This window comes from Lepidochelys kempii, chromosome 20 (assembly GCF_965140265.1).
Source record: "Lepidochelys kempii isolate rLepKem1 chromosome 20, rLepKem1.hap2, whole genome shotgun sequence".
NCBI classification, from domain to species: domain Eukaryota; kingdom Metazoa; phylum Chordata; order Testudines; family Cheloniidae; genus Lepidochelys; species Lepidochelys kempii.
The window spans coordinates 18,007,125-18,078,629 of NC_133275.1; the positions used below are offsets into that span (position 1 = coordinate 18,007,125).

Consider the following 71,505-nt stretch of genomic DNA (forward strand, 5'->3'; position numbering starts at 1 on the left):
GGAGCTCAGGCGGCCGGACAGGACGTGGGCAAACGACGTCTGGCCCGCAGGACCGTCCTGGCCAATCCCCGGCCCCTCCCCCGCTGCCTCCCCTCCCCCGGGGTGTGGATAGGGGACAGGGAGTGGGGGGGGTTGGGGTCCCGGGGGCAGTTAGGGTGCGGGGGTCTCTGGAGGGGGCGGTCAGGGGACAGGGAGCAGGGGGTTGGATGGTTCGGGGATTCTGAGGGGGGCAGTCAGGGGGCGGGAAGTGGGAGGGGGTGGATAAGGGTGGGGGCCATGCTATTTGGGGAGGCCCAGCCTTCCCTACCCGGCCCTCCATACCATTTTACAACCCCATGTGGCCCTCGGGCCAAAAAGTTTTCCCACTCCTGCCTTAGTGACACAGTGGGCCTGGCTCATGGCTCTGAGAGTGAAGGCGCAGCCTGGCCAGTTGGAAACTGGTCCATGAGATCTCTGTGCTTCTCTGAGCCATGTGGCTCCTGATCATCGTCAGCTCTCAGACACGCCAGCATGACCCCTGGTCTGAGTCCTGTAGGCCTAGAGAGCGCTAAGCCCCTGCTGTGCCCTGTGATTCTGCTGCAGAGAACGACAACCTCCGGCCTTCTCAATGCGGCTCTCCCCTCTCCTGCCTGGGAGCTGACCCTTAAAGCACGCTTCCCCGGATTTGTATTAGGCGTGTTTTGTAGATTGTCAAACTGAGGCACAGAGAGGCCAAATGACTCTCCCAAAGTCACAGAGGGAGTTGGTGGCAGAGCTGAGCATGACAACCTGGAGTCCTGGTCCCCTGCCCACCAGGGGAGATGGTGCTCCACAACCCCCCGTGTCTTATCTGGTTTGACCTACATGGTTCCAGAGAAGGCCTGGCTGTTCATCTGCCTTTGTCAGGGCAATGTGCATGAAAGGCCAGGATTCCCTGAGCCTGGGAGGGAATCTGTTACCCTGAGTAATGGTGGGGCAGAAGGGGATTGAAGGCCAGAGCCTGAGAGGTGAGAGTCGAGAGGCTGCTCCCCTGTGTCCACTGCTAACTCTCCCCCTTGAGCGTGTTGCTTTGGGCCAGGTCTGGCAGAGCTGCACCCAGTAGTGGGTTTGCGGTGGCCGTGGCATCTCCGATGAAAGGCCGAGTACTAATAACAGGTGCCCACCATACCGGCAAGCTGCCTGACTGCCAGCGTCACACCAGTGCTGCTGCCGAGCTCTGCTGTGGGTCCAGGGCCAGGAAACGTGCTCGGGAACGGGCACTCGTGCAGCCCGCGGAGCTAACCTAGGGGCGGCTGTGTGTGAGGAGCCCAGCTTGGCTGTGCCAGGCCCCCTGTGTCCTAGTGCATGGGCAGCAATGCGGACGCACTGACGGCCAGGCGAGAGCAGAGCCTGGGTATTCGGGCTGCTGCTCACAGCTGGTGTGGACACGCTGCCTCCTTTGCTATGCGAGAGACATGCCTGGCACTTCCCATGCCAGACGCCCTGCGCAGCTCTCAGCAGGAGCCCGGCCTTTACACCCTGCTGCAGCTGCATTGCCTGCTCCTGCTGCTGCTGGAAGGGCAGATGCTGGTTCCTGATGGGGAGCATCTGGCAGTGCCCGTTCTGCTGGGGCCAGTCACCAGGGCAAAGTGTACTTGGCAACGAATTGAAAAGAGAAAATGGCAGAATGAATGCCAAGCCGGATACCAATGCTTCTGGGAATGCCAGCCTGGGCCCCCAACTCCAGCTAAGGAGGGTGGCAGATCTCCTGCCTTCAGAAGCCTGTCTGTGGCCAACTCCCCCTTCTGTCTGAACAGCGGCATGCAATGCTGTCAGCCCCTCTGGGGGTGCAGTCAGCGTCCATCTCACAGTTGTCTTGTGGCTGATCTGCCCAGTGTGGGGGCTGCTTTATTGGGGCGTTGAGTTCCCTCCTTTGCCCGGCACCAGCTCTCACTAAGGCTGTTGGCCTTCTGGAGCATCCTCCTTTGCATCTAGCTTGCAGCCGAAGGCACAAACCTCGTGCACAAGAGCAAGTTGACACCTCGCTGCCTCCCACCGGGCATTGCCATCCTGTGCAGGGGTGAGGTCACTCCCTGAGTAGTTCTCCTCACAGGTCGCTGCTCCCCACTTGGAGTCTCTTTTTCGCATTGCCCTTCTCAGCTAATGTGTTGTGTGTGGACACAGCCCCTAATGTGAACAAAGACCTGGACCCTGCAGCTCCAGGCCAGGCCACGATTGAAGAGATGCCATCAGCGTGGGGCTCGCACCAGCTGCTGGGCAAGAGGGACCCTGGCTTTGATTCCACCTGGCAGTTCCTGTGGGCCTAGACAGCAGCAGGTTCAGGAGAGTGGGTGTTCTGCACTTGTTAGACTCTGCACTGAGCTCTGGGAGCGGGCGGGGAGAGTGAGTGGGTGGGTGGGTGGGGGGGCTATGTCTACACTGCAGTGAACCCCACAGCTGGCCTGGGTCAGCTGACTTGGGCTGAGGGGCTATAAAACTGCTGGCTGGGGGACCTGTGCTCTGCTTCCCTGCAGAGAGGTGGGGGAAATCTCCTCCTCGGTTGCTAGGTGTGACTGCCCTGGCTTTTGGGCCTCCCCTTGTCTTTTCAGATCCTCCACTGACACGGGTCAGTTTCAACCAGTCCTTAATGACCCATTCATTCAACTTCAGACAGCGTGACCCAACACCTCTTAAGAACGGCCATACAGGGTCAGACCAAAGGTCCATCCAGCCCGTATCCTGTCTTCCAGCAGTGCCAAGGTGCTGGAACTAGGAGTGCTGGGGGTGTGGCAGAACCCTCTTGCTTGAAGTGGTTTCCCTCATATAGTGCATTTAGTTTTGTTCAGTGGCTTTGAGCACCTCCACTATAAAAATGGTGCCAATGCCCCTACAGCAGTGGCCAGTGCCAGATGCTTCAGAGAGAATGACCAGAAGAAGGCAATTTCGAGTGATCCGTCCCCATCATCCAGTCCCAGGTTCTGGTGTTCGGTGGTTTAGGGACACCCAGAGCACGGGGTTGCATCCCTGACCATCTTGGCTAATAGTCATGGATGGACCTGTCCTCCAGGAACTTCTCTCATTCTTTTTGAACCCAGCTGTATTTCTGGCCTTCACAACATCCCCTGCCAATGAGTTCAACAGCTTGTCTGTGCACTGTGAAGAAGTAGTTCCTTATGGTAGTTTTAACCCACTGCCGATAAATTTCATTGGGTGACCCCCTGGTTCTTCTGACACGTGAAGAGAGAACGAACATTTCCTTCTTCATTCTTTTCACACCACTCGTGATTTTATAGACCTCCCGTCGTTGTCAATTTTTCCAAGCTTGTGAAAAGTCCCAGTCTTTTTAATTTCCCCTCCTACGGGAAGCTGTTCTACCCCCTTCATCATTTTTCTTGCCCTTCTCGGTACCCTTTCCAACTCTAAGATACCTTTTTTGAGATGGGTCAATCATCTGTGCATAGTATACAACTTGTGGGCATACCATGGATTTATATAGAGACATTATGGCATCTTCTGTCTCATTATCTATCCCTTTCCTAATGGTTGCTAACATTCTGTTCGCTTTTTTGACTGCTGCTGCACACTGAGCAGATGCTTTCAGAGAACTATCCACAGTGAGCCCAGGATCTTTCTTGAGTGGTAACAGCTCATCATTGATATGATAAACCCCTCTCATTTTATATGTATTGTGGGGATTATGTTTTCCAATGAGCATTACTTTGCACTTACCAACATGGAATTTCATCTGCCATTTTGTTGCCCAGTCACCCAGTTGTCTGAGATGCCTTTGTAATTCTTCACGGTCTGCTTTGGACTTATCTGTCTTGAGTAAGTTTCTATCATTTGCACTTTTTGCCACATCACCATTTACCCCCTTTTCTAGATCATTTATGAATATGTTGAACATCACTAGTCCCCGTACAGATCCCTGGGGGACACCACTGTTTACCTCTCTCCATTCTGAATATTGACCATTTATTCCTATCCTTTGCTTCCTGTCTTTTAAGTTACTGATCCATGAGAGGACTTTCCCTCTTATCCCGTGAGTGCTTACTTTGCTTAGGACCCCCACCAAAGCCTCTTTGTCAAAGGCTTTCTGAAAGTCCAGAAACCTCATGTCTCCTGCTTTGCCCCATGGGCATTTTAACCCTCTGGACCCATTGGGTAACAGTGTGAAGTGCAGAGGGAAACTGAGGCATGCATAGAATTAATTAAAAATATTACAGAAAATTCCCACTTTATTATGCTCTGGTAGGTTTTAAACCTGATGCTGCACATGGAAATGTGTCCAACTGTCTCTCAGGCATGGGCCATGCCCCTTGTGTGCTCCTTTCTCCCCAATATCACACTTGTGACAGAGTGCTCCTAAGCAGGGCACAGCTGGGCACCTGGGAACAGAGCTGAGCCTCCCCTGAGCACAGCCAAGGTCACTGACTCTCAGGAGAACTGGTGGCTTTCTTAAAGTCCCAGCTCCTGGAGACATGTGAATTTGTGAGAATTCCAGTTTTTGCTTAGCCAATGAAGTCAGTGTCTAGCGCTCATGGCTGGGGAGCACAGTCCAGCAGCTCCATGGAGAGATGAATAAAGAATCCAAACTGATCAGTTTTGTAATCCCATGATTTTGGGGGCCTCACTTCTGAGCTCTGAAGCTGGTGATGCTGCATAGATGGTGGGCTCTATGTGCCTATTAGCTCCAAAGTACGCTAGCAACAACCAGCACAGAGATGTCCTCTGAAGTAGCTGACAGTGTTAATGAGGGGAGCTGCAAGGCTTAGCTGAGCCACTGGGTGGGAAAGGGTGGGTTGTGGGTTGGGATGCTGGGTGGGGCAGGGCAGGCTGGAGAGAGTGAGGTGGCAAGTGGGGAAGACTGATTGGACGGCGGAGGGAAGGCTGGCTGAGGGTGTCAGGGAAGGCTTGTGGGGAAGGGGGTGGGGCGGTGGCAGCAGCAGGTGCTGGAAGGAGGGTGGCAGGCACTGGGTGGGAAGTTGAGGGGGTGTTGGTTGCGGGAGGCTGGGTTGGGGGAAGCAGGTGCTGGGTGGGAAAAATTGGGGGGCTGAGACATGGGGGGCATGGGCGGTGGGCTAGGAGGCGCAAAGGCTAGGCTGGGATTGGCAGATGCCTGGCAGGGAAGGCTGGGCTGGTGGGGTGGGGAAGGCCACGGGCACTTTGCTTGGCCTTTCCACACAGCATCTGTCTGTCCAGCCCTGTTATCAGGGCGTGGCCTCGCTTGCTGATCAGTCTTCAGAGGCTGTTGCTGCAGTGCAAAGGCAATAAAGAGCTGGATTAACCTGACTGCTTCTGCTCCATGCCTCAGTGGGCATCCTGCATGAGAGCCGGCAGAGGGACCCTTGCATCCTTAGCAAAGCTCCCTGCCAAGGGGTTCTCCCAGGCAGCCTTTCCTTCTGTGCCAGAGCTTTGGGGTGAGAGGAGATGGCTGCCCTGGCAGGAATCTGGGGTGAGAGGAGATGGCTGCCCTGGCACGAATCTGCGTCCCATTGATCCAACACCCTTTGTCCCTTTGGTGGCTGTTAACATCATCACGGGCTCGTCTGTGAGCCTGTGTGGGATAGAGGGCGGCTGCAGTTCATTGATCCCTCACCCTCGTTATCTGTAGCCTCTTCCTGGCCGATAAGGGGGCTCGAGGGTGAGGGCAGGGCGGGGCCTGGAGCCTGAGCTTTGGCAACCTGCCACCGACTGCCATGCCGGTGTTACGGTAACACCAGGACTCTGATTTGAACTCTGCTTCATGCTGTCACCTTGGGCCTGGAGCTTCGCCACCTGGCGTTCGCCTGAAGGTGGCGAGTGGTTTTCTTCTAATGTCTGAGCCAAATCGGTGCAGCTGTTTGAGTCCCACAAGGTGGGTCTCTACGCTGTGATGTGGAGAATGAACTCTGCGGGTGGGGCAAGGGCTCTGCTGCTGGGGCAGCGGGGGCCTACTCGCCAGGCCAGTTCTCTAAAGTCAGCCCTTGTATCTTAAGAACATAAGTGTAACCTTTCTGCCTGTCAGAGTTGGCAGCAACAAGGGCCGGGTTCAGTATCTAGGGGTTCCATTCCAATAACACAATGGAAAACCGGCTCGAGCCCCCACCCAGTGACCTGGGACAAATATATACCACCCCCGCTGGGCGCCTCCATGAGGCAATATTTCCCCTCTCGCAAGCACAGAGTCTGAGTGTAGCAAAAAGCCTTTTAATAACAGAGAGAAACAATGTGGCATTATGTTGGGGAAACACCACCAACAGGATTCATAACACAACCCATGAGCCAAAACCCCACCCCAAGCAAATTGGGGCATGTCCTTTCCCTTTGGTTCTTGAGTTCAGCAACTCAAAATCACCCAAAGTCCCGAAAGTCCAACGACCCAAAAGTCTCTGTCCCTGGTCAGGGCAGCCCCAGAGTTCAAAAGTTTATCTGCAGAGTTTTACCTCCCAACCTGGGTGGAGACTGGGGTTAAGGGGCACCTTAAATGGTCCAAAGCTGATGGCCCCACCTCTCCATGGGGCTCTGCTTTGCCAGCCACCCCATGAGTTGCTCTCGGCATCCAACAAACTGCTCTGCTCCCCGAGCCGCTCTGCTCCGCTCGCCATCCCGCAACTGCTCCACCATATGTCTTCAGCCTCCCCCACTACTTAACACAACACTCAGTGATTTCAGCTCTTAGTAAGTTTAGCTCTTTCATGATTTCAGCTTCTAGTAGGGGAGCCTCAGTGTGGGTGCACCATTAGCCCAAAGTGAATTCAGCTCAGCAGCCTGTAACTAGACTCCTAATGGAATCAAAATTATAGTGGAAAGAGGAAGAAGTGCAATTAGCATGTAAGGCCCTCACAAAAGGCGGGGGGGGGCGCATACCACCAAGTATTAATACCTGTCCCCAGCCTCTCTCCCTTCACAGAGTTTTGGAACCCATGTTCCTTGCCTAGCGAGTGAAACTTAGTTGATGGAGAGTCCCTCCATCATAACAAAAGGCCAAGTACAGTTCCATTGTCCTTGATTCCCATAATCAGGGTAATAACAATTTATTCTTCCTGCCCCAATAACAGAGACAATGGGGATCCCACAGCAGCCAAAGTGACCATTTGGGCAGCTATGGCCTCATTCTAGGCGGGCTGGGTGTGCCTATGCAAATGAGATCGGCCCCTGAAGTTCTTTTCCACAACTTGCCACACCTCACCACCAGATGTCAGGGTGGAGCTCATCCCGATTCTGCTTCCGAGAGGAAAGTGATCAGGAACAGTCAGCATGGATTCACCAAGGGCAAGTCATGCCTGACTAAACTAATTGCCTTCTATGATGAGATAACTGGCTCTGTGGATGAGGGGAAAGCAGCGGATGTGTTATTCCTTGACTTTAGCAAAGCTTTTGACACGGTGTCCCACAGTATTCTTGCCAGCAAGTTAAAGAAGTATGGGCTGGATGAACGGACTATAAGGTGGATAGAAAGCTGGCTAGATTGTTGGGCTCAGTGGGTAGTGATCAATGGCTCCATGTCTAGTTGGCAGCCAGTATCAAGTGGAGTGCCCCAAGGGTCGGTCCTGGGGCCGGTTTTGTTCAGTATCTTCATTAATGATCTGGAGGATGGCATGGATTCGTGTTTGCAAGTTTGCAGATGACACTAAACTGGGAGGAGAAGTAGATAGGCTGGAGGGTAGGGATAGGATACAGAGGGACCTAGACAAGTTGGAAGATTGTGCCAAAAGAAATCTGACGAGGTTCAACAAGGACAAGTGCAGAGTCCTGCACTTCGGAGGGAAGAATCCCATGCACCGCTGCAGACTAGGGACAGAAAGGCTCGGCAGCAGTTCTGCAGAAAAGGACCTATGGGTTACAGTGGACGAGAAGCTGGATATGAGTCAGCAGTGTGCCCTTGTTGCCAAGAAGGCCAATGGCATTTTGGGATGTATAAGTAGGGGCATTGCCAGCAGATCGAGGGACGTGATCGTTCCCCTCTACTCGACATTGGTGAGGCCTCATCTGGAGTACTGTGTCCAGTTTTGGGCCCCACACTACAAGAAAGATGTGAAAAAATTGGAAAATGTCCAGCGGAGGGCAACAAGAATGATTAGGGAACTGGAACATGTGACTTATGAGGAGAGGCTAAGGGAACTGGGATTGTTTAGTCTGCGGAAGAGAAGAAGGAGGGGGGGATTTGATAGCTGCTTTCAACTACCTGAAAGGGGGTTCCAAAGAGGATGGCTCTAGACTGTTCTCTGTGGTAGCTGATGACAGAACAAGGAGTAATGGTCTCCAGTTGCAGTGGGGGAGGTTTAGGTTGGATATTAAGAAAAACTTTTTCACTAGGAGGGTGGTGAAGCACTGGAATGGGTTACCTAGGGAGGTGGTGGAATCTCCTTCCTTAGAGGTTTTTAAGGTCAGGCTTGACAAAGCCCTGGCTGGGATGATTTAGTTGGGGATTGGTCCTGCTTTGAGCAGGGGGTTGGACTAAATGACCTCCTGAGGTCCCTTCCAACCCCGATATTCTATGATAAGTCTCTGCCTGCGCTAGAGCTTAAGTCTTTGCAGTTAATGTAACCCTTCTGAAACAGGAGGGAAGTTACTCAATGTTCCAGCTGAGGCCACGTCTATATTGGGAGCATTTTGCCAGTACAGGTAAACTAGTGTGGACATAGAAGAGCACTACTGTCCCCCACTGAATGAAGAGCCTTTACCCTTAGAAAAGAGCAAGAATACAAAGAGGACGAACCCACTGCTCAGGCTTGCTCTGCATGGCTTTTCTATCACTATAGCGATGTTGGCTAGGGGTGTGATTCCTAACCAATACCATCATACCAGGACATCATCTTAACACGTGGATGTGCTTATACCAGTACAACTAATATACACTAGCACTGGAGAGCTTAAAATAAGATACTAGACTGAGAGGACAAAAGAAAGGAGCAGATTCTCCTCTTAAATATACAGCATTCTCGCCCAGGATAGAAGACTGAGAAGAGGGACTTGCAGACAGATGTACACTGAATAGAGTTATTAGCAATATAAAAAAAGATGGCTTAGCAGCTCTCCTGCTCTGATTGCAAAGTAAAGAATTAACTGCAACATCAGATCACTTCTGCTTTGGCCAGCCAGAAGGCATCCATCTAACACTGGCTGCATTTGCTCCATGGCCTGTATTGGGAAGTAAATACCCTGGTCCCATGAGTGAACTGTTGGAAGAGAATAGGATCCCATCACTGAGCTAGGTATTCTGAAGAACCTGTTTCGCCTTTCTTCAGGGTAAATGCACTGATCTGAAGGGCATGACTAAATATGAACGGGATGCTTTTATGAAGTGGTAAATGGATGAGCGATATAAATATGAAATAAAGACGGCTTCTTCCAGCCTAATAGCAAGTGAATGCATCCTTCTAGCAAAAGGCAGCACAGCGTACTGAGCTCACCATGCATTAGCATTTACAAAAATATGATTTCCCAAGTGCATTAGAGACCTTAACATCCCATCCTACCTTCCTGCACTTTATAAGATGATAGGGAAACCAACAGGCCCTGATTTGATGATAGTTATCATAGGGACATTGTATTAACCTCTCCGGATCCAAAGCATCAACTGGAAGAGAAGGAATAAAAAGACAAAAGAAAACATTCTGTAAAACAAGATCTAAGTTCATCATCAACACAATTAACAAGAGTGGAAACATACTAGCTACTGGAGCTGCCCTCTAACGGGGTTAAGCCATCAATTTTTAATAGCCGAGACAAAAATGCTAAACTGCTAAGTCGGCACTCACTGTGTGTACCCAACCAAATTCACTTCGGATTTTGGGTGAGTGGAATGTTCAATTAAAAATGAGGAAAGCGCAATCAGTAGGGCAGAGTGGCCAGTACATATTAATGACTATACTTATGCAGAACAGTGAGCTGGAAATAAACATTACTATAAAACCCCTTGAAGCTACCAAATTAGCTAGTTGTTCAGCAGTGAAATGCTAAGGATTGGCAGAAGCACGGCATTCTGAAGTAAATCCTTTTGCATTTACCTTCAGACTCCAAGGCCATCTCTGCTGGATTAAGAAAAAAATCAAACTCAAACAAACATGTCTGGAGTTAAGGATGCAATTTGCACTATAGTGCACTTGGCCCTGTAAAGTGCAGAGGTTGGCAGGTGCTTAAGAGCCCAACACTCACTGAACATAGTGAGGGGCTAAGTCACAGGCACTTTTTGAAAATGTTCCCTCCTAGTCCATACTATGACTCAGAGACAGGCACGAATCACCTTAATCACTTAACAGTTACACGGAAGGGACAAGGTAGGGGAGGACCAACTTCTGATAGTGAGAGACACAAGCTTTCAAGCATACATAGACCGCTTCTTCAGGATTCAGTTTGTGTCCGTGCAGCAGCTTTCTTGCCATCACAAATGTGTCTCCCCTCACACCTTCCATGCTATTTATCCATGTTTGTATCAATGTACAGAGGGCATGCACAGAAGGAACATGGGCCAATGGACTGTGGGAGGTTTTCTAGATAGCTGGAAGTAAGGAGGATGGGCCAGATTGATTACATAAATCAGTATTTTTCAAACTTTTTGATACCAGGGACCAGCTTAGAATCATTGAATATCAGGGTTGGAAGGGACCTCAGGAGGTCATCTAGTCCAACCCCCTGCTCAGCACAAGACCAACACCAACTAAATCATCCAAGCCAAGACTTTGTCAAGCCGGGCCTTAAAAACCTCTAAGGATGGAGTTTCCACCATCTCCCTAGGTAACCCATTCCAGTGTTTCACCACCCTCCTAGTGAAATAGTGTTTCCTAATATCCAACCTAGACCTCCCCCACTGCAACTTGAGACCATTGCTTCTTGTTCTGTCATCTGCCACCACTTTGAACAGCCTAGCTCCATCCTCTTTGGAACCCCCTTTCAGGTAGTTAAAGGCTGCTATCAAATTCCCCCTCACTCTTCTCTTCTGCAGACTAAATAACTCCAGTTCCCTCAGCCTCTCCTCATAAGGCATGTGCCCCAGCTCCTTAATAATTTCCGTTGCCCTCCGCTGGACTCCCTCCAATTTGTCCACATCCTTTCTCTAGTGGGGGGACCGAAACTGGACGCAACACTCCAGGTGTGGCCTCACCAGTGCCAAATGGAGGGGAATAACCACTTCCCTCAATCTGCTGGCAATGCTCCTACTAATACAGCTCAATATACCATTGGCCTTCTTGGCAACAAGGGCACACTGCTGACTCCTATCCAGCTCCTCATCCACTGTAATCCCCAGGTCCTTTTCTGCAGAACTGCTGCTTAGCCAGTTGGTCCCCTGTCTGTAGCAGTGCATGGGATTTCCTTCCTTCCTTCCTTCCTTCCTTCCTTCCTTCCTTCCTTCCTTCCTTCCTAAGTGCAGAACTCTGCACTTGTCCTTGTTGAACCTTATCAGATTTCTCTTGGCCCAATCCTCCAATTTGTCTAGGTCACTCTGGACCTTTCCCTACCCTCCAGTGTATCTACTTCTCCTCCCAGTTTAGTGTCACAAATGGCTACTTGTGATGAAGTGGAAAGTGTCTTAGTGTTTGTATGAATACTGTGCACACCTCAGTTTTCCCTATGTGTTGCACAAGTATCTAGGTGGTGGGATAAGGGTGTGTGACCTTTGCAGATACCCCGAGAGGGAAGGTGCAAGTGCCTTCTAGCTCCCTGGGCCCAGACAATAGATGTATCTTGGCAACTGATTGCCGGGCCGCATCCTCTGCAAGAGCCAGCTGGAGGAATTGGAGAACAAAGGGAGGTGGAGGCCAGGTGACCGGTTTGCCTGGGGAACAGCATACAAGATGGAGGAGGGGCAACTGGGTGTGACTGAAGGTGGGCTGCTGGAGGCTGGTCAGACTCCTGGTTTGGGACTCAGGAGGACAGCCCATGGCTCTGGGTCTCCTCAAGATGAACTTTGCTGTAACTTCCTGCTTTCTGTGCTAACAAGATTCTGCTCTATGCTGTGTTCCAGACGACTAATAAACCCTTCTGTTTTACACCGCTGGCTGAAAGTCACTCCTGACTGCTGAAGTCGGGGGTGCATGGCCCCTTTGGAGGGCGTGTAAGGTTTCCCCAGGTATCCTATTCAGGTGGCTCACTGCAGGGAGCTTATGGCGTGAGACAGGGATGCTGAATGCTCCGAGGTCAGACCAAGGAGAAGCTGAAGCCCAGGAGGCTTGTCCTAGTGAGAGTGTGCCCCGAGGGATAGTCACACTGGAAGAGGGTCCTGGTCCGGGGGCTAGTCTTCACCAGACTCACTGCAGCTGCGCTAATGTAGGGCAGTAGTGTAAACGCACTATGAAGACCAGAGAGCGCTTTCCTGTCAGCATAATTACTCCACCTCAGCGAAAGGTGGAAGCTATGACAGAATGAGAGTGTGTCCCACTGACTTAGCGCCGGTGCGGACAGCTCGGGGGGTGGCTTTTTCATATCCGTGACCGACATAAGTTACATCAACTTAAGCGGAAGCATAGACAAGCCCTGAACTTCATTCAGTGGTTCCAGAGCACCAAGCCCGTGCATCCATGAACTACTATGGGGGGAAAAAGTCCCCAATGCCTCAAACCAACACCGTATATCTGGCTATGCCTCTGGAGAGGGCAGCACCCTTACCTGACCATGGTACTAATTAGGGCTGTCAATTAATCACAGTTAACTCACGCGATTAACTCAAAAAAAATTATTAAAAAAATGAATCGCACAGTTACATTTGAATTGGTATTCTATTGCGTATTACACATTTGTGGATGTTTTCTACATTTTCAAATATATTGATTTCAGTTACAACACAGAATACAAAAGGTACAGTGCTCACTCCATTCTATTTATTGCAAATATTTGCACTGTAAAAATGATAAACAAAAGAAATCCCATTTTTCAATTCACCTCATACAAGTACTGAAGTGCAATCTCTTTATCGTGAAAGTGCAACTTACAAATGTAGATTTTTTTGTTACATAACTGCACCCAAAAACAAACCAATGTAAAACTTTAGACCTTACAAGTCTACTCACTCCTACTTCTCGTTCAGTCAATCACAGAGAGAAACGAGTCTGTTGACATTTATGGGAGATATGCTGCCCACTTCTTATTCACAATGTCACCTGAAAGTGAGAACAGGCGTTTGTATGGCACTTTTGTAGCTGGCATTGCAAGGTATTTACATGCCAGAGATGCTGAACATTCGTATGCCCCTTCCTGCCTCGGCCACTGTTCCAGAGGACGTGCTTCCATGCGGATGGCACTTGTTAAAAAAATTATGGGTTAAATAACGTGTGACTGAACTCCTTGGGGGAGAGCGGTGCCCCCCCTGCACTGTTTCACCGCACGCTGCCACAGATTTCCTGTTATAGCAGTCGCGGATGATGACCCAGCAAATGATGTTCATTTGAAGAACACTTTCACTGCAGATCTGACCAAACACAAAGAAGGTACCAATCTGAGATTTCTAAAGATAGCTCCAGTACTCGACCCAAGGTTTAAGAATCTGAAGTGCCTTCCAAAATCTGAGAGGGTCGAGGTGTGGAGCATGCTTTCAGAAGTCTTAAAAGAGCAATACTCCAATGTGGAAATTACAGATCCAAACCACCAAAAGAGAAAATCAACCTTCTGCTGGTGGTATCCAACTCAGATGATGAAAGTGAACATGTGTTGGGCCACACTGCTTTGGATCGTTATTGAGCAGAACTCATCATCAGCATGGATACATTATCTCCTGCAAATGTAAACAAACTTGTTTGTCTTAGCAATTGGCTGAACAAGAAGTAAGACTGAGTGTACTTGTAGGCTCTAAAGTTTTACATTGTTTTGTCTGAGAATGCAATTTTTTTGTACATAATTCTACATTTGTGAGTTCTACTTTCATGATAAAGAGATTGCACTATATTGCTTGTATTAGGTCAAGTAAAAAACACTATTTCTTTGGTTTTTTTGTACTGTAAAAATATTTGTAATAAAAAATAAATATAAGCGAGCACTGTACACTTTGTATTCTGTGTTGTAATTGAAATAAATATGTTTGAAAATGTAGAAAACATCCACAAATATTTAAATGGTATTCTATTATTTTTAAGTGCGTGATTACATTTTTTAATTGCTTGACAGCCCTAGTACTAACAGGATATTAACCATGTTGCGTCTGTAGCAAAACGCATTTTGGAGCCAGCCACTGGTAATAAAGTCAATTATGAATTATGGCAAGGACAGGGCCTTAATAAGAACAGTCACTTCACTGGGATGATCCCCAGGAAACTGATTTAGGCCCTGGCTGCACAAGACATGACTGTAGCTTTATAACCAGTTTGTACCCCACACAGCAAATTTGATCTGCTAGTTGGATCCTCCATTTCTCCAGACCACAGACATGCTGCAGCTGGGGGACATAGTCCACTAGGTCAATGTGGGAACCCACAAACCATGATGCACACTGTGGAGGACTGCAAAATGGCAACTTCCTGGAGGTCTTCATGCCTTGAACATGACTGATAAGAAGGCTGCGGCACCTTAGAGACTAACCAATTTATTTGAGCATAAGCAGAATTAATATCATATTGCCTCTATATAAATCCACACTACATTCCTATCTTGAATACTGTGTGCAGATGTGGTCGCCCCATCTCAAAAAGATATCTTGGAAATGGAAAAGATACAGAAAGGGGCAACAAATATTATTAGGGGTATGGAACAGCTTCCTTATAAGAAGAGAGAAGACTGGAACTTTTCAGCTTGGAAAAGAGATGACTAAGGGGGTGAAAGTAACTAAGGAAGTGTTATTTCTGCTTCTCATAACACAAGAACTAGAGGTCATCAAATGAAATTAATAGGCAACAGGTTTAAAACAAACAAAAGGAAGTATTTCTTCACACAATGCACAGTCAACCTGTGGAACTCCTTGCAGAGTCCAGAGGAAGTTGTGAAAACCAAGACTATAACAGGGTTTAAAAAAGAACTAGATAAGTTCATGAATTAGTCAGGATGAGCAGGGATGCAAAACCAAGCTCTGAAGTGTACCTAGGCTCTATTTGCCAGAAGCTGGGAATGGGCCAACACTAGGTAAGGAGGAATTCTAGGCTACCCTGAGCTGTATGGTTATGACACTATCTGACCCCCCTGCTGGATCCCAAGGCCATAGAGCCATTCAGCCAAATGGATGGTATTGAGATGGGGGACTATGACCTGTTCAAACAGGCTTTGCTGCTGAAGTTTGAACTGACCCCCGAGGCGTACAGGAAACAATTCCGGGGTGTACGCAAGACCCCAGGTGTCACTTACAAGGAGGTCACCAATCTGCTGGGGGAATATCTCCATAGGTAGGGGAAGGGCACAGGGGCCACTACCACAGCGGAGGTGTGTAACCCGGTGGGGTTGGGGCAGCTGTATGACATCTGCCCTCCAGACCTGAAGATGTGGTTAGTGGACCGGAAGGCTAAAGATCTGTGCAGTGCAGGGGCACTAGTGGATGAGTTTGTGAACAGCAGATAGGGGGCAGGAGGGAGACTGGATGGAGCTGCAGGAGGATCCCTCCTTAGAGAAGCTGAGGGCCCTTGCTGGCCACAATGGTGCAGGATCCCAGGGGGAGGACCGCCGGGAGAGATTCCTGTGGGAGAAGGGATTCCTGTACCAGGAATGGGCTGGTTCAGGGCCAACTGAACCTTGGAAAGCCAGGAGGCAATTGGTGGTCCCCCAGAGGTACCACCACACCATTCCCCTTTCAGGGCATCTGACGCACCAGGCAGAGGCTGCTGCAGAACTTTTAGTGGCCCGGGGCCTTTGACGCCGTCCAACAGTATTGCAGGGCCTGGGACTCCTGCCAGAGGGTGGGGAAGGGCCAGGATAAGTGTAAAGCAGCTCTGAGACCTCTGCCCATCATAGAGGAGCCTTTCCAGAGGGTGGCCATGGACATAGTGGGGCCCCTCAGCAGGGCAACCCGGTCGGGGAAGAAATACATTCTGGTGGTGGTAGATTTCGCTATGCGCTACCCCGAGGCAGTGGCCATGTCGTCTATGGAGGCAGACACCGTGGCAGATGCGCTGCTCACCATTTTCAGCAGAGTGGGGTTCCCCCAGGAGGTCCTTACAGACCAGAGGTCCAACTTCATGTCAGTCAACCCTGCTCCAGTGCTTGTGGGAGAAGTGTGGGGTCCGACACACCTGGGCCTCGACGTGTCACCCTCAGTCCAACGGGCTGGGGGAGAGGTTCAACGGGACCCTAAAGATGATGCTGAAAACCTTTATGGACCAGCACCCACAGGACTGGGAGAAGTATTTAACCCACCTGCTGCTCACATACAGGGAAGTGCCCCAGGAATCCACAGGGTTTTCCCCTTTCAAGTTGTTGAGGAGGGTGAGGAGACCCTTCGACTTGATGAGGGACGAGTGCGGGGGGAAGGCCTCCCCCGATGGAGTATGTACTGACCTTTCTGGAAAAGCTCGCGGAGCTCATGGGCTTGGCCAGGGGAAACCTAGCCAGGGCACAGAGGAAGCAGAAGGTCTGGTACGACCGCTCAGCACGTGCCTGCTTCTAGGCTACCAGGGACCAGGAGATACTTCTCATCCCCATGAGGAAGCACAAGCTGCAAGCTGCCTGGGACGGCCCCTTCAAGGTCATCAGACAGGTAAATGAAGTGAAATATGTAGTGGAACTGTCCATCCGGGCACACCGCCACCGGGTGCACCATGTCAACATGATGAAGCCATACTGGGACAGGGAGAAGTTGGGGCTGGCTGGGTGTGGGCAGTGGGAGGAGAAGGGAGAGGATCCCCTGGTGGGACTCCTCCCTGAGGTGGGGGCTGACCCCTCGCTGGAATCAATTCTCCTCTCAGACCAGCTAACCCCTGCCCCACAGGCAGAGATCAGAGACGTGCTGCCTTCACACCGGCAGCTGTTCTCCAGCCGGCCTGGGCTCACTAACCTGGCTGTTCACTGGGCGGAAACAGGAGCCAATCTTCCCATCAGGTGTTCCCCATTCAGGGTCACTAGGAAAACAGCCCAGGACCTGGAGAGAGAGGTTGGAGACATGCTGGCTTTAGGGGTGATCCAGCCGTCCTCCAGCCCCTGGGCCTCTCCCATGGTGCTGGTCCCCAAGAAGGACGGATCGATCCGGTTCTGTGTGGATATGGGAAGTTCAGTGCCATCACCGTGTCCGATGCCTACCACCGATAAAATCTCTAGACAAGTTGGGGGGGTGCTGATGTGATGAGGTGGGACTGTTCTTAATGGTTCCTCTGAATAGTGTGGGGGTGCCTCAGTTTCCCTATGCAGTTCTTAAGTATCTAGGTGGTGGGATAAGGGTGTATGATCACTGCAGAGCCCTAGAGGGCAGGTGTGTGCAGGAGTCTGGACACAGAGAATGGCTGACACCCTGTTTCCTGGCCACTGATGGCCTGGGCCCTTCCCCCCTGCAGGGTGAGAGCTAAAGGGTTGGAGAACAAGGGAATCAGGTGACCTCCTGGCCCGGGAAAGGAACAAAGCCCAGAAGAGGAGGGGCTGGAGGGAGTTTCAGTTTGGGGCTGGCTGGGACATGGAGTGAAGGGCAGACGTGGTTGTCTGGCTCACTGCCCCCCAAAATGGACCCAGCTGAGGGGTCCTGTTCTCTGCACCTACAAGCTCTGTTTTAGACCATGTTCCTGTCGTTTAATAAACCTCTGTTTTACTGGCTGGCTGAGAGTCACATCTGACTGCAAAGTTGGGGTGGAGGACCCTCTGGCTTCCCCAGGAGCCCCGCCTGAGCGAACTCACTGTGGGAAGCGCACGGAGGGGCAGAGGATGCTGAATGCTCCGAGGTCAGACCCAGGAAGCTGTGTGAGCTGTGTGTCCTGCAGACAGTCTGCTCACAGACAGGAGACTTCCCCAGAGTCCTGACTGGCTTCATGGGAAGCAGTTCCAGAGCATCGTCCGGGGACTCCATGACAGCTATCAAATCCCCCCTCACTCTTCTCTTCTGCAGACAAAATAACCACAGTTCCCTCAGCCTCTCCCCATAAGTCACATGCCCCAGCTCCCTTCTCATTTTCATTGCCCTCCACTGGACTCTCTCCAATTTGTCCGCATCCTTTCTGTAGTGGGGGCCCAAAACTGGACGCAATACTCCAGATGAGGCCCTCACCAGTGCTGAATAGAGGGGAATAATCACTTCCCTCGATCTGTGGGCAATGCTCCTACTAATGCAGCCCAATATGCTGTTAGCCTTCTTGGCAACACGGGCACACTGCTGACTCATATCCAGCTTCTCATCTGCTGTAACCCCAGGTCCTTTTCTGCAGGTCCTTTTCACCAGTTCCTTATCCACCTTTCAATTCTCATAGTAGACCCCATCTTCTCCAATTGAACTAATAATTTCCCAATTGTATCAAATGCCTCACTGACATCCAGGTAGATTAGATCATTGGTTCTCAAACTGGGGGTCACAACCCGGTTAAGTGGGAGGGTCACGAGCCCCGACCCCAGCACGCGGCTGTAAGTTGCGAGCCCCGACCCCTGCGCCAGGCTGTCAGCTCCGACCCCTGTGTGGAGCTGCGGGGCTACGAGCCCCAACCCGGGCACACGGCTGTGGGTCCCGACCCCTGTGCTAGGCTGTGAGCCCTGACCCCGGTGTGCGGCTGTGAGTCCCGACCCCGACCCCTGCGCCGGGCTGTGAGCCACGACCCTGGTGTGCAGCTGTGAGTCCTGACCCCAACCCCTGGGCCGGGTTGTGAGCCCCGACCCCTACAAGGAATCGTGGTTGTGAGCACCGACTCCAACCCCCATACAGGGCTGCAAGCCCAGACCCCAACCCTGGCCAGGAGCAGGGCTGTGATCCCTGAGTCCAACTGCCACATGGGGTTGCAAGTCCTGACCCCAACCAGGAGTGGGGCTATGAGCCCTGAGCTGGGGCATCCAGGAGGCTGTGAGCCCCGATCCCTGTAATGGGGTTTCAGGCGGAGCCCGGCCATGCTGAGGGTTATCAGCCGGGAGCACACACAGGGTTGTCAGCCCCGAGCCCCGCCACCCTCTGTGTTTTAGTCTTAATTTAAAAGCAGTGAGTAAAGGTAAATTCATTTTAAGCCATAGGGTTTAAATTTAGTATTTAACATAGTGTTAAATATCAAAAATGCGTTTTTAATTTTTAAGGGGGGGGTCGCACTCAGAGGCTTGGTGTTCGAAAGGGGTCACCAACACAAAAAGTTTGAGAACCACTGGATTAGATCTACTGCATTTCCTTTGTCTAAAACCTCAGTTATCTTCGCAGAGAAACAGATCAGGTTGGCCTGGCAGGACCCACCGATTGTAAAACCAGGTGATATTTTATCCCAGTTACCGTTCACCTCTTTGTCCTTCATTACTTTCTCTCTCAAAATTTGTCCCAAGACCTGGCAGACAGTTGAGGTCAAATTAAAAGGCCTGTAGATACCTGAACCACGTTTTTTTCCATTTCTTAAAAATAGGAACTATATTAGCAATTCTCCACTCCCCCGCCCCGAGTTTACAGAGTCATCAGAAATCCTTGCTATTGGGCTTGCAATTCCATGTGCCAGTCCCCTTACTCTGCATGGATGGAGCTTATGGGGTGCTAGGGGCTGCAGTTAGTGGGGTGGGAGGACCCTGTAGGGGGCACTCGCCCCTTCTAGTCTGTGCCGGCCCCAGCATAGTGCTCAATTTGTGCTATTTTGGGGGTTGTAAATCTAAGCTCCTGAGCACTTGTCACTAAGGAGCCCATGTGCAGTGCAGCCTGGTCATAGAATCATAGAATATCAGGGTTGGAAGGGAGCTCAGGAGGTCATCTAGTCCAACCCCCTGCTCAAAGCAGGGCCAATCCCCAATTTTTGCCCCAGATCCCTAAATGGCCCCCTCAAGGACTGAACTCACAACCCTGGGTTTAGCAAGCCAATGCTCAAACCACTGAGCTATCCCTTCCCCCTGGCTCCCTGGCCGAGATCCCCACGCTCTGTGCAGCACAGTGCAACTAGATGTGGGATTCTTCACTTGTTCTAATCTACTGTGCTGTGTGGCTGTTAAACAGCTGCTCCGTCCCACCCCAGAGGTGCCTGCATCTCAGTGCTGGGCAAAGGATCCCTGTATAAATAGCCCCTGTGCCCCACCCCAGAAGTGGCTACATCTCAACCCCAGGGATGAACTGAGTGACTGGAATACAAGTGACTCTAGTCCTGGGAGTGACCAGGGCTGCTGGGCCTCTTGCCAGGGAGGTGGGCAAGAGATTGGGGCCCTGAGGTGGTGCAAAGCCGGGGCCGAGATTCTTCTGGCCGTGGGAGCCCAGTGACTCAATCAGTGCCCTGCTCCCAGCCAGCCCTCCCCATTCACCGAGCCCTTCGTGCCAGCCATGTCGCTCTGAGGCGCAGTAGGTGCCTCTCGATAGGTCACCTACAATCACACGGTTTCTTTTCGCTGTCTCAACTGGGCAGCGGGTAATGAGAGGTGGATAACGGATTCTCCAGGCCAGGACTACAGACCTGCTCCCCCGCTGCGCCAGGGATGCCCCACTGGTCCCATCTCTGGCCCAAGAGCCTCCACCTGCAGTCCCTGGCAGGGAAGGGATTGCCCCACTGCCAGCGCCCAGCAGGCCTATGTGTGACATGAGTTTGGGGGTCTCAACCCCGTCCCTAGGGGGATGGGTCCATGCTCTGACGGGGATTAGCTGACAGCCAAGGACTGGCCAAGAGTGCCTTCCCCGCCTTCTCGGGCAGGGCAAGGGGTGGAGTCCAGAGTGATCTGCTGTGGGGCCCAGGCCCTCAGTCTCTGGGGCTGGCAGCACTGCCCCAGCAATGAACTTCCCCCAGGGTCAGGGAGCAGCTGCCGGGTCCAAAGCATCCCAGCAAACACTGGCCATTCGGCACCAGCCAGGGGAAGGTCTCGCACCCAGGCCATTCTGGATCAGAAGCGTGTGTGGGGAGATGGGAGCTGAACACGGACCCCTCTCCAAACTCCCAGCAGCCCCCAGGGCCTCGTCCCTGCGATCCCTCTACCGCCATGGGCACAGGGACCCTCAGCCAGCCCCCCCATAGGGCCCAACAGTGGGGAACCCAGCCCCTTACCTGGCTGGTCCCTCCCATGGCCTTGACGCTGGCCCCAGTTCAGCCCCGTTCCCCCACTCTGCAGGGCTCTGGAGAAGCCTCCACTGGCAGCTTTGCGGCTGGCGCTCTGTGGCAGCTCCTGCCGAGGCCCCAGGGCCCAGGTCGGGCAGCGCTGCCCTCCCAGGGGGCTCGTTAGCCAGGGCCATGCAGAAGCCTGGGGCCCAAAGGCCAACCATGGCTCCCCAGCCGGGAGCGGGTTTCCTTGACACCTGGGTACCCCAGGGGGCCAGATCCTAAAGAGCAGGAGGGAAAGATGCAGAAAGAGGAGAGCTGTGCCCGGGGCCGTGGAGCGGGGGGATGGGACAGAGCGACGTTTAAACCAGAGGGGCGGAGGGCGCGCCCCATCTTCCTCAGAGCCCTGGGCTGGCCTGTGCCCCCTGGCCCCAGGGGTGGGGGCTGGAAAGTGACTTGCCTTGCCCCAGAGTGCCAAGGCCACTGGCTGTACCGGAGAGACAGGGCAGCTGCAGGAAACCGCCCCCCTCCCCCCCCCCCCCCCCGAGCTGGGCTCCGTGGGGCCAGGATTCAGGCCTGGGGAGCTTTGGGCCTTGTGGAAGGGACTCCAGCACTGGGGAAAGGGCCAGCTTGACTGCCCCAGAGCCCAAGGCTTGCGTCACACCCCCATCCCCCACGCCAACGGCCCTGCCCTGAAGGGACCCATCTAGGGGCAGAGCGGAGCTCAGGCTCTAGCCCCAGCGTGCCAGTCCCACAGCCGGCAGGCAACGCGGGTGCTGTCCCAACAGGAACTGGACTGAGCCCCTCTCCACAGCCACCACCCACTGTCAGACACTGCTCCCCTGGGACAGATTCGAACCCGTGCCCCAGAGAGGAGAGACGCCCCCTACCCCCGCCAGCCCAGAATATTATTATTCATCTTACATAGCACTGTCCAGCAAAGCACTTCCCAAAGGAGGTCAGTGTCATCATCCCCACTGTACACATGGGGAAACTGAGGCAGAGGGTAGGGAAGGGATTTGCTCAAGGTCACCCAGTGGCAGAGCCAGACATAGACCTCCAGTCTGCTGCATCCCAGTTCAGTGCTTTACCCACTAGGCCACACTGCCTCCCTTGAATCATAGAATCATAGAATATCAGGGTTGGAAGGGACCTCAGGAGGTCATTTAGTCCAACCCCCTGCTCAAAGCAGGACCAATCCCCAATTAAATCATCCCAGCCAGGGCTTTGTCAAGCCTGACCTTAAAAACTTCTAAGGAAGGAGATTCTACCACCTCCCTAGGTAACGCATTCCAGTGTTTCACCACCCTCCTAGTGAAAAAGTTTTTCCTAATATCCAACCTAAACCTCCCCCACTGCAACTTGAGACCATTACTCCTTGTCCTGTCATCTTCTAAAAGAAGACTCTGTGGCCATAGCTCGGGAGCGGCTTTCCCTCCACGCACTGCCAGGGGAAGCCATGAGATGTTTAGTATTGTCTGTCCCAAGTGTGAGGAGGCACGAGCCACCCCGGGTCCCACACAGGTGCCTCTGTCCAGATGGCACGAAGGCCGAGTGGGCCCATCAGCTTTGGTGCCCCTCTTGCGCCCCAACATTCAGAAGTCACTAGTCAGGCCTCAAAATCATGAGATTTGCTTAAAAAATCACAAGATTTTAATATTTGTTTGCATTCTGGCGTGGCTGTGTTTGGGAGGTGCGAGGTCTGGGGCTTCTCCTCCACGCCGAGGGTGGGCACTTTATCTAACGAAAACGAAGATTCTTCGTTACTGATCCCATTCCAACTCACCCACTGCTGAGCTCACCATGCAATGATGGGCGTTGGCAACGCTGGCCATTTAAGGGTTAAAGTGTGACAGGGTGTTGGTCTACCCTGGCACTAGAAGGGCAGCAGGAAGAGCAGCAGCCCCACAATTGAGTTGCCTTGGAAATTTGGGGGTGTGTGTGGAACCCTTATGTTTTCACCCCTTGCAAAAAATTTTCAAAAGCCAAAAATGTCTATGTGTGTGTGTGTGTGGTTTTTTTCATCCCCTCCCATCCACTTTCCAGTGGCAAATGAGAAAAGGACAAAGGGCAGAGAAATGGGGGAGGGAGGGGTAATTTTTCAAAGGCTTTTTTTAAATTGCTCATCAAAAACCTGAAATGTTTAGAAAGAAGCAAATTTTTTCTTCAACACTGTCAAGAAAAAGGCCAATTTACCAACAAAAAAGCTCAGGCTTTAGTTAAAAAAGGAGCGAAAGAAGCAGGGCTGAAATAGGTACAGAATATAATGAAAGGAGGGGGGTGCTCCTATTTGCCCCCCCTTCACCTGCCCCAGTGTTACAAGAACAATGGGACGCTCTGTGAAAGCAAATGTCAAGGGAAGTTACATAGTTAGCCAGGGGAACTCACTGCCACTAGATGTCACTGACATTGCGAGCCTGGCAGGATTTAGACAAGGATGGTGGGGGTGTGGGAGCAAGGGTGTCAGGACAGAATTTAGAAAACAGGGCACAAGGCCACTGCTGACTGTCAGGATGAGGGAGATATGCCCCCGTCCCCCGAATGGCTAGGCAGCAGTTCTGCGGAAAAGGACCTAGGGGTGACAGTGGACGAGAAGCTGGATATGAGTCAGCAGTGTGCCCTTGTTGCCAAGGAGGCCAATGGCATTTTGGGATGTATAAGTAGGGGCATAGCGAGCAGATCGAGGGACGTGATCCTTCCCCTCTATTCGACATTGGTGAGGCCTCATCTGGAGTACTGTGTCCAGTTTTGGGCCCCACACTTCAAGAAGGATGTGGATAAATTGGAGAGAGTCCAGCGAAGGGCAACAAAAATGATTAGGGGACTGGAACACATGAGTTATGAGGAGAGGCTGAGGGAGCTGGGATTGTTTAGCCTGCAGAAGAGAAGAATGAGGGGGGATTTGATAGCTGCTTTCAACTACCTGAAAGGGGGTTCCAAAGAGGATGGCTCTAGACTGTTCTCAATGGTAGCAGATGACAGAACGAGGAGTAATGGTCTCAAGTTGCAGTGGGGGAGGTTTAGATTGGATATTAGGAAAAACTTTTTCACTAAGAGGGTGGTGAAACACTGGAATGCGTTACCTAGGGAGGTGGTAGAATCTCCTTCCTTAGAGGTTTTTAAGGTCAGGCTTGACAAAGCCCTGGCTGGGATGATTTAACTGGGAATTGGTCCTGCTTTGAGCAGGGGGTTGGACTAGATGACCTTCTGGGGTCCCTTCCAACCCTGATATTCTATGATTCTATGATTCTATGACTGGTTATGTCATCATTAGCCACTAGAGGGGGTTCTTGCACTTTCCTCTGAAGTCGCTGGTGCTGGGGTGGCTGGCCCCATTGATCTGATTTGGGGAAGGAGGCAGCAGGGAGAGGGCAGGGTACTGGGCTAGATGGGTCCTGTGACGCTAGCAGACCAGGTGCCAGCTCATGCCCAGGCCTCACTGAACACTGACAAATGCAGAGCTTGACCCAGCCTGTGTGTTAGCCGTGTTAAAACAGCTGCTGATCAGCGTGTGTGGAGTGTTTCAACTTGTGGAATTGCTTGCAGGATTGATCTCTCCCATAACCTCTGTAGCCCGTGGTATAAAGTCAGAATGAATGTTTGCATCATAAACCTCTGTAACTGCTCTACACCACTGAGTTTGCAAGGCAGCTTACGTCCACCTAACACTGCGTCTACACTAAAATTTGGCTCCCGCTGATGTAACTCACCTGCTTTGCCGACTTAATCATGCCACTTCCCCCAGTCAGCGTAGTTAGGTCAATGCAGTGTCAGTGTACATACTGCGTTGCTTACATCGACTGTCCCGCAATGCCCCACACTGACAGTACAATCGATACCACACACCACAGACACAAAGAGCCAGGTGTACACACACACAAGTGCTGTAACTACTGTGGCGGCTGCATGCAGGGCGATTTGATTTTGTAGTGTAGCCGTGGCCTGTGTAACTCCCCCAACAGGGGAGAAGCATGAATTAGTGTAAAGTGCTGGGCCTGCCCATTGAAACCAAACGAGCCATTGCGAAACATCTTACTGATTGCCTCTGTTGTTAGATATTTCACTGCATGTGTGTGTGTTCTCCCTGTGTGCTGCCCCAGCTCTGTGCAGACAGCCAGCACAGCAGACCTTGAGTGAACCGCCCAATGACCACAAGATCCGTTAAGGGACGAAGGCACCCGGCCAGGTTTATTGTTGACAAGGCATGCTAATAGCACCTGGCAGATTCTACGAGGATACTAAGACACGTATGCCTGTGACAATGGACACAGCTCAGTGAATGGCGGGACTTTCCATTGCCCCCTTGGCTGGACCAACACATTCTCTCAGAGATACCCTGATACAAACAAGCTGCCCCTCTGACTTAGATACTGCCCTCTGACCTGGCTAGTTATTGTCCATTTTTTTTTGTACATGTTGGTTTGATTAAAACATTTGTATTTATTACGTTGCTATTTGACCTTATCTTTTAGGAGGGCTCAGTGTGTTCCTGTTATCCTTGGGGAATGTTTTTGTGCCATTCTTGATATCGTGGTTTTTGTACCACGCTTCTGGAATGTGTTTCTGTGAGTCCTTTGTGGCGAGCACTGTCCAGGACTGCGCGTTTCTGCACGATCAGCGCTGGGCTGGCCAGATTCTGGGAACGTGCAAGTGGGCAGGGCCTGATGTTTGCTCACAGCAGGGAGAGGGGATACTGGGCTGGATGGGCCCTGTAGGAACCAGCCAGGCTGAGTTTCCTGCAGGGCAGAGGGAGGTGAGTGGGCCTCGTTAGATGCAGCCTGGGGGGCTGGCTGTGGTGAGGGGGTCTTGGGCTTTTGGGGGGTTCTCTGCAACAAGCTGTCTCTGTGACTGATGCTGATCACACTACGCTGCCCCCTTCTTAAAGCCCAGCCCAGCCCAGCCCAGCAGCTGGAGCCCACCCAGTAATTAGGAAATGAGATTTAATTTCAGGCAACAAAATGCCACGAAAGTGGCGGGTGAGCCGGCTTTGGGCTGTGAGGTAAGATGATAAGCAGCATCACACGGGCTGGTTGGTTGCATAATTGTGAACTTGGCTCAGGCTGGTCGCCTTCCCCACCCCCGCCCAGCCCTGGAGGTTGGGGGCCGACTCTGGGGAGGGCTGGGGAACGAGATGCTGGGTCCCTGCCCGGGAGAAGGGGTTTGCGCTGGGCATCATTCTGGGATTGCTCAGCCCCCAGCATGGCCTGGCCCAGGGCAGGGACCCAGCAGTCCATACCCACAAGGGATGGGCAGGTTGGGGACAGGGCTAGCTCAGCCTGGGTTTGGTGAACTCTGATCTTTAGACAATATTTCCCCTAGGGCCCATTGGATGCACCCGTACTGCCTACAGGGGGCACTGCTGCTGCATGGGGGTATCACCCACCCGCATCTCCTGCCTCCCACTGCCCCACCCCAAATCACCCCCTGGCACCTCCACCCATGCACTGTATACAGCTTGCAGTTACTGTAAACCTCTCCCCCTCCCTGCTACCCCCACTGCCTCCCCCCAGCCCTGCTGTAAGCCCCCCAAGTCACCCCGCTCTGCCCCAAACAATCTCCCTCCAGCAGGGTCTGCATGCAGGTCTCTGCAGGATGAGCTCTTCTGCAAGCCTGGTGCAGCTTCACCTGTCCCTGGGTCCCAGCTCCGCTCTAGTCATGATCCCCCCAATCCAGGCCCAAAGGTCTTGGGGGCCCTGGCACAGCTGGCACTGGGAGACAGGGGCATCTTGGCACCCCATTCCCACCAGCCCCCAGGGCTGGGACCAGCACAGTGATCAGCTCCCCCAGGCCCACTGCATGGGCTGATGCGTGCAGCCCTCTCCAGCTGCCCTCACCAGGGCCTGGGGCAGAGCATGGCAGAGCCAGGGCAGAGGGGCTGGGCCTGTCTGCTGGACCCACCCTCCCTCCTGGCACCGACCAGGCCCATGGCCAGCTGTCTCAGGCCTGCACCCCCCTCCTGCTTCTGGGGGCAGGCTGAGGGGTACAGTGTGTGTGGCTGGGGTGCCCCTTGCTCAAGGTGCAGGCCCGGGGTGCACACGGAGCCCCAGTGGCAGCCCAGCTGTAAGGGCAGCCATGGGGGGAGCTGGCGAGCCCACAGTCGGGCAGGTGTCTCCACCGGAGCTTTTTAATTCCGCGCCCCCAATTCGCCGCCCACCTGCCTGGCAGCCGCGCAGCAATTATCCAAATGGCTGTTAATTGCGGCTGATAATTCCCCACGGGGATCAGGGATGGAAAGCTCCGCAGCTGAGCAGATTGGGGCTGGGCCCAAGCAGCAGATCCCAGGTGCCAGGGTCTCTCACCCCGTCCACAGCAGGCACGCAGTGCTGGCCGTGCTCGTGTGCCCAGCAGGGAGACAGGAGCTGGCCCAGGGGGAGGGGAAACGGGGCCTGCTGGGCTCTACGGGACTGACCTGTGCCGGGGCACGTTCCCCAGCAGGCTGCGTGTGCAATTATTAGCAGGAGTATGGGGGGAGAGAAGGATGGGCAGAGCCAGGGGGGCTGGGAGGCAGGACTCCTGGGTTCTGTGCTGAGCTCTGGGAGGGGAGTAGGGTCATAATCATAGAGTCATAGAATCATAGAATATCAGGGTTGGAAGGGACCCCAGAAGGTCATCTAGTCCAACCCCCTGCTTGAAGCAGGACCAATTCCCAGTTAAATCATCCCAGCCAGGGCTTTGTCAATCCTGACCTTAAAAACCTCTAAGGAAGGAGATTCTACCACCTCCCTAGGTAACGCATTCCAGTGTTTCACCACCCTCCTAGTGAAAAAGTTTTTCCTAATATCCAATCTAAACCTCCCCCACTGCAACTTGGGTCTAGGGGTTAGATCAGGGGCTGGGAGGCAGGACTCCTGGGTTCCATGCCCAGCTCTGCCCCCAAATCCATGTGAGTCACTCCCGCTCTGGGTGCCTGTTATTGAGGTTTCGTGTCACATGGGTGCTGCTGGGCATTTTCCAAGCCCCCTGGGGGGCTGGGATCGTCTTTTGCCAAGCCTGGGGCACTCTGAGGCTGGCAGGTGCTGGGGAGCCATGGCAGGGTGAGATGGGTAGGGGCACAGGAGGGGTGCAATGCAGAGTCTGGGCTGCAGGGGGGCGCATAGGCTGAGAGTGTCTGACCTGGCTGGTCCCCTCCTGCTGCGGAGAGGAACTGCATTTTCTCCCTCTGCCTGTCTCCCACCCAGGGCAGCCCCCAGCTGGGCTGGGAAGCAGCTGCCTGCCCTCCCGTGAACCAGCCAGGGGCACTGGGCTTGAAGGGGTGCTAGCCTAACGTGGCCTAGGCCAGGCCCAGATGATCACAAACAGGGCGCGCCCAGCCAGGCCATCCCTGCGCCGAACCTGGCTCAGCCCAGGCCCCAACCCATGGCTACATGGCCAAGTCAGTGCCCTCCAGCCCCCGGCCCTCCCCAGCTGCCTGCAATAGCTGTGCTGCTCCCCCCCCTCCACCCCTCCCGCCCCAACTGGCCTGGCTGGGACACTGCAGGTCAGGGCGGGAGGGGTCACAGGCAACCAGAGCAGTGACTCTGTGCATCCCGAAAATCTCCCAGGACCAGGGTAAGCTGGGTTTGGTCCTTGGCACAGCACAGCTCACAGGCCTGAAGCCTCCTTCCCACCTCATGGGGTGCGTGACCATGTGTGGCTGGCTGAGTGCCCCCTGGGCACCAAGGGAGCAGGGGATGGGCTGGGAGAGGGCAGGAGGGGTCACAGCCTGCGAGCAGATTGAGAGGAGAAGTTAGACAACCCCAACCCTCATGAGTGATGGGTCTGATCCCCCACCACGGTCACCCCTGCTCTGGGCCCTGATCCCCCATAATACTCCTCCGGGACCTGGGGCAGGTCCTTGACCTGGCACTGGTCTCTCACTGTCTCCAGCTGGTGGGGGTGGGGTTGCTGAGGGCGCTAACCCCCATGCCCAGTGACTACAGAGGCAGGACGAGTCTCCGAGCTGAGCCGGGGGAGCAGGGTGCGGGAAGGGTAGGAGAATGGGGCTCTCTCACAGCCCCTCCTTGGCTCCTTTCACCCTCCAACAAGGAGGGGGGTGGGGACACTGCCACTGCACCCCCAGCTGTTGGCACAGGCTAGAGGGTGCCAGAGGGGAGCCCTGGCCTGGCTGGTGGGACGAGCCTACACAGCTGCTCACACAATGCAGGTGCCAGCCAGGGCCCCAAGGGCTGGGGGCCAGCAGCAGCCGGGGTGGCGGGACCCTGGGGCAGCTCTAGGCACAGGAGGATGGAGGAGGTGGGGGTTGGGGCAAAGGCCAAGCCCTAGAGGGGGACCAAGGAGGCAGGTGTTCTGTCCCACATCTGAGAGGGAAGCAGGGGCTAGTGGTTAGAGCAGGGGCTGGGACGCAGAGGGCTGGGTTCCAGCGCTGATTCTGGGAGGGGCAGGGGCTGGGTGGGTATGGTTTCCTGTGGGGCCAGCCTGGGGGCTGGGCCCTGGTGCTCGCTCAGTGCCTGTCCCAACCCCACACTTGATGGGGATCCCATAGCTAGCTTGGGGGAACTCCTGAGGCTCCCTCCTGGTCCCCCTGGCACACGGACCAGAGGCAGAACAAGGCACTAGGAGCAGGGGGACACAGGGAACTGTGGAGGTTCTGGGGCACGGCTGGGTGAGCCAGCACTGCACCAGCAGGGGGCGACCACAGGCCAGAGCAGAGCTGCCCCCAGGCCCTGGTCCAACAGTGAAAGGAGCAGCCACTGCCCCACCCTGCTCCCGGGTGCGGGGAGGCAGCGCTGGCCTGGTGACTCGGAGCCAGGACGCCTGGGACCTGCAGCAGGGCTGGAGGGGGAGTTGGGGAGATCCCGCTCCCTGGGCCCTCAGCCACCTGCCCCGCCCTGTGCCCTCCCTTCCCCTGCCTGTGAACAGCAGCAGAGACCTCGGCCAGCCTTTGGCAATGCACTTCATTGGCCCAGGCACATGCCCAGCAGGGCAGTAGCCGGGGGCAGGGCCAGCACTGACTTTGTGATAATGGGTGGGGGAGGGGCAGGGGCTCAGAGCTGCGAACAAACAAACTCTCCCCCTGCGCCCCCCACCCCCTGGAGGTCACTCCCAGTAAAGGAGGTCACTGCCTTTACCTGGGATCACTCCTGCCAGCGCTTGCCCCAGCACAGCCCGCCTGGCAGGCAAGAGGGAGAGGATCTCTAGGGCCCGTGGGATTCAGGGGGTGAGGCTTGGCTCAGGGCTTGATCAGACCCAAGGGGGCTGGAGCTGGCTGCCTCAGATGGAGCTGGGGCTCCAGGTGCCCAGGGCGTGGCTCTGATACCCAGGGAAAGGCAGTGGGGAGGTGTCTGCACTGGGCAGGGGCATTTGATCCAGGCCCATCAGGTGGCGAGCCCGCTCTGCCCTGCTGCTAGGGTGACCAGACGGCAAGTGTGAAAAATAGGGACAAGGGGTGGGGGGTAATAAGAGCCTAGATAAGAAAAAGCTCCGAATATCAGGACTCTCCCTATAAAATCGGGACATCTGGTCACCCTACCTGCCGCTGACCAACCCTGGACGCGCCTCCTACGCAGTCCTGGCTCCACCCCCACTTACTTGGGCACTCTGACTGCAACTCCTGCTAGGACCCCTCCCCCCTTCGGGAGCCGAGGTCCCCACTGGGGGACAGGGCCAAGAGGCCAGGGTGCCAGGCTGTGATGGGAGGGGTGCAGGGACCAGGGCTGGGCCAGCACCCCAAGGCGGTGAATGGGGATGATATGGGGGCAGAAGGGGGGTTCTCTTTAATCCTTTGCAGACTGGACAGACACAGCTTGGGGCTCAGTGGCTGGGTCACAACCGCCCCAAAGCCAGATGGTGGTAGCAGCCTCTGCGTGCCCCGCATCACTAGCGGAGGGCTGACAGGAGGGGGAGGGGGAGGTGCTGTGCTTTGGGTCCCAGGCAGGGGAGGTAGGAATGGCTGAAGCTGGTAGATAATGGAGCCAGACTCTGCCCCTACCCCATCGGGGGCAGGGTGGCCACAGGGCACAAAGGGTGACAGCCCTAGAGGCTGTGCCAGAGGGAGGGAGCCTGGCCTGCCCTCTGCCCTAACAGCCAAGGAGTCATTCCCCCCCCCCCCCCTCCAAGAACTGACACCGCAGCCAGGAGTAGGGGGGAAGGTGCCTTGTTGAGAAGAGGAGGTGGAGCTGGGGACAGCGAGCTGGAGCTGTGGGGGGCAGAGTCTCTGGGGGGAGGGGGCTGCCTCTAGGCCTCCTCGGGGTCCAGCTGGTTGAGGGTTTGGATGTCATCCAGGAAGCGCTTGGGGGTCAGGATGTGACTGGAACCTGGGGGAGAGAGAGGTGGTTGGCAGCGGTCGGCACAGTGGCGCGGGTATGAGGCTGGCATCACCATCACCCCCATTTTTGCAGCTGGACCCTGCTCTAGTGCAGGAGGGGAGGGACTCTCTCCTACCCCCTGTTGTTGTACCAATAAAATAAAAACCAGCAGGATCTTATTAAAGGGAAAAGGCAAAATGCCACATTTATTGTAAATATAATAAAGAAATATAAAACTCACACTGTCCTATCGTTACTTATTCCTTACTTAATTATATATATATCTATATATTCATTCATTCATTCATTCATACCAGTTCTGCATAGGGGTTTATAGTTACCAGCCTAGAGGTTGCTCGTGACAGGGTACCGGCCAGGTAACCTGTACACGAGAGTGGAGCCGAGTCCATGTCAGATGCGCATCCGATGCTCCTGAAGGGTAGTGGCAGAACTGGAGACTCAAAGTTCTCAGTCCTTAGTGTCCATTTTTATAGGAATTTCTTCCTATGCCAGTCCGTGGAATTTGCTTTGTCATATTGTTAGTCATGACTGCTCCAGGACGGCTGTCAGGTGCTCATCAGCTTTCTTCATCCTTTGAATTGGTCGGGTGGATCCCAGTTTGCCCTCCGGTGGGGTTCTCTGGTTGTCTCCACCTGGCGTCTTCTTCGGCCAATCGATGTTAAATTCCTAGGCTGGCACTTCCCTGTTTATTCAAAACCCACCATTCATTCACATACATTCCTTACTTTAATAAAAAAAACACATTTCTCATTTCACCGAGTATTGTTATTTTATTTGAGACTCCCTGTCTCTTGACATTCCTTCGGTATTGCCTTTCTTTTATTATACAAAGGTGTTATTTATTTGAGACTCCCCGTTTTTTTAACATTCCTGATCCAAACTATAGAAGGTGGGAGTCTCTATGTGACATTTCTATGAGCGCCGCTCCAATTCGCGGTTCTTCATGGGTGTTACAAACAAGCATGTCAATCTCCATTACAAAGTATCCGTTTGCAAAGTAGAGCCAATTGAACATAAAGTGAAGTTAGTTAAAAAGCATGTCAATCTCCATTACAATCAATGGAAAGCGCCAATACAGAGAAAGCAGAGTCAATTAAGCCGTTTAGTTTTACAAGCGTCCATCTTAATAACAAGTGAGAAAGTATCAATTCAGAGTCAATATGAGCGGTTTGGTTTTCCAAGCGTCCATCTTAATAACAAGTGAGAGAAAGTATCAATTTAGAGAAAGCAAAGCCAATTGAGCGGTTTGCAAGGTACGGTTTGCAAGCTTTAATACAGAATTGTAAATCAATATTGCAGATTTACAATTATGTCAAAAAGAAGAATTATAAATGCAGATTTAATAAATATTATAAATCAATATTGCAGGTTTACAATTTCTTATGAACAGAATCACAAATATTGGAATATGCCTACACTGTGGCCTGGCACCGCACCCCTCGTGCCGCTGTACCCTGCACAGCCAGGCAAGAATCCACGCGCTGACAGTGTTCCTCACCCTTGGGTCTTCGAGGGGTGTGTGCAGGGGGTGAGCCATATCCCTATGGGAGTTACTGGGGGTGTCTGACTGGGCCCCCACACATGGTCCCTGGGCAATGAGAGGCCTGGGGAGCCAGCGGCCAGGAGATCAGGTGGCTAGATACAGGCCTTGTGGGACAAGCACATCTGTTCCCAGACCCCTGGGTGCGGGAGGACAGAGGGTAGCATGGGCCCCCTGTGGGTGCTGGGCAGGCAGTTTTAGGGTCTCCCCCACCCAGGGGGTCCCAACTGTCCCTGACCTGGGCATTCCAGCCACCCTTCCCCCCAGGACTCGCCCTACTCACCGATCACCACCTCCCACTTGCCCCTGGTGGCCGGGGTCAATTCGTAGGCGCAGCGCATCTCAGACATGGACACCCCACCCAGCACGTAGATGATGAGGCGCGGGCCCATCTGGTACTCAGTCGCTGGCTTGTTCTTGTGCCAATGCCTGAAGCGGGAGCTGGGGGAGAGAGGGGCAGTGTGGATACCAGGGGCTCGCTGAGGGAATGCCAGGTGTAGGGGTGGGCACTGCCCAAAGCGGGGGCTGGGGGGAGAGAGGGGCAGTGTGGATACTAGGGGCTCGCTGAGGGAATGCCGCATGGAAGGGCAGGGCCTGGAGGAGGATGGGAGGCAGAAGGGAGTAGGGGAGGGTGGCACCTGCCCTGGGCTGGGGGTGCTGTCTAAAGCTCATCCAGTCCCTTTCCTCTATCCTGGACCCTGGTGTGTTGAGGGACTGCTGGGGCGTGGGGGACACGGTAAGAGGGGTCCAGGGCTCCAGGCTCTTGGGCACCCCCTCCCCTGCAGAGGACAGGGCCCTGGCCATGCACTCCCAGGCACAGAGGCTCCCACACCCTGGGGTGTGTGTGTCAGGGCTCTGCTGTCCACAGCCCAGCCAGGCTCAGCCTTACCTGACAGCAGCCTGGGAGCTGGTGGTAGGGACCGGGTCTGACACGAAGGGCCACAGACTCTTGTCCAGTTTGTCCTCAAGGATGTCCTGGCAGGGGAGGACAGATCAGCAGGGGCCAAGCAGCAGGAACCTCTGACCTGGTGGCCAAGCCAGGCCCCATTGGGGCGGAGGGGCTGAGATGGCTCCTCACTCAATGATTGACAGTCCCTGGGGGGGAGCAGCCTGGGGCCCACTTTCCAGGGTGGGGCATGGGGAGCCAGCAAAGAGCACGCTGACTCCTCCAGTGATGCCCCCAACTCTCCACATCCCCCTCAGCTGCTCAGTGCCCTGCTGTGACCTGCCTACCCATCCACCGTTATGGGGAGGGCAGAGACCTCCTGCAGCCGGATCCAGGGCCCCTCACTTGGGGTGGGGGAGGCAGGGGGCTGCCCTCAGTGCCCCTTCCCTGCTGCGGGCAGATCCAGGCCCTGCCTCTTGCTCCATGAGGTGTGTCCCAGCCACGCAGGGGGCCCAGGCTATGATACATCCTAATGCCACATAATAGGGGCTTTTACATTAGTCCGCTGCTTTGACTTGTACAGGGAAGCTTAAGGCCTGCCAAGCTGTGGCTGGCGCAGAAGGGGGCGCCCCTGATTGGATTATGCATGGGACTGAGGTTACTGCAACTATCTGCCCCAAAATCCCACAGGAGGAACCATCACAATGCTGGAACAGGGGCCTGGGAGCCTCCCACCTCTGATCTGCCAGGGACAGGAGCTCTGGTCGGGGGGTTAATTCTTGGCCTGGAGGAGCCCCAAGCCAGTAGGTTGAAGGCAACTAAGTGTGCCCCCCACCCCCTTGAGGAGTGCCCCACAGGACTGGGTGATGAGGGGCTCAGCCCCCAGTAAGGGTGGGGGGAAGGAGTGACCATGTCACCTTTCACAAGCTAAGCAGGTTTGGGCCCAGGCAGTGCTTGGATAGGAGACCTCTAAGGAAAAGCCACTGGGTGCTGGGAGGTGCGAGTGAGTCAGCAGAGGGTGCTCTATGACCCCAGGGAGTGGGCAGGGGGCTCTGCAGGGGGTGCTCTCCCCGGTCAGTCAGTGACCAGTACTGTGCTGCAGGAGTTCATCCTTTAGATGAACGTCACACAGCTGCTCCTCACTGGAGGTTAGACCAAGGACCCTGCCAGCCATTCAGATTCCAGTGCCAGTCACGACAGTGTGCTGCCTGGATCCTCTGCACTTCCAGCCCCACACACTGATCACCTCCTGCCCTAGACTCTTGGGCAGCGCTGCTGGGCGGCTGTTAACAGCTGCCTGCCACTCCTTAGGAAGAATTCAGCCCTGGTGAGGAACCCCTGTATATACTGCCCATACCCCACCCCAGAGCTGGCAGCATCTCAGCACCGGGTAAGACAACTCCCCTGCACTCGTGTCTATGATTTAAGACCCCTAAGGATGGCAGCAGGAGAGGACTCGCTGATGAGCCCCTCACATGGCTAGAGCCCTGCGCAGATACAAAAATGTGGATGTGCATCAGCCTGCGATCCACAAGCCGCCTTTTACCTGTATCCGCATCCACACCGGCAGCAGCTAGCGAGGGTGGGGAAGGGGTCTTGCAGGGAAGAGGCAGTGTGGAGGGGGCAGGGTCTCTAGGAGAAGGGGCAGCTTGGAGGGGGCGGGGTCTCGAGAAGGGGCAGTGTGGGGGCGGGGTCTTGAGGAGAAGGGGCAGTGTGGAGGGGGTGGGGGCTGGGGGGGGAAGGGGTTTCTCATCACGTGCCGCTCCTGGGGGGTCACGAGTGTACACGGCAGCAGCAGAGCATGTTGCATCACAGTGGGGTGGAGGGGTGGGGTGCCGGGGCTTCACCCTCTCCAATCCCAAATCCTGCTGCTCAGGAGCTGGTGGGGACACTGGTGCTGCTCGAGCTGCTGGACAGGAAGCCGCGCGGTGGGGCGAGTGGGTGCCGGACAGCCCCAACTCCGACGTGTTGCCTAGCCACTGGCTGTGGGCCGGCGGCCCCGAGTGCCCTGCGTCCCCCGGGCTGCCTGAGCCAGATGCCGCGGGCCAGGCACTGCTGGGGAGTACAGCCCTGCACGGTTGTATCTGCAGCCAATCCACTATCCGCAGAAATGGGGCACGGATATGCAGGGCTCTACACATGGCTGCCCCCAAACCACCCCCTTGGGCCCAGCCTGCCAGGTGTGACCCCAGTCCCCAAGGCCAGGAAGCAGATGGCCCGGTACCTCCATGATGTCCTTGAGCATGGGGATCCAGTGGGAGAGCTGGTAGCTGGACTCCAGCCGCGCTTTCCTCTTCGGTCGCAGCTGCCTGCTCTGGGGGAGGAAGGGAGAGGGGGTGAGAGGCAGCAGGGAGGAGGTGCGGGCTGGGAACGGGGGCAGACAGGGAGAGCGTGGCCTACCTGAGTCGCGCCAGCCAGGCTGGCAGGGGAGAGGCAGAGAAAACAGAATGGATCACTGAGTGAGAGAGAGAGAGACTGATGGGAGAACAGAGCTGCTTCCCCTCATTCGCCGCATGGCCACCCCAAGCAGTGGTCACCAGCTCCAGCTCGCTGGCGATCTGAGGTCCTGACTCCCAGTATCCTCTGCCAGGGCAGAAGAAGTCACCCCAGATGGGGAGTAACTCGGGGTCACCCTCCTATGGGGAGGGCGTCACCCCACTGTACAGGGACAGAGGCCACCTCTGTGCTGGGAGTAGGTCACTGCCATAGGGCGGCACCTCCAGGATGGCCTGGGCTCCCCTGTGCAGCACAGATCTGCCCCCTGGCATGAGTACAGCTGCTGGCCCCTGGCTCCAGTCCCTTACCCCAGGCGTGAGAGAGATGCCCAGGAACAGCATGTTGTGGATGATGTCTCTCTGCTGCTGGATGTTGGCATGCTGGATCAGCTTGGTGAGGTTCTCCTTGTCCACACCTGCACGGGGACAGACAGGTCAGCCCTAGCACCCCTGGGACGCACCCACAGCCCAGGCACACGAGTCCGTGGCCCCAGGAGTCCTAGTTCCCCGATCAAATCCTGAGATCCTGCTCTTCCCACCCCTCTCAGAGCTGGGGGTAAACCCAGGAGTCCTGGCTCCCAGGCCCCCTCTATCCCACTAGACCCCACTGCCCTCCCAGAGCTGAGCATAAAACCCAGGAGTCCTGGCTCCCAGAACCATCCGCTCTAACCCACTGAACCCCACACAGTTAATGATCGAATTTAGGTTCTTGCTGCTCCTCCCTCAACAGGTTCTCTCGGGCGCTGGGGTCAGGGGTCTCTCTAGTTCCCCCTGGCAGTGCAATGGGAGCCCCCGTCCCCCTGATCTGGGCTATTCCTATTCCTGCCTCTACCACCTACTCCTGGCATGCTGCTCCATGCCTCAGTTTCCCCCGTGTAACATGGGGATAGTGCTTTCACCTGTGACAGGGAGGCTTGGCAAGAGCCTCAGGAATATCCCTGGGGGGACTCAACGGGAGTCACAGCAGCAGGGTGTGCACAGAGCAGGATTTTCCCTCCCCAGCGCCGCTATCAGCTCCTGAGAATAGCCCAGATCAGACTGGGGCTGCAGGCTGGAGCCAGCTCTGCTGCAGCAAGTAGCTCCGGTGGTTAACAAGCATGCTGTCAGTCTCTTCCCTGGGTAGATGGTTTGGGCAGCCAGGTGTGTGCCAGGCTCCCCTCTGGAGGCAGGCCTGTACTGCCAGCTGTGAGTTACAGAGCATCTGTGCCATGGGAGCCAGCTATCCCAGAGGGGGCCCCCCTGCCCGAGATTGGTAGCATTATCTCCCTTTTACAGATGTGGAAACTGAGGGGTAAATAGGGGAGGTGACTTGCCCAGAAGGGCTGTGGCCATTAATCCAGCCACACAGGGAATGCTATTGTTCTGCCAACCCCTCAGGATCTCCAAGGGTGTCTAGACCCCACCCCTCCCCCCGCCAGGATCTCCGAGCAGGTTCTAAATCACTCCTCCCTCCTTCTACTTCTCATGTGCTCCCCCGCGGCTCTGTCCCATGGCAAGGGCGTGGCCAGCACAGCTCGCTCACCTCTCCCATGCTGGGCTCGTATGCCTTGAACGCCTTGAGTTTGGCCAGCACAGCGTGCACCAAGTGGAAGTTATCTTCATGGTCCCTGCAGCAAAGACAAACCCTGTGGGTCAGAAACAGCTCCTCCCCCAGGGGCACATGCACTTCCTGTAGGAGGTAACCAGGTACCCTCGCCCTTTGGGCACACTCACTTCCTGTAGAGGATGGCTGGGTACTTCTCCATGGCACACTCACTTCCTATAGGGGATACCTGGGTACCCTTTCCCCTGGGCACACTCACTTCCTGTAGTGGATGGCTGGATACTCCTCCAGGGTTTCACACAATGTGGCAATCTGCTCTGCCAGATTCTCCATCTGCTTGTTCTTTTCGAAAAAGCGGTAGGGGCTGAACCAGTTGTGGAAGCTCTATGGCCTGTCCAGGGAGTACACCTTGGGGACAGGGGAGAGCAGAGATCAGACCCCAGTGCCAACTGCTTGCAGCCAGGCCAGCTGTGCCCCATAGACGCGCTGTTGGATCAGGCCAGCCTGGTGGAGCTGTAGCGAGCCCCTAGTGAGGAAGAGATCCCTTTGCCAGTGCCACTCCTGTTGTGGTAGAGGGATAGCGAGCCAGAGATTCATGTACCAGCCTGGGATAAAGATGCCCCAGGTTCAGGTCCTTACTTGGCTGCAGACTCCCAGGTGTCCTCAATGTTGGGGGAAGGGGCTTGGCGACGCTTCTCGTCTGGCGAAAGCCCCAGCATAGCCACGGGCAAACCCGGCATCAAGGCGCGTCTGCCGCTGTCGCTTATTTCACTGGCCGAACAGAACGAGCCATGGGGACAAACGTGCTTGGACACCAATAAATAGTATCGGCCCATGAAGGGTTTGCTGGCGCAACGGGACGGGTGAGCCAGCATAGCCTCCTGACGGACACTCAGCTTCTACCAGCCAAAGCTTCTCTTGGCACAGCTGGCACCGGTACCCCAGATGAAATCAGCTAGAGTGGCGAAAGGACTGCTTTGCCAGCGTAACGGCACCTACCCAGGGGCTCTGCCACCACAGCTGCATCAGTTACAGGGGGACTTTTTCTCTCATGTCCCCGTAACAAACCCATACCAACAAAGCTTTTGTATGTAGACCAGGCTCATGTCTCTCTGTGCCTCAGTTTCCCCATCAATGCAATGGGGCTGACACCCCAGTCCTGCCCCTCAGGGGCAGGAGGGGGGAAATCCACTGATGACACAAGGAGGGGATGGGGTGGTTGGGTAAAGGGCAGGCGTGTAGAGTATCGGGCTGTCTTGCAGGCCTAGTATAAACCACCAGTAAGAGCTGGTAAAGCCAGGGAGGCAGGGCCCTCCTCCCCCATACATCTACCATCCCCACCAGGTGCAAGCCAGCGATTCCAGGTCTCACAGGGTGTGAGCAGCCAGCTAATCCCTGCTGCCCTGTGCTGGCGTCAAACCCGGGGCCCTAGAAGGGAAAGGTTCCCCCGCCAAGCCACATGAACCACTAAGGGTGGGGTGTCGTACGTCACCATCCGCCGCGCGGACCTGCTCCTCCAAAGCCCGGCCACCCCTCACCCGGCTCTCGTAAGGCAGGAAGGCCATGTTGATCTCCTTGAGGGTTTTGATGACCTTGGTGATCCGTGACTTCCTCAGCTCCTTGAACAGAGGCTCAGGACAGGCTGCAAGGCAGAGGCAGTGGGTGGGAGTGACAGGCACAGGGCTCAGGACCCCCAGCACAGCACCAGCCCCCACGGACGGGGCCAGACCGGGCACAGCAGGGGCAGTAGTGCTGCACGCCTGTGGGGAACCTGGGCGAGCCAGCAGGGCCACACAGGAGTCAACGATGAGTCCAGCCCCCCCGAACCAGAGTCATGCCGGGTTCTTGCCTTCTGCAGCATCAGCAGCGAGGGGGAGCCACAATCTCTCCTACGCAGCCCCTGTCTCACACCCTGCTCTCAGCCCCCCGGCAGGGCTGAGTGACCAGAGTGTACAACATAGGATGATGCACAAGGAGGAACAGGGACTTGGGCTCCCCCTGCCGCTGTAATGGGGAGAAGCAGATCTGACCCTGACACACTGGGTATTCTGGTGCTGTCCCATCCCCCCACCGAGTTGGGACTGATGGAGCAATGCATGCTGGGAATGGTAGCCAGAGGCCTCCTTTCTGGGCACATGCTGCAGGTGTCTGTGAGCCGTGCTGGCTGGAGGCAGGCCCGTGGGGGAGAAGGGGGGGAAGGGATAGGTGGCGTCATAGAATCATAGAATATCAGGGTTGGAAGGGACCCCAGAAGGTCATCTAGTCCAACCCCCTGCTCGAAGCAGGACCAATTCCCAGTTAAATCATCTCAGCCAGGGCTTTGTCAAGCCTGACCTCATTCGGTCTGGCCTGCTGGGGCTGCATCCCCTGCAGGAGGGCAGAGCATAATCAGGGTGCTGCGCACTGGCCTGCCGGCAGAGAGAGTCTCCCCCACCCCCAGGCTCCAGTGTGCCGCTGTCCAGGCTCCCAGCTGGGGGATCCCCCGACCCCCGATACTCACGGCTGAGGAAGAAGACGTGAACTGCCTTGTAGTTGAAGGTGGGGGTGCCCTGGAAGTCATTGATCAAAGCCTGCACCGACTGCAAAGGGGGAAGAAAGGGTGTGTCAGCACCTGCCGAGGCCCCTCCCTGCTGCTCAAATGGCCCAGCCCATGCCCAGCCCCTGGGGACTCAGGGCCTAGCATGATGCCATCAGGAGGTGGGCTGGTTTTTACCCCCCTGGCTCTGGGCTCCCCCCCCACCTGGAGCAGGGCTTGTCCCCATGTGCCCGGGACATCCTTAGGGCCCAGTCATATCTCTCGCTGCCACAGAAGTGTCCATGCCCGGCCACAGATGGGGCCTGGCATTGCCTTGCTGCTGAACTAAGTGGGCTCTGAGCAGTGCCCAGGGAACAGCCGGCCGAGCAGCAATCCCAGGCAACTACCATCAGGGCCCCCTCCCTCCCCGGGCGCCATGCTGGGCACCTGCAGCTTCGCCACGCCAGCTAGCCTGGCAGGGTGTTTGGAACCTGTTCAGACCCCTCGACCAGCCATTGTGACAGGTGAGAACCTGGCTGCCCTGTCCCAAGCCCCAGGCCCCAGCTCGCAGTCCTCTCCTACAGCGCTCCCTCCGCGGGCAGCCCCTGCGGGTTCTGGGCTTCACCCTGCTCTGCCAGCGCCCCCTGCCCCTGGTCTCCCTCCACTCACCTTGCTGCTGCAGATGCAGGAGCCTCCTCCCCAACAGCCCCTGCTCCCTGAGCCTCTGCCTCATCGAGTCTCCTTCGCTTTGAGTCTCAGCTGAGGTCGCCTCTCTCCGCCTGCTGCACCTGCCCATCCAATCCCCACAGGATTGCACTGCGGAGAGGTCTGGGGGACAGTCTGTGCCTCACGTGGCAAAGAACATGAAGCCCAGCTCCGGGGAAGCAGCCTCCTAGGGAGCCCCTACTGGCCCCATTCCCATCCTGACGTTGTGCTGCGCACAGAGAAATGGAACGAGGGGAGTCTCCGTGTTCCCCTAGGAAAGCCCTGTAGGCCATTGGCCCAACATCTCCACCACCTTCCTGCCGTGCCGAATGCTCCCTCTGCCGCACCGGCCTAACCCGCTGCTCCACATCCCCCGGCCCAGTCCATGCCGGGGGCTCAATAACCTGCCTGGCCAATGGTGCATACTGCCCCATGCTTGGCACTCTCCTGCTCCTCCTCCCACCCAGGCTGATTCACTGGTCCCAGTGGTCTGATCCGGTGTGTGTGTGGGGGGGAGATATGGGGCTAGCTGGACAAGCTGGGTCTGATCCAGCGCGGTGGGAAGGCAGACATACCCAAGCCTAGCTGGGGACGGATGATGGGCTAGACAGAGCAGGGATCTGATCCAGCCTGGAAAAGCTCAGGTTCCTAATGAATCTCAAGAGGCTGGAGGGGGAGGAGCATGATATATGGATACAGCATATCCCCAGGGGGACACCAGGGCAACAGGTTCGGCCTGCTTACCTTCCATTCTCTTTCTTTCTTCACGAGGACAACGCTGAGGATCTCTGCGAGGGAAAGAGACGGGGATTAGTGGTGGGGCTCAGACGGGACGGCTGTGCCCTGAGCCAGGACCCACTGGCTGGTGGAAGGACGCCTCGGGGAAGTGGCTCAGAGACTGCTCTCAGGCCAGATAGTGTTGTGCTCCTAGCAGAGCCCCCAGTCAGCGATCGTGGTGGGGTGACAGGCTAGATGGGCCATGGGTCTGATCCCCCTTCCTTTCTGCCAGGCTGGATACGAGCACAGCTGAACTAAGGATCTGGCCCCGTGCAGGAAGAAAACAGATCCTGTCCAGCACCTCTTGACTGGAGGGGATCCAGGGACCCTCACTGTGTATGGGGGACAGCAACACAACAAAGACTTCAAATTCTGAGTCCTGCACATAGAACCCCTCCAAGGCATGCCCCACTCAGGGAACTGCTGGCCTGTCTCCTGGGCACCTTCCACAGCCCAGCTAAGCAATTAGATAGTCAGCTCTTCGGGCCAAGCACCATCTTTTTGTTGGTGATGACTGGCGCTCCTGGGAACCCTGTAATACACCTAATGAATAATGTACAACGCCTTGCAAAATGGGGCCTTGGTCCATGACTGGGACTCCTGGGTGCTACCATAATACATCTGTTTTACCCCTACGAAGCACCTGATTCTGGCTGGCCCCGTAGGGCAATAGCCCCGAGACCCTGACCTGTGCTCTCACTCTCACTCCCACTCCCGGTAGCTGGTGTGCGTGAGTGCACTGCCCAACACACTATGTTTCCCCCATAACTCAAGCAATGCCTCTCCCTACCCCACCTCTAGCCCATCAGGACTTGGCTGCTTGGTCCTAATGAGGCTCCAGGGGCTATTCTGCACCAGGACGCGCTGGCCTCCCTGCTGCTTTCCTGCAGTCCTTTACACCTGCGGCATGCGGACGCCCCGTTCACTGGGGCACGTGGGGCTCGAGTGCACGGTAAGGGGCTGGCAGCACAGACTGGATCTAGACATGGCGAAGGCAGACACAAACCTGCTTTCTCCACGCATTTCGACCCTGAACTGCAGCTACACCCCCCCCTCCCCACGCCAGCCCTGGACTGCCCCCACCAGCTGTGCCAGTGCCCCTCACTACTGACTGGAGCCCTTGCTATCCCAGCCCTGGCTCCCACCCACTCCCAGCTCCGCCAGTGCCCCTCACTCCTGTCCACAGCCCCCTGCTATGCCAGCCCTGGTCTGTCCCCCACCAGCTCTGCCTCACTCCTGACCTGCAGCTATTCCAGTCCTGGGATCCCTGCCTCACGGCTCTGCAGATGCCCCTCACTCCTGACTGCAGCCCCCTGCTATCCCAGCCCTTTGCTTACCCCCCCCCATTCCCAGCTCCACCAGTGCCCCTCACTCCTGACCCGCAGCTATTCCAGTCCTGGGTTCCCCCCCTCACAGCTCTCAGATGCCCTTCACTCCTGACCCGCAGCCCCCTGCTATTCCTGTTCAGAGACCCCTCTTGAACCAGGGCAGTATGGCCCACCCCAAGTATTCAGAAGTCACATGTCAGGCCCTCCTAATTGTGCGATTTAGTGAGGAAAAGCTAAGAGAAGAGCTAAGGGTTATTAGCACCACCGGCCGTCCTGAGCTGTGGGCCACTTTTGCTCTGTCCCAGTTCTGGGGGCAACCATGGAACATCAGAACTGAATCCACTTTGCAAGGGTCTTTTAAACCCCAGGTCTGTGGTCTGGATTTAGCCACAGGCCCCGTCCACTGCAGCCTGGGCTGGAGATTCAGCAGTGGGTTGGGCTTCTGAAGTAACAGAAGTGGGTTGGGCTTCTGAAGTGTAAGGCTTTACCTTGATCTCTCCTACATTACAGCTATAGCCTACGCCAGCTCTGTGTTGGGGCCGGGCAGAAGTGTACTGCTTTACTATGTTACGAAGTGGCTATGACGTCATTTTTCTCCTTGCGCGCAGCCGTTACCCGTTCTGACAGGCTGTTTATAATGCTAACTTTACTAGTTTTCAGAGGTTGTCGGGGGTGGGGGGGGGGAATGTGCAAGGTGGAAGTTTCGCCTAGTGCACAAAATATCCTTGCACTGGCCCTGGTGGGAGTCATCCTGATGGAAAGAGATGACGACGATGACGCCCCCACAAAATGCAGCTCCTATGGGAGGGGGCAGCCCTTGGGGGTGGGGCAGACAGCCTCCTCCCCTTCTTGGTGTGTGACAGGCAGGCGGGGGGAGCTCTCTGCTCCGACTGACTCCTAATCCTCCCCGAGGGTGAGACACACCCAGGAGCACCCCTCCCAGGGCTCCCCAACTGGGCCCTGCCCCCCCAGACCCACACCCAACCAGACCCTGCCCCCGACCGGCTCCACACTCAGACCCCCCGGCTCCGCACTCACTCTTGCGCACCACCGCCTTCAGTCCGGACGGGGCCATCTCCGCCTCTTGCCACGTCCCCTCGAGCCCTGTGGGTAGAAGTAGGACTCAGCTGTGTGCGGGGTGGGGCTGGAGTCAGGACTCCTGGGTTCTGCCCCGGCTCTGCTCCTGTCCTTGGGCACGCCCTGGCCTCTCCCTGCCATGCTCTGGGGAGTGTCTGTGACGCTGGACGACGGCCCCTAGTGACGCTGAAATCAGTCACTGGTGGATGGGCCCGGCCCCCCCTTGTGTCACTGATGGACGGGCCCAGCCCCCCCAGTGACTGATTTCAGTATAAAGCAACTGGGGTGCTGGCGGGTCGATGTCTGCAAGGCTGAAGACGGCCGAACGCCGCAGCCCCCCACTTCTGGCGCTGTGAGGGCTGGGCCTGGGCACCAAGGGGCGGGCGCCCAGTGACAGGGCCACGCAGGTCCCCACTGAACCCCCACCTGGTCATGTGGGGCGCAGAGGGAGGCGGGGGCCTCGGGCAGGGTTAAAGCGAGGACTGGGTTGGGGTAGTGGGGCCTCAGCCCACTCCAGTCAGGGCCCCCCAGTGAGCTGCAAGTCCCTCCTCCAACCAGTGTCCCCCCCTCAGCAGTGCCCCTAGCCCCCCCCTCCACGCACCTCCCCCCTCGGTCAGGCCCCTCGCCCACCTGCACCCAGCCCCCCTCAGCCAGGCCCCGTGTTGTACCCAGGAACAGGAGCAGGTCGAATGGACCTGGCTTTGCTAAAACTTTTTGTGTAGCCTGTTGGTGTACCCCCGGAAGACCTCTGCGTACCCCCAGGGGCACCCGTAACCCTGGTTGAGAACCACTGGGTTAGAGAAACGTGTGTGTGTGTGTGTGTGTCTAGGAATCAGGACTCCTGGGGTCTATCCTGACTGCGAGCGGAGTGGGGTCTAATGGTTAGAGCAGAGAGCTGGCAGGTAGGATTCCTGGGTTCTAGTCCAGGCGATGCAACTGATTCATTCTGTGACATGGTTTGTTCTGCCTTGTCCTCCTGTGACATGTGGAGCGCAAAGACCTGCCCCAGCCCTTCCCTTCCGGCTGGGTGGTGCAGGAATTAATGTCCATAGAGCCTGGGCTCTAAGATCCTGGAGCAAAGCATCCTGGAGAAGGAATTAGTTCCCCAAGCTTGACTGGCTCCCTGCCCCATCCCTCCCTCCATTAATCAGAACGAATCCCTCATGGCAGAGCTGTTGTCTGGTTACCCGCAGTGCAGACCCAATTTATTGTGTCCTGGCTGCTGTTCAGCTCAGGTTAACAGCATGGTCTGTTTCTGTGAACTCCCCCAGAGCTTTCGAATGGAAGTGAGAGTCTTCTTCACATCCTGCTCTAAACTGTGAGTAGTGTCGCTCTGTGGCTGTTGAACAGCTGCTGCATTCCTACCCCAGAGGTGGCATCATTTCAGTGCTGGGTGGGTGATCCCTGTGTAGTGTTGTTGAGTGCTGTTGCACATCAGCTATGCTCCATCCAGAGCTGTCTGCATTTCAATGCCAGGTGAGTGATCCCTGTATTGTGATGTGCGGGGGGAGGGATAGCTCAGTGGTTTGAGCATTGACCTGCTAAACCTAGGGTTGTGAGTTCAATCCTTGAGGGGGAGCCATTTAGGGATCTGGGGCAAAAACTGGGGATTGTCCCTGCTTTGAGCAGGGGGTTGGACTAGATGATCTCCTGAGGTCCCTTCCAACCCTCATGTTCTATGATACGCTGCTGCGCTCCACCCCAGAGGTATTTGTATTTCAGTGCTGGGCGAGCAATCCATGTGTTGTTATGCAGCTACTACGCTCCACTCCAGAAGTGGATGCAATTCAGTGCAGGGTGAATGAAAGTCCATGTCTCATTTTGCAAAGCATGGGTTCTCCAAGCAAGGGTGCTGTCTGTCCCATGTTCCTGCTCAATAGACTCTGGATTCTTAGCATCAGCGGAGCTACATTTTGAGCCGTGGTGGAACCAGGAGGCAGCTGGGTCATTGGTGGTTCCACCTTCAGTTATACCTATTGGCTTGAAAAGGCGCCACACGTATACCTAATGGCTGCTGAGGGGGGCAGTTGCCCCCCAGCCCACTATTAGCTCTGCCACTGATTCTTTTTAAATGTTCATTGCGCTGCTTCCACCAGCCACTTTGATTTCATTTCGTTTTACAGACCCAAGCAAAATGCAAGCGGCAACCTGGCCAGAAGCAGATCCGTGTAATTGAACAGACTCATCCAATTACTGAGCCTTCCCAGAGCCAGGTGCTGCCCTCACGATACATCAAACCTAGAGGACCTGCTAGGCTCCCAGTAGATGTAGCCTAGAGCCAAACGCAGGCCAGGCAATGTGGCTTCGCCCATGGAGTTCAGGTCCAGGGATTCAGTAGGGAGTAAATGGCCAGCACTGGATGCTTCAGGTTTTGGTGCCCACCCAGAGACGGCTGGGGGCTGATTTTCAATTACACACCTGTGGCTGGCCCAGGCCAGCTGACTCCAGCTCCCGGGGCTCGGGCTAAGGGGCTGTTTAGCTGCGGTGTAGCCTTTGGGGCTCAGGCTGGAGCTTCGACTCTAGGACGATGCGAGGTGGGAGGTTCCCAGAGCTCGGGCTCCAGCCCAAGCCAGAACGTCTGCACCACAAATAAACAGCTGCTCAGCTCGAGCCCTGTGAGCCGGAGTCAGGTGGCCCGGGCCAGCCGTGGGCATGTAACTGCAGTGTAGACACACCCTAAGTGCCCACAAGCCCCCTGGGAGCTGCGGGTATTTAGCACCTCTGAAATCTAGGCCCCCGGTGTCTCAAAGTTAGGGGCCATTCAAAATCTTCTTGCCAGTGTCTTCCTCCACCCCCCACTGCTCCTCAGATGTTCCTGTTAACTGCTGGAAATGGCCCACCTTGATTATCACTACAAAAGGTTTTCTCCCCCCCCCGCTCTCCTGCTGGTAATAGCTCATCTTAAGTGATCCCTCTCCTTACAGTGTATATGATATCACCCATTTTTTCATGTTCTGGGTGTATATAAATCTCCTCACTGTATTTTCCACTGAATGCATCCGATAAAGTGAGCTGTAGCTCACGAAAGCTTATGCTCAGATAAATTGGTTAGTCTCTAAGGGTATGTCTACACTACGAAATTAGGTCGAATTTATAGAAGTCGGTTTTGTGGAAAGCGTTTTTATATAGTTGATTGTGTGTGTCCCCACACAAATGCTCTAAGTGCATGTAGTCGGTGGAATGTGTCCACAGTACCGAGGCAACCGTCGACTTCCGGAGCATTGCACTGTGGGTGGCTATCCCACAGTTCCCGCAGTCTCTGCCGCCCATTTGAATTCTGGGTAGAAATCCCAGTGCCTGATGGGGCTAAAACATTGTCGCGGGTGGTTCTGGGTACATATCGTCAGGCCCCCGTTCCCTCCCTCCCTCCAGGAAAGCAAGGGCAGACAATCGTTTTGCGCCTTTTTTCTTGAGTTACCTGTGCAGACGCCATACCACGGCAAGCATGGAGCCCGCTCAGATCACTTTGGCAATTAGGAGCACATTAAACACCACACGCCTTATCCAGCAGTATATGCAGCACCAGAACCTGGCAAAGCGATACTGGACAAGTAGGCAACGTCAGCGTGGTGACATGAGTGATGAGGACATGGACACAGACTTCTCTGAAAGCACGGGCCCCGGCAATGTGGGCATCATGGTGCTAATGGGGCAGGTTCATGCGGTAGAATGCCGATTCTGGGCCTGAGAAACAAGCACAGACTGGTGGGACTGCATAGTGTTGCAGGTCTGGGATGATTCCCAGGGGTTGCGAAACTTTCGCATGCGTAAGGGCACTTTCATGGAACTTTGTGACTTGCTTTCCCCTGCTCTGAGGCACAAGAATACCAAGATGAGAGCAGCCCACACAGTTGAGAAGCAAGTGGCAATAGCCCTGTGGAAGCTTGCAACGCCAGACAGCTACCGGTCAGTCGGGAATCAATTTGGAGTGGGCAAATCTACTGTGGGGGCTGCTGGGATGCAAGTAGCCAACACAATCAAAGATCTGCTGATATCAAGGGTAGTGACCCTGGGAAATGTGCAGGTCATAGTGGATGGTTTTGCTGCAATGGGATTCCCTAACTGTGGTGGGGCCGTAGACGGAACCCATATCCCTATCTTGGCACCAGAGCACGAAGCCGGCGAGTACATAAACCACAAGGGGTACTTTTCAATAGTGCTGCAAGCACTGGTGGATCACAAGGGACGTTTCACCAACACCAAGGTGGGATGGCCGGGAAAGGTACACGACACTCGCATCTTCAGGAACTCTGGTCTGTTTCAAAAGCTGCAGGAAGGGACTTTATTCCCAGACCAGAAAATAACTGTTGGGGCTTCATCGTGTGGACGGGTGCAGGGTTAAATCGATTTAACGCTGCTAAATTTGACCTCAACTCCTAGTGTGGACCAGGGCCTAGTGTGGTTGCAGTTCTACATCTTTATACCCGTGGAGCTTATTCCGCTTCTCCTATAGGAATAGCGATCCCAGGACTAGCACTCCTATACCAGCATAACTGCCTCAACACGAGGGTGCCTCACTTTAACTGTACTGGTCTAGCCAGTGGCTCAACCCTTCTATTTGATGCCTGGGCTTCTGACTCTGAAAACATGGTCGTCATCTTCTGTAACCTTGACATAACTCAAGCATAGCATGTGACATTACAGCAGGAGCTGCTGTTTATAAATGTAGTACCTTCCCCGCCAGTATTGTTGTCATTCCTGACTCACACTCTCTCTCTCTCTCTCTCTCTCTTTTCAGGCTCTCTGTGAGGCTCTTGCTATGGGAAGGAGCAGCCTGGAGAAGAGCTGAAGCTTTCAAACTTTGTCAATATTTTTAAACTTGTAGATTCCCTACCATTGGGGTGTTGGGGTGTCCAGGTGGAAGGGGTGTCAGGGTGGAAGGACTGTCTAGCCTGTGTTATACAAGAAGTCAGACTTGATGGTCCAATGTCCCATTAAATTCTGCGAAATTATGTAACTGGAAAATGGCCCTTCCTGAGACCCTGCACTGGCCTCACCCGGCATCTCGCCAAGCCCAGACCGGCTGTATGTTCGCAGGCACGTTTCTTCCAAACCAGAAGTGGGAAACGTGATAGGCTGTGAGGCCAAGGCCAAGGGAACCATCGAGAGCTCAGCAGGGCTGGACGACCCTCAGGGCTTCGGGAAGAGAGGAAGGAGCAAACCCCTCCCTTATTAGGGAAAATGAGGGCCAGTGAAACATGCCCAGGGCTAGGGAATATAAACGCCAACTCAGGAAAGGTAAGGACACCATGAGGCAGGGTCTGATCCTGTGCAAGGAAGAGCTCTGCTCCAAGAACACAGCCTGTCTCGGTGAGTAGAGCAGTGCCATCAGCCTGTCTCGCAGTCAGGCAGTGCCCAGCCTCCAGATATGAGCTACAGACAACTCAGAGTCCTGGCAGCAAAGCTGAGAGAGAGCATCTCTCTCAACCCCTGTCCTGCGCTGCTCTCCAGATCCCCTCAGACACTGACGTTCCTCCTCTCCCATCTCAGCCAAATCCCAGGGGAATCTGTGCTCGGGGCCAGGCTGGGACAGAATCTGTCCTGCAGCTTTTGAGTCATGGGCACAAATCCACTTTCTGCTTAAAAAAGAATTCCAACTTTTCAGTGGCTGGGGCTGAGTCCCAAAGAGCTGAGCAGAAGGGCTGTGAGTTGCAGGCAGGTGGAGATGCTGAAGGGCTGCGAGCCCCAGACCCGGCGCAGACGCTGAAGGGCTGCGAGCCCTGGGCCCAGCCTAGAGGCTGAAGTGTTGCGAGCCCTAGGCCCAGCCTAGAGGGTGAAGGGCTGCGTGTCCCGGGCCCAGCCTAGAGGCTGAAGGGCTGCGAGCCCCGGGCCTGGTGCAGCTGTTGAAGGGCTGTGATCCTTGGGCCTGTTGCAGCCAGACATCCTGGGCCCTTTCCAGTGTATCAGCTGGGGGAGAGAAGAGGGGGTGCCACCTCAGTTTGGAAGGGAATTTGTTATTCAAAAGTATCTGCTCAAGATGAAGCAGTCATTGGATTAGGGTTGTTGGCTTGAGCTGCACAGCCTCAATTCTCCCTTCCTTTCTCCATCATCCCCAGGGCTACTGGCTCCGGCGTTGTCTCAAAATTAGGCAAATCATAGATTCATAGATTCCAGTGACAGAAGGGATCATCTAGTCTGGTCTTCTGGATAGCACAGGCCAGAGAGCTTCCCAAAAATAATCCCTAGAGCAGATCTTGTCGGAAAACACCCAATCTGGATTTTAAAATGGTCAGTGATGGAGAATCCATCACAATCCTTGGTAAATTATTCCAATGGTTAATTACCCTCACTGTCAATCATTTACACCTTTTTTCCAGTCTGAATTTGTTTAGCTTCAACTTCCATGTTATACCAATCGCCGGTAGATTGAAGAGCCCATTATTAAATATTTGTTCCCCATGTAGGTACTTGGAGACTGTAATCAAATCAACCCTTAACCTTCTCTTTGTTAAGATAAATAGATTGAGCTTCTTGCCTGCATCGCTATAAGTCATGTTTTCCAGTCCTTTAATCATGCTTGTGGCTCTTTTCTGAACCCTCCAATTTATAAACATCCTTTTTGAATTGTGGATACCACAACTGGACACAGTAGGGATCACACTGGTGCCACTATTGAGGTACAGTAACCTCTTTACTCCTACTCGAGATTCCCCTATTTAGGCATCCCAGGATCACTCTAGCTATTTTGGTCACTGTATCACACTGGGAGCTCATGTTCAACTACTTATTCACTTCTACCCCCAAATCTTTTTCAGAGTCACTGCTTCCCAGGATAGAGTCCCCCATCCTCTAACTAAGGCCTACAGGTTTTGTTCCTGGATGTATATGTTTACATTAGCCATATTAAAATTAGGGCTGTCAAGCAATTAAAAAAAATAATTGCGATTAACTGCGCGATTCAAAAAATAAACCGTGCGATTCAAAAAAGAATTACGCGATTAATTGTGCTGTTAAACAACAATAGAATACCATTTCTTTTAAATATTTTTGGATGTTTACTACATTTTCAAATCTATTAATTTCAATTACAACACAGAATAAAGAGTGTACAGTGCTCACTGTATATTTATTTTTGATTATAAATAATTGAACTGTAAAAAACAAAAAAAAACTATTTTTCAATTCACCTCATACAAGTACTGTAGTGCAGTCTCTTTACCATGAAAGTTGAGCTTACAAATGTAGAATTATATATATATATATATATATATATATATATATATATATATATATATATAAATTGCGATCAAAAATAAAACAATGTAAAACTTTAGAGCTTATAAATCCACTCAGTCCTACTTCTTGGTCAGCCAATCGCTCAGACAAACAAGGTTGGTTACAATTTGCAGAAAATAATGCTGCCTGCTTCTTGTTTACAATGACACCCGAAAGTGAGAACAGGTGTTCCCATGGCACTGTTGTCGCTGGCGTTGAAAGATATTTTTGTGCCAGATATGCTAAAGATTCATATGTCCCTTCATGTTGCAATCACCATTCCAGAGGACATGCTTCCATGCTGATGAGGGGCTCTGCTTTTGATAACAATCCAAAGCAGCGTGGACTGACACATGTTCATTTTCATCATCTGAGTCAGATGCCACCAGGAGGTTGATTTTCTTTTTTGGTGGTTTGGGTTCTGTAGTTTCTGTATCAGAGTGTTGCTCTTAAAAGGCTTCTAAAAGCATGCTCCATACCTTGTCCCTCTCAGATTTTGGAAGGCACTTCAGAATTTTAAACCTTGGGTCGAGTGCTGTAGCTATTTTTAGAAATCTCACATCGGTACCTTCTTTGCGTTTTGTCAAATCTGCAGTGAAATCTTAAAAAGAACATGTGCTGGGTCATCATCCGAGACTGCTAATACATGAAATATGTGCAGAATGTGGGTAAAACAGAGTAGGAAACATACAATTCTCCCCCCAAGGAGTCCAGTCACAAATGTAATTGATGCATTATTTTTTTAATGAGCATCATCAGCATGGAAGCATGTCCTCTGGAATGGTGGCTGAAGCATGAAGGGGAATATGAATGTTTAGCATATTTAGCATGTAAATACCTTGCAACGCTGGCTACAAAAGTTCCATGCCTTCTCACTTTCAGGTGACATTGTAAATAAGAAGCAGGCAGCAGTATCTCCCCTCAATGTAAACAAACTTGTTTGTCGGAGCGATTGGCAGAATAAGAAGTAGGTTAGGTAACCAAAAAAAATTTGCATTTGTAAGTTACACTTCGAGGTCTAGTGGGTATGAGTGGGGGCGCTGGGGGTGGGAGTCAGCACTCCTGGGTTCTATTCCTGGATCTGTGAGGGAGGGTTGTCTACTGTTTAGATCAGGAGATGGAGAGTCAGGACTCCTCCTGGCTTTGCAGCTGACTCCCTGTGTGACTGAGGGCAATTCCCCGCACCCCCCCCGTGCCTCAGTCATACGGGGATAATGACACCGACCCAGCTCCTGGGGGTTGGGGCTGGATTCATTCCAGGGTTTCTTCAGGTATGTTGGCAACAAGAAGAAAGCCAAGGAATGTGTGGGCCCCTTACTGAATGAGGGAGGCAACCTAGTGACAGAGGATGTGGAAAAAGCTAATGTACTCAATGCTTTTTTTGCCTCTGTTTTCACTAACAAGGTCAGCTCCCAGACTGCTGCGCTGGGCATCACAAAATGCGGAAGAGATGGCCAGCCCTCTGTGGAGATAGAGGCGGTTAGGGACTATTTAGAAAAGCTGGACGTGCACAAGTCCATGGGGCCGGACGAGTTGCATCCGAGAGTGCTGAAGGAATTGGCGGCTGTGATTGCAGAGCCACTGGCCATTATCTTTGAAAACTCGTGGCGAACCGGGGAAGTCCCGGATGACTGGAAAAAGGCTAATGTAGTGCCAATCTTTAAAAAAGGGAAGAAGGAAGAACCTGGGAACTACAGGCCAGTCAGCCTCACCTCAGTCCCTGGAAAAATCATGGAGCAGGTCCTCAAAGAATCAATCCTGAAGCACTTGCATGAGAGGAAAGTGATCAGGAACAGCCAGCATGGATTCACCAAGGGAAGGTCATGCCTGACTAATCTAATCGCCTTTTATGATGAGATTACTGGTTCTGTGGATGAAGGGAAAGCAGTGGATGTATTGTTTCTTGACTTTAGCAAAGCTTTTGACACGGTCTCCCATAGTATTCTTGTCAGCAAGTTAAGGAAGTATGGGCTGGATGAATGCACTATAAGGTGGGTAGAAAGCTGGCTAAATTGTCAGGCTCAACGGGTAGTGATCAATGGCTCCATGTCTAGTTGGCAGCCGGTATCAAGTGGAGTGCCCCAAGGGTCGGTCCTGGGGCCGGTTTTATTCAATATCTTCATAAATGATCTGGAGGATGGTGTGGATTGCACTCTCAGCAAATTTGCGGATGATACTAAACTGGGAGGAGTGGTAGATACGCTGGAGGGGAGGGATAGGATACAGAAGGACCTAGACCAATTGGAAGATTGGGCCAAAAGGAATCTGATGAGGTTCAATAAGGATAAGTGCAGGGTCCTGCACTTAGGACGGAAGAACCCAATGCACAGCTACAGACTAGGGACCGAATGGCTAGGCAGCAGTTCTGCGGAAAAGGACCTAGGGGTGACAGTGGACGAGAAGCTGGATATGAGTCAGCAGTGTGCCCTTGTTGCCAAGAAGGCCAATGGCATTTTGGGATGTATAAGTAGGGGCATAGCGAGCAGATCGAGGGACGTGATCCTTCCCCTCTATTCGACATTGGTGAGGCCTCATCTGGAGTACTGTGTCCAGTTTTGGGCCCCACACTTCAAGAAGGATGTGGATAAATTGGAGAGAGTCCAGCGAAGGGCAACAAAAATGATTAGGGGACTGGAACACATGAGTTATGAGGAGAGGCTGAGGGAGCTGGGATTGTTTAGCCTGCAGAAGAGAAGAATGAGGGGGGATTTGATAGCTGCTTTCAACTACCTGAAAGGGGGTTCCAAAGAGGATGGCTCTACACTGTTCTCAATGGTAGCAGATGACAGAACGAGGAGTAATGGTCTCAAGTTGCAGTGGGGGAGGTTTAGATTGGATATTAGGAAAAAACTTTTTCACTAAGAGGGTGGTGAAACACTGGAATGCGTTACCTAGGGAGGTGGTAGAATCTCCTTCCTTAAAGGTTTTTAAGGTCAGGCTTGACAAAGCCCTGGCTGGGATGATTTAACTGGGAATTGGTCCTGCTTTGAGCAGGGGGTTGGACTAGATGACCTTCTGGGGTCCCTTCCAACCCTGATATTCTATGATTCTATGATTCTATACAGCACCTCTGAGGGAGGTGCTAGGAAAGGGCAGGACATAAGTAACCAACAGACACTAATGGGATGCACCATGTGATTCTCTTTCTGTCCCTAGCGCATGTGACTGGACCCCAACACAGCCAATGCCTACCTGCTCTTGTCCCGGGATCAGCGGAGCGTGAGGGTGGGCAACAAGAGGCGGGACGTCCCCAGTAACCCCAAGCGGTTTGACACGTGCACCTGCATCCTGGGCCGGCAGCGGTTCACAGACGGGATGCACTACTGGGAGGTGGAAGTGGGGGACAAACCATGTTGGACACTGGGGGTCTATGAGGAGTGTATGAGCAGGCAGGGAATATTCACGCCCTCACCAGCGACTGGTTTCGGGACGGTGTGGCTGCACAATGGGGATGAGTATGCAGCGCTCACTTCCCCCCTGCCCGAGCTTATGCTGAGAGCGAAGCCTCGGCAGATTGGCATCCTCCTGGACTTTGAGGCCGGAGAGGTGTCCTTCTACAACGTGACTGGCAGCTGTCACATCTACACCTTCAGTGGCATCTTCTTGGAGCCCCTGCGGCCATACTTCTACCCGAGGGTGCGGGCAGGCAGCCTGAATGATGCCCCTCTGACCCTCCCACAGGGAACACAGCAGCCATGAGCCAGTCACAGCCGCCTTGGCACCTTGGGTTTTCAGGACTTACCAATGAAAGGCTTTCTTAACAACACATAATTCACCAGCGGAACTAACTGCCACAGGATATTGAGGGGGCCAAATGTCTAGTGGGATTCAAAAAAGGATGAGACATATATATGGATGATCCAAATATCACCAGCTAGAGAGGGCAGGAGACACCAGGACTATAAAACCATCTCCACAGGGCAGGAGCCAGCCACTGACTACAGGGGGGCACATTCCCCAAAGAGAAGGTTATTCCATAATTACACACTGCAGGGTCTCTGGTACCTTCCTCGAAGCCTCTGACTATGGAGACAGGATACCTGGCTTTCGGGCGCTGCAGTGAGCTAGCACAGCAAATCCTGTGCTCTCTGGGTGCTGTTAGAGCAAGAAATTGGTCACTGAAGCTGATAATCAGCCACAGAGCAGGAGCACTGATCCACGATAAATGCTCCCACACTGCTAGACCTTCCTGCACAGCCCCAGTAGGGGAGTCTCCATCCAGCATTGCCATTCCCCAGCACTGGAATGCAGAGTCAGCAGCATCTGCAGGGAGGCCCAGGGAGCAGGAGAGGGTGGGTGAGAGGACCTGAGGGCCTTGCTCAGTTTGCAAAGAATCCAGCTGCATCATCTTTCGTAGGTGGTGTGGCTGGTGGAGACCTTGGGTCTCTGGCATGTCATGCTCCTGGCTTAGCCGCTTGGTTCAAGGTAGAGCATTGCTGCCTGTGTCCTGTAACCTCCAGCAGCCAAGCTCCTTGGGGCAGCCATGGAAACATTGCCTTTGGCTACCCTTGTTTTAAAGGGCTCGGGGAGCATGGACACGAGGATGGAGTCGCGTGTCTGTAAAGGGCGGGGCCTGCCAACACGAGCGAGCCAGCTCCAATCGGCAATTCGCCTCTGACCTATTTCCCCTTCTAGTGAAATACCGAAGCCTTCCTTCCGCTGGATGCTTCTGAGCCCAGCCCAGCCCATGGGCCAGAGCTGTCCACAGCCCTGTGCGTGTTCTGTCCCTGGTCTCACCGACGGTGTGCATCAGCACACAAACCCAGTGCAGACTGCAAAGCCTGTTGGCCCATAAACTTCAGCTCTCTAGGTCATTTTCTCCCACCAATAAACCATGCATTCCAATAGCCTTGTATAAGCTGGCAAAGCATCCCTTGTGATTTGAGAGCTGCGCACCCCCACCTTCTGGGGGAAGGGGGAGAGCTAGGAGATCCAGTCCAGCTGGAGCCGTGGTGCTCTCAGGACTCAGCACTCTCATGGGCCCTTCGTGTTGCATGTGTGATTCAGGGACTACTATGACTGTCTGAGGGAGCTGCCCATTCCCTAGCCCTGTGTGCACCTCTCTGTGATGGGACTTCACCCCAAGAAGCCAATGTGCTGCATGCAGCTAAATAGTCCAGCCCCCCTCCAGCCCCGGTAATGAAGGCAGAGTGAGAGGAATTTCACACACAGAGAACCCCCTAGACTGTTCCGAAGCTAGGCAGAGAGGGTGGGACAAGGGGGTCTCTGAGGCCCTCAGGCTGGGCCTAGCTCACTGCCATGCCCCTCTCAAGGAGTGGTTTTGTCTTCTTGACATATATTCACCCTAACCCAAATCATGACAGGTTTCAGAGTAGCAGCCATGTTAGTCTGTATTCGTAAAAAGAAAAGGCGTACTTATGGCACCTTAGAGACTAACCAATTTATTTGAGCATAAGCATCCGATGAAGTGAGCTTTAGCTTATGCGCAAATAAATTGGTTAGTCTCTAAGGTGCCACAAGTCCTTTTCTTTTTCCTAACCCAAATGTATCCCATTGGCTTCAGGGAGTTCCAAGCTAGGACAAGTTCACCTTGATGTCTTTCTCCAGCAGGCGGATGGTTGCAGAATCTCTCCTGGGTTGCAGAATTGCTCCTAGCCAGGGCTGGCTTTGATGCAGCAGCCTGGGGATGGTGCCCCATCCTAGCTGGGCAGGGCTCATGCCCTCCTTGCCTGGCCAATCCCATCGGGCTCCCCTTGAATATGTCCAGGACGCGATGGCTGCAGCCCTGCAGCCGCTGTACAGCCATGGGCACAGTAGGCCTGTGTGTGGGTGTTCGTCTGGCTCCAGGGCTGGGGAGGGAGGAGGAGACCCGGGAAAGAGCAGCAGCAAGCCGTTCGCTGAGTAGACAGGACTGGGCTGGCAGCTCCAGGTGCATTCCCAGCTCCGCGGAGAGGGACATCAAGGCTGGCTGGACTGATCCCTAGATCTAGATCCCTAGAGGGCAGGTGCGTGCAGGGGTCTGGACACAGAGAATGGCCGACACCCTGTTTCCTGGCAACTGATGGCCTGGGCCCTTCCCCCCTGCAAGGTGAGACCTAAGGGTTGGAGAACAAGGGAATCAGGTGCCCTCCTGGCCGGGGAAAGGGACAAAGCCCAGAGGAGGAGGGGCTGGAGGGAGTTTCAGTTTGGGGCTGGCTGGGACATGGAGTGAAGGGCAGACGTGGTTGTCTGGCTCACTGCCCCCCAAAATGGACCCAGCTGAAGGGTCCGGTTCTCGACACCTACAAGCTCTGTATTAGACCATGTTCCTGTCATCTAATAAACCTTCTGTTTTACTGCGGGAAGCAGCGCGGGGTGAGGGATGTGCTGGCCACGGCTTCCTGCAGCCCCCGTTGGCCTGCAGTGGGGAACTGCGGCCAGTGGGATCCGCGATCGGCCAAAGCTGTGGACGCGACAGGTAAACAAACTGGCCTGGCCCGCCAGGGGGCTTACCCTCGGCATAATTTAGACAGCATAATTTAGAACAACCCAGAGTCTAAAGCTCAGGTGTATTTGAGGATCTGGGCCAGTACTTGGCTGTTTCTATAGTAATGACCCCTGAGCAAGCAGTGTAATGTACATGCTTATCACTGAGCTTGTCCAGAGGCTGCATGTCCATCAGAGTGACTAGATGTCCTGATGTGTAATAAAAACACTTGGAGTCATAAAAAATCAACCCAGCCTACTTTACAGGGCCTGAGCCTTCTCTCCCTTACAGCATCTGAGCAGTAGGAGAATGGCTAATACGGGCCACTGTTATGGTTGTTGTATTCTATTGATAAAAGCATAATACTGGCCAGTATTATAGTTGCTGTATTCTGTTATAAAACAACAACAAAACATAGAAAAATAAAAAATACAATTTAACGTTTTGAATTAATTTGGGGAAAAGAATTTACAGGACAATACAAGAATTCAAAACATTTAAAACATTCCTTTCTTTCTCTCCAGTATTTTCGTCTCTTTTGTTCCAATTTTGGGTAGCGGGAGCGAGTAGTATAAGAGCCCTACCATCAATCAAACGTTAACCCCACCCCTTGACCCCGTAAGCCCTGCACACAGGTCACTGGAAGTCCCACCTCATGGGAGTATTACTTCCAGAGTCAAGGTGGACACATGTCCGGAAGCAAGGTGTGTCATGTGACCCCAGTAAGAACTCCTCCCACTGTCCTCTGCTGATCAGGATGGATTCTGCCCCCACAGGAACGCTTCGAGAGAAGATTTGACCAATCAGGGGGAGTTCCGGGGTTTGTGTGACCCCTCTAAGAACTCCTCCCACTGCCCTCTACCAATCAGCAGGGGTTTCAGCCGCTGGGGACCACCCCGAGAGGAGATTTGCCCAATTGGGGGGAATTCTGGGGCAGGGTGACCCGTCAGGAGGTGGCTCGTGTGACCCCTCTAAGAACTCCTCCCACCACCCTCTACCAATCGCGATGGGTTTTGGCCACAGAGGACAGCCCCAAAAGGAGATTCGACCAAAATAGGGTGGGTTCTGGGACAGGCTCAACCACCCAGAAGAGGGTCATGTGACCCCTCGAAGGACTCCTTCCAATGTCCTCTGCCAATCAGAGTGCAGAACCATCACCTCATAAGTCCCAGCGCTGGAAAGAGGAGGCCATCTCTTACCAAGAAGACGTGTTTTAGAAATTGTGGAAAGGCTGAGAGGAAACGTGGACTCCTTTACCACCCCTGTGAGAACTTCAGACTTTGTTTTAGCCCCGAGGACCTTTGGAGTTGTGTGGAGAAAGCGCTACAGCAGCGACAGTTCTGAAGAGGATGAGAGAGAAGCCAAGGGGATTCCTTTGGCCCAGCCATTGATGGATATGCCAGAATCCGAACCTGAAGCCCAACTGCTCATGAGACACCCCGATGAGCATGGTGGCCTCTCGTCATCCGCCACCCTGGAGGAGGAAGGCCATCATGGCTTGGGGGAGGCACTGGCAGACAAGGTGAATGGAAAAGACATAGCTCAGGTACATGAATGATTAAGAAGCGACGGTCGATGATTGGGTGTAATGAGGTTAGGAACCAGGGGTTGTGTAAATCTAAAAACAAGGAGTGGGAACTTACTCTTGTTTCTTGTCTGAAAATCTCTCGACAGCTTGACGATGCCTTTCCAGAGGACCCGGAGGCCCTGGACGGCGTTGCATCAAGCAGCGAAGGTGAACCAGGCCCGCCTTGTTTTTGCTCAACGCCGCTAGAAATTGTTGAAGATGACTCCGAGGAGGACGGCTATGAGGAGTTTAGGAGGAGGCTTGGCATGGAACTCGCTGAGCCAGTGCCACGTCACGAGCGTAAAAATGTTATGCGGACTATTGTACGCGTTGCTGTTTATGCTGTTCTTCATCACTGTCTTAGGGAAAAGCTTTTTGAAAATGGTGAGGGCTGTGTCATAGATGCCCCAGCCCAATGGCACCATGCCTGTGTGACTTGGACTTCAATGGATAGAAACTGCAAGCTCTGGGGCCTGTGTGCTGAGCTATGTTTGGAAAGCTTATTGAACACTATTATTGCCATAGGTTATGTTATGCAATGTCTGTGCCTAACCCAAGAACATTTAGCGCAAGGGGTGACCTTGAGAAATGCTGTGCAATTCAGTGGAGACCCTGACCTTGTTTTAAAGACAATGACCAAACTGGAAGATGCCTGCTTACAGCGTTACATTGACCGTCTGGTCCACACAAAAAGTGACAGAACCCTGCTTAAGAAACAGTCTATTTGTAAGAAATCTAAAAGGATTAATTGAGAGAATGATGAAGGGACAAACTTGCAATATAAAACTTGGCTGCTGTAGATTTTAAAAAATCAAATGAAAAGGGCTTTGTGATTATCTGTGTTTCTGTTAGAAGGTCTCTGGCCCTTAAGTGAGCTAAAAGTTTTAATGGAGCCTCTGGGTTCGTTTTCAAGAAGCTGTATGACTTTTAAATGAAAAAAAAATGGTTTGTGAGAACCTAGGTCTTGTGTCTTTGTGTAAAAGAGACCCATTTACAGCAAAAAGCTGTGAAGTGGGAGGGGAACAAATCCTAAAAATGTGTTTACAGTGTAACCCTTCTGCCCATCAGAGTTGGCCACAACAGGGGCTGGATTCAGTATCTAGGAGTTCCCTCCCAGTAACACAATGCAAAACCGGGTCAAGCCCCCCACCAGCGGGGCACTGAAGCTCCCCTATGACAAGTTGAAATCACTGAATACTGTGTTAAGTAGTAGGGGGGCCTCAGAGCTGGGGCACCGTGAACCCAAAGTGACGTCAGCTCTGCAGTCTGTAACCAAACTCCTAATAGAATCAAAATTACCTCTGACATTACACAATGGAGAGAAAGTGCAATTGGTGTTTGGGGCCCTCAGAAGGGGGCTCACATCACTAGGCACAAACCTCCAAACTCTCTCAATTCACGGGGTTTTGGAATCCTTGTCCCTTGCCTAGCGAGTGCTACTTAGTTGATGGCGAGTCCCTCCGTCATAAAAGGCCAAGGACAGTTCTACTGTCCTTGATTCACATAATCAGGATAACGACACTTTATTCTTCCTGCCCCAATAACAGAGAAACTGGGGATCCCACAGCCGCCAAAGTGACCATTTGGGCTCCTGTGGGCTCATGCTAGGTGGGGTGAGTGTCCTGTGCAAACGAGATCAGCTCCTGAAGTCCTTTCCCACAACTCACCACCAGATGTCAGGGTAGAGCTCATCCTGCCTCTGCTTACAACACGAAAACAAAACAGGGATGGTTCAGACATGTGTTTGAGTACAACAGAGTTGACTCATCCTGTTCACACCCCCACTGAATAGCGAAGGTAACTGTGATTACTTACCCTTGTTGCTAGAGGGATAAATGTGATGGGTGTGCACCCATAGTAAGGGAGGCGGGTGGGTGAGTTCGGATTAATATGAAATGAAATAAAACCTCAGGAATTCGCAGATGCTATTGGGCAGTTTAAATATAATCCCTGGAGTTGGTAGAGCACTATTGGACAGTGAAAATGACCCAGGAACTGGCAGAACTCTACTGGACAGTTTAAATATGACCCAGGAGTGGTTTGAATGCTATGGGTCACTCTTTCTAGCAATTCAAAGCCATTAAAAGTTTAAAATACTCTATTTACCCAAAAAACCCAAAACAACCAACCAAAAAATCCCACCACACACACACACACACACACACGGGTCTAACCCAAAACTGAAATGTTTGAAGGGTTCACAAATCTTCCCCATGCTTTAGAACAATCATTTGCTCGAAAGACAAATTTTTAAAAGCTGCGGGTGCTTATTATGGTTGTGATACAACCATTTTATTTCAACCCCCAACCCCAAAGTTTAAGCATGAAAGAAACATGTTTAAAAAACAAGCCCCAAAGACATTTACTGAGATCTGCAAAGGGTCCCCACTTGGAAATGGGTACAGTTACATTACAGATTGGTGATTTACTGTTTAATACTGTAAGAAGGCCCTACAGAAAAATGTATTTTAACTAAAAGGAAAAAAATGTGGCCAAAAGCAGCTCGGTTGTGCAGACAGCTTAATTTGTTGGATCATACTAAAGAAGTTCTGTATTAAAATCACAAATGAGTGTGATTCCCCATAGTTTAAATTCCAGGGTATTACTAATTAAGAGGTCTCTTGGGTTTTGGTACTGTTTCTCTCCCTCTCCGTGTGAAAGTTGCAAGCTGCTAATTGTGTTAGTACATCCTAGACAGAGTCTGTTCTCAAAGCAACACTTTGTAACAACAGAAAGAGCACACAGAGACTCCCCGCCCTTTTGTTGTATTTATCTGGCTTTGTTAACAATTGCGATTTAAAATAGAGATAGAGGATGTATGTGGATGGATGCTTGGTGTGGATAATAACTGAATGATCAGGGAGGTGCCAGCCTAAGAATCCAGTGTCCGTCGGCCAAAGAAGGCGTCAACCAGAGGACCCCCGGAGGGCAGACTGGAATCCACCCAACAGCCTCAAGGATGGGAGAACCGAAGAACAAGACGGAGCCGTCAGGAATGTGCCATCTGCTGATTGATTCAGCAACAGCATGATGAAGCAATTCCCATAGGCTGGCATAGCAATAAATTCCTATAAAAATGGACTCTAGAAATGGAAAACTTTGGGGTCTGATTCTGCAAACCAACTTCCAGGCGCATCAGATGTGCATCTGACAAGGCCCTGCTCCTTCCTCGTGTCCAGGCCACCTGGCCAGTGGCTTGGCATGAGCAACTCTAAGGCTGGTAACTATGATAACAACCTTGCAGAACCTCTCTCTGTGTGTGTGTGTGTATGAATGAATGTGTGAATAAATATGAAATTGAATGGAATGTTATAGCTATAACTAACTGCTTACTATGATTCTTTCTGTATGCACAATAAATGTGGCATTTTGCCTTTTCCCTTTTAATAAGATCCTGCTGGTTTTTATTTTATTGGTATAACAAATTCCCCCACCCCAGATCACAAAAGGGAATGTTAGGGAGGGGTTCCTAATGTCCTTAAGTAGCTATTATTTGAGAGTTGTAGCAATCAAATCAACCTGCTAGCTCCTATTTTGAAGTCTGTTTAAAACAAAGGCTTAGGATGGTGTAAAAACCTCATGTATTTTGGAGACTCTTTCAACAGAAACTCTCTTGAATGGCTGCTGGACTGCAAAAGGAGCCATGCTCCCTGTTTTTAACTCTGAAAATATATATTCTATTATATCACTCGTTGGCCATGCTGTCTTAGTAAATAATGGTGCCTATGTTTCTTGCAGTGTGATCTGTTTAGCATGGAACCAATCACTTTAAACTGCATTTCATCACCGGGCCAAGGTAAAAACCAGTTTAACTGTAGTTTTGCTTAATAACTTCAGGTATTACACAGGTTGGATAGGGATTTGGGGGTAATACTAACTAACATTTTTGCTTGTTCTTTAATCCAAAGGCCCAAACACATATGGGGGTGGGGTGGGGGGGGGGGGGCGTAACTTTCTGCAATTGGCTTTTAAATGCATGTGGGTTTATTGAAAAGTATTTTGTTGCAAACTGTGTTTTAAACTCTCACTCTCTCTCTCTCTCTGTGTAAAAAAATATAGGTGTTTTTTTTTTTAAGTATATGGCTGCAAACTGATGGTAATGGTGTGTTTCTAATTAACAGGGTGCTTTTTTAATGTGCAAAATGTGTTTTAAACTGGATTTTAAAAGTTGATTTTAAAAGCAGTTTGGTTTTTATTTTGCAAACTGAGGTGCATTTAAAAAAAATGTTTGTGGGTTTGTTGTTTTTTGTTTTAAAGTGGTAGAAATAAACTCAAAACTCCTGTTTGTTGTACAGCCTGAAATGGATTATTTTATTTTAAAGCTCTGACTTTTTAAATAGAAAAACACCCTAATGAATATTTTATTTTTAAGTTTACAAGACAGTTTCGTGTGATTTATAATAATCATAATCATATTGTCTGCTCCACAGTACGGTCAAAACATGAGAGACCCTTAGACCAGAGGGTAAACAAGCTTAAAAGAAAAAGAAAAGCGACAGCTGAAAAGAAAAATTCACCAGATGGATGGATGAAGCCCAGTAAATATACTGTGTTTGGGAGGTTATGAGGTTTTGTATTTTAAGTAAATACATCGGTGTGGGTGAGAAAGATGGTAAAGTTAAGTTTTGTAATATGTCCCTTCCCCCCTAATCGGGAATGTGCAGTTCTCCTGACAATGCTGTAGTCAAAGCTACAGGGACACCTCCACCAGACCAGCCAAAGAACCAGAAATCTGCTTTGAGACCTTTAACAACTCAAAACAGCACAAGAGTGCAGATGAAGCATCAGGACAGTCCAAACCTCAATTACGTCAAAGCCAAGGACAAAACAAAAGACTCTGGTGAAAACCAACCATGCAAACACAACACCAGTTCCTCAGCGGCCACCTCCACACCAAGCCCTGAGAAAACCGTGAGTGAAAACGCCCACCTACGATGCTTCGTTCAGAAGACTGAGGGACGCTGTATCCTCGGGGGTTCTAAAAGAACGGCATTCTAAAAAGGTTTGAGGAAAATATGATGCTTCGTTCAGAATACCGGTGAACGGTGTATCTTCAGGGGGTCTAAAAGACAGGAGGGCTGGAAAGCACATCAACAAAGCAAAAGCTTTGGTGGGTGACTTTTTGAAAAATACTTCAATTTTTGGCTCTGCGCAGGCGTGACTAGTCGTGGAAAGGGACCTGGGTAAAAGGGGTACCCTCAAGGATACACATCAGCTCAGGTGTAAACAAAAGGGGGGACAGCGCTTGGTGGACAAACAAATGGCTGCCAAAAAGTTCCAGGCCAGGATCGCTGTAAAAATTTTAAAAAGGGCTAAAGAGGTAATGGGGAGGGGGGACAAAAAGAGATGCCCTCGACTGGAGGCTCTCAAACTGGCATGTCTGAAAATGGGGAGGTGGAATCAGACTCTCACACAGAGTCTGGTTTAGAAAATTCCCCAGAGGGCTCTCTAGAATGATGGGTCCCCATCTTCTCCCGATGACCCTCACGGAGGCGCCTCGGAGTCTGACTCTCAAATAGCATCTGATGTAGATGGTCCCGTAGAGGAACCCCCAAGTAACCCTGAAAATGCAGAGGTGTGTATGGAGAGAGTGAGAAGTTGGCAACGTGAATTACCTAGATTTGGGGGGTTGGTGTATTGTGAGGAATTTCATTTTGTCAATCTTGAGCGAATAAATTCAGCTCAGCAGGTTGTTGAAGCCATACACAGGGGGATACAGTTAGTTCTCGATGACGTTAATGGTAGGGTAGGCCCTGATGATTATGTTCAGTTACATTTAGAGAGCCGTAATTGAACTAACCCGTTGTTTTCAGTCTGAAGAACTAGGGATGAGCTGTCTGCTGAGGATTTCTTCAATCAGACCTCAAAGCTGCCACAGAGCAATAGAGTTGCATGTCAATGGGACATTGCACCTCGTTGGGACAGTTTTAAAAAAACAGGGGTGGGGGCCGCTCATAGAGTTTTAAATTCTATCCTCAGTAGTCAAATCATCCATAAAAAAGAGACAATGTTTAGTAGACCTGACTTACACGGCTACCAATCTGTGTTTTGCGCATGGGCTCTTGACCGTCATGTCCGACCATAAACCTACGGACGCAGAATCATTAGCGGGGGCGAGAAAGTTGCATGAGAAACTGGGCTGGTCAGATCAAAAAAAGATTATGCTCAGTGACGTAGCAATGTCTGAACAGCATTTAGGAGTCAACACACAGGTGGTGCTGTATGCGGCGAAAGGGGCTTTTTTTAAATGGGCGGGGGGGCAGTTTACCCCAAGATTTATTTCATCCTGTTGCACGATGAGCATTACTATGGGGTTCTGGTTGTGAAAAAGTTGTTCGGAGCAAAAAAATATGGTGAGTTTTGCCCCATGGTGCACAGTCACGGCCACTCTCACAGGTACAGCTGCTGCCTCTGCTTGAGCGTAACCTGCTCAGACAGCGTGGACGTGCAGCTGAGGTGTCCTCGCTGTAGACTGTATTGTCAGTCCAGAGAGCGTTTAGACAGACACATCGACTGGGCATCGACAGAACAAGCTGAATGCCTGTCTAAAACATTGTGCGATAAGGGTCAGTCTTACGTGGACAAGCGGCACAGACGTAAAGGGAGGCGCTGTAAGCAGGGTCAGGGTTTGATCGCTGGTGATGTAGACGGTCACCTCGGTTTTATGGACAGCCTTAGAAAGCCCGAATCCTCAGAAAAGTGTATTTGTTATGATTCCGAAATCACACAGGAGACTGGGTTGCACACTCCCAATTACATTTTTGCTATGTCCCTCAAGCCGGAAAAGTCCTGGGAATTTAAGGGTGATGAGTGTCTTTCTATGTTTGTTCAGACCTTTATTGGCAAAGAGTTCCGGGTCTACACGTTCCAGGCGCACAATTCCAAAGGTTACGATGCATACTTCATCATCATTAGACAGTTACTGAAGGAAAAGATGTGCCTAGAACTGATCACTCAGGGTAGTAAACTAATGTGTGTGGAAGTTAAGGCCCTGGGCATTCGTTTTATAGACTCTTTAAACTTCTTGCCCATGAAGCTTGGTTAGCTCCCACAGGTGATGGGGTTTGAAGGGTGCAAAGGGTATTTTCCACATTTTTTGAACACTTTAGAAAATCAAAATGACGTGGGGCCTATGCCCGGTGTGGAGCACTATGGTGTAGAAAGCATGATGCCCAGGGAAAAAGCACAGTTTCTCGACTGGTAGCAGGCCCACAGGTAGGAGACGTTTGACTTGCAGAAAGAGCTCGTGTATTACTGTCAGCAGGATGTCAAAATTTTGAGACAGCTTTGTATCCTATACAGAAAAGAGATTATGAAAAAGATGGAGAAGGGAGATCTAGTAGAGAGAGAACCTGGTAAATTCACTGAGATAAAACTGTGTATAGATCCATTCTGGTACATAACACTAGCATCTGCCTGCATGGCTATGTACAGGTTTATGTTTTTGGAGCCTAACACGGTAGCTCTTCTCCCTCCAGACAATGATCACAGGCAGAAAAAGATATTCGACCCGTCTATTCAGTGGCTGTTGTATACCTCTCACCAAGAAACTATACAAATAGGGCATGCTTTACAGGGTGGGGAACTACAGGTAGGCTCCTACTCTTTAGAGGGTTATGCCAGTGTTGACAGGGTACACACAGCCATAGAGTTTAATGGGTGTTCTTTTCCACGGTTGTGCCACCTGTCATTGTGAGAAAGCACAAAACCCTATGACGGGGACAACTTTTGGGTTTCCTTATTACAAGACGCAGCTCAAGACCGACTATCTGAAATAACTTGGTTTTGTAGTGAGGACTCTTTGGGAGCAAGAGTGGGAAGTGATGAAAGAAACAGACAGGGAGCTTGCAGGTATTTAAAATGAGCCCAGTTGCCCTAGCCTCTCGTGCCTAGGGATGCTCTTTTTGGGGGGAGGACAAACGCTATCTGTCTATATTACAAACTTAACTCCGGGGAAGAAATCCACTATTATGATTTTACCAGCTTCTACCCTTTTGTAAAGAAAACCAAAGAATACCCTATCGGACACACCGATATAGTTTATGACAAATTTGGACCCCTTGCAAATTATTTTGGAATTGCAAAACTTAAAGTGTACCCCACACAAGGCTTCTTTTTCCCACTGTTACCTGTCAGAGTGGGTGGCAAGCTTATGTTCCCGCTATGCTGAACCTGTGCGGAAACCGAGCAGCGGGAGATGTGCATCCATACTGACAAGGAGAGGGCCATCCTGGGGACTTGGTGCACGGTGGAATTGAACGCGGCCATAACGAAGGGGTACGCGGTGGCAAAAATATATGAAATCTGGCTTTTTAATGAAAAATCTGATGAACTCTTTTCAGAGTACATCAAATGACACCTCCGCCAGAAACAAGAGGCTTCAGGGTATCCCAGCTGGTGCACAGACGAAGAAAAACAAAATAAGTACATGAACGATTTCTACCAGAAAGAAGGCGTGCGTTTGTGCCAACACGAGATCAGGTTTAACCCCGCTGAACGCCAAATCGCTAAACTCTTTCTAAATTCCCTAACGAGCGAGATCCCGCCAGATCAACACATCACCGAGTTTGTGTCGGCAGACCCGAAAACATACGGGTATAAGCTGTCAGGAGGAAAGGCCTGTATGAAAGTCAAAGGTATTACCCTGAACTTGGCAAACTGTCAAAAGATCAACTTTGAGAGTTTGAAAGATCTAGTCCTGGACTATTGCACGGGCCTGCGAGAAAACACCTCAAAAAAGAGAGAGGTTCAGCAGCCCTCTATCGTAAGGAGCAAAAATCAGTGGTAAATAGAGACCAAAACCCTTAAGAAAACACAGAAAGTCATTTACAACAAGAGGGTCCTAGGAGAAGGCTTTAAAACCCTGCCCTACGGATTTTAGAATGGATATGAGGTGGAAACACCCCTTTTCTGCAATTCTCGCGGGCCCTAGCAACTGTGGGAAAAGTTACTTTATAAAAAAATGTGTTGGATAATGCCAAACAAAGCATTGTCTGTTATGCCTGAGAATATTGGATAACATGGCTATAAAAAGCATGGCAAGATACACATGTCAGGGCTTGTTGAAACACATTTTGAGCAAGGCTAGGCATGCCCAAGAATTTAAATGTATTTTTTACAAAATTCATCTCCATCCAGTCGTTTTGCACTAAGTCGTTAGATTACAATTTTAAAATCCAGTCAAAAGATAAACCCTTGCTCTGATGATGTAAGAAAAACACTGAGTGATAGCCGCAGGCGACAGAGCGGGGGTCTTGTAATTGTCTATTGTGAAACACAATGCCTGTGGCATTTTTGTTTAAACATTTCATAATGCTTTTAGGAAACAACATGCTCTTCGGGGGGTGCCCGTATGAGTCTAAAAACTCTCCACGGTTACGCTCCGCCAGACACAAGGCAAGCCAGTGTTCACCAGGTTGGTTGTGTGGATGCGCGATACAAACCTAGGGGTCTCTGAGACAGCTTGTCGCCAGGGAGCCAAATCACAAGGGAACACATCTAAGAAATTCTTTTTTGCGTAAGGCACCTTGATAAGACACATGAGAGCTGCACGGTGTCCATGTTCACATATGGTCAAGCAGAACGTCTCTCCTCTGATTTCTCTCTATGATGTTGTCAGAAACCCCATGCACGATCAGATTGATGGTGATGGTTAAAGCCTTCCCAAAACGTATTTCTGCTCTCAGGTTCCCGGTTTTAATCAGGGAATAGTCATCGGTGCATTTCTGGTCGGGAGACAGGTCAAAGGCAAACAAGGTGTAACCCCGTGGAAACGCCTCACGGTCGATTAACAGAGAACGATCTGTCATGTGTTTACCAGTGTCTGTACCAGATTCATGTATTCTCTCACGCAGCATCCTGCCTCCAAGTCTGGTTGCAGAGGCTTGGTTGGTATCTGTTCACCATCCACATACAAGGCCACAAAATTAATATCATAATGTTTAAAATGAAAGGGATTTTTAGTGTAACTTCCACTCAAGGCATAAGACAAACCCTAGGACAAGCATTTTGGGTAACTGTCCCAAAAAACAGGTTCTCCTGGTTATTGACCCTGCTGCCCACGGGGATGCTAAACACTTTCATTCCCACACGGTCTACGGGATATTTAGCATTTGTGGTAAGCAGGGACTCCACGTGCCCCAGACGAACGCTCAGGGCCACCCGCACTTTCTTCACAAAAAGCGATGCTGATACAATGCCAATTTAAAGCCTTCGGCTGCATTGCCCATTAAACAGAAAGCGACTTATCTGCGCGTCAGTTTAAATTTTCACATCCACTCCGTTCAACAAATGAGACGTATCTGTTCTGATCTGTCTTTATTTCAATGGTAATGGTATCGATGTGGTGTTTTCTGACAGGAACGTGATGAGGTTTATCGTAGGTGATGGTGAAAAACTCATTGTTCCTTCCTCAGACAGGGACACAGTGTAACAGGGGAACAGAAAAGTCTCTCACAAACTGGTGTTCTACAATATCTGTTTACAGATACAGGGAATTAACTCCCCCTGTGATGTCTGCCCAGAAGGGGAATTTTTGGACGCTGCGCTTGGGGCCCAAACCTAGAATGTTGGCTAGCTCCCTGCTGGTAGAAAACATAAAAGTAAAATCAGCGGATTTAAAGCTAACTTTTCTACCCACAGGGTCATCGTTCATGACCACCTCAGGCGGTGGGGGATGACGAGCCACGGTACTGTTCATATGATCCAATCATTCGGGTATGGACGAGTAATAACCTCGTCGTAGGATAAAACTCTAGGCCATATCTTCAAAGGTGATTTCAAAAGGGGTGTTCTCGCGGATAGTGTTCCAGCTGTGCGGGTGTTGTATTTCCACTAACCCCACCTTCCAGGCACCCGGAAGATCCAAGGGCTTAATTAGCTGTATTGTAAAGTTCGAGCTGGTGTTTTGAGAAAAACTGCAGAGCTGGCATTGCTGGGCAAAGTCATTTAAAACCCGCTGTCGCTCATTTTTTGCTCCCTCAGTCTTTGCAGGAGGAATCTTTTTGTTTGTTTGTGTCTAAATGTCAGAATTGAGAAGCTTCCACCCAGCTGGTAAACTTATCCCCCGCCCCCCACAAACCATTTCACCAGTAGCTGCTTTTTTCTCCCTTTTCCTTTCTCCGCTAGAACTTTTTCGATCCTGCAAATCTTGTCTTGTTTGGGGTTTACTTTTTGTAAATCTTCAGGGTAAAAATATCCAGTAACTGTCTCACTCTCGTAATCTTTTAATCGGTATACAGGTCTCGGGCTCCTGGTTCAGGCTTCATCCACTATAAATATCTCATTGGTAAACGTCTGTTCACAACCTTTTTCAAAAGCTCCTTTGGTTTTAGATAGTCTCACGTGGTCGCCTTTTCTAAAAGGGGCAACAACCGGTTTTATTTTAAAACCGTTTCTATCAACCGGTTTCCATATCTTCAGAGAATTGGAAGGGTTAACATCGGCGGGTCTGGTACGTCGAGTTCTGTAAAAGCTCTGGTTGTAACTCTTCATAAAGTCAGGTAACAGGTCAATGTGGCGAAAGGCGTTATGGGCTGTAAAATATCGCCACATCCTCCACATCTTTTTCAAGTTCTGTTAAAATGGCTCCACAACCCCTGCTTTGACTTCATTATCAGTGACAAAAAGCGTTAACGCTGTGCCGTTTCAACAATCTGCTAAAAGGTTTGTTTCAAAATTCTTTCCACCGATTAGTTTGTCATTTTTGAGGCACGCGACCTTGGCTAAAAATAGCTTCCAAGGCCTTGGATTCCTCACCGCTCATCTTGTCTTTTAGGCCTAAGGCCCAGGCATATTTGGATAGAACGTCTGTCACTGTGAAGATGTATTTAAAACCGCTGTTGTGTTTGGAGAAGCGGTGCATACGGACCAAATCTGCCTGCCATTGCACGTCCACATCTGAAACAACGGTCCTGGTTCTTTTAAAACGTATTCGAGCTGGTTTGTGTAAAGCGTAAGCATCCTGGTGTGAAAGCCAAGCTCTGACCTGTCTTCTATTTAAAGTTTTAGGATGCTTTTTGGCCACTTGAAAAAGAAGATTGACCCCGTCAAAGCCCCCAGCTTTCCTGGGGGTTTAACAGATTTTCTTTAACAGAGCCGTCTGTGGAGACATGGCTGTTCCTGGGACCGTCTTTTACGAACACAAGTATGGAGGGGGACACGTTCATTCTGGCACATTTAAATAAGTTTTATTAATCGCCTGGTTTAACACAAT

The 71,505-nt window shown here is 52.4% G+C and overlaps 1 pseudogene; it reads right to left on the reverse strand.

The window, feature by feature from the left end:
* Positions 1–31,124: 31,124 nt before the first annotated feature.
* Positions 31,125–44,080, reverse strand: LOC140901063 (syntaxin-binding protein 2-like; annotated as a pseudogene).
* Positions 44,081–71,505: the final 27,425 nt, after the last annotated feature.